The 72,089-nt window shown below is 43.6% G+C and overlaps 1 pseudogene; it reads left to right on the plus strand.

Moving 5' to 3' along the window:
- The first annotated feature begins 14,241 nt into the window (after positions 1-14,241).
- LOC124727520 lies at positions 14,242-14,359 on the plus strand (annotated as a pseudogene).
- Positions 14,360-72,089: the final 57,730 nt, after the last annotated feature.

Genomic DNA, 72,089 nt, shown 5'->3' on the forward strand with positions numbered 1-72,089 from the left:
CGCGCGGCTTCTGTCTTCGGCAAGCTGCGTCCGACTACTCTCTATTGTTCGTTCGCTACCACTAGCGGTAATAGTATCTCAGACTCAGAGTTTGTGTATGCACACCACAGCAGAATTAGTGACCAACTTTCCGAAGGAATATGAATGTCCAATTTCCAATGTTGTAAAACATGACTATCTTTCATAAGCATTTGTAAGAACTTTTTTGCCAACCATAAGGTAGAAAACTATCGTGATATTGTACAAGAACTAGTGGAATCGAAACATCTCAAGGTAGGCCGTTCCATTGGTTCCATTGAGCTACCTTCAGCCTTTCTATACTTCGTATCATCTCTGTCGGTCATAATATCTGTGCTTTCGATACTGGGGAGAAAGTTGAGCAGCAGAGTGTTTCGTTAGACGGCCATAGTTACACTTTAATAGGCAAACACTGTCATTTATCAATTTATTCTTTACATTTCATATATCTATATGTATAGGAAGTGTATATATAATCCTTAGTTTCCTTTCCCATTACTCGCCCCGTCTGCTAGGGAGAGTGCGTGACTGCCTTGTGCGGTGCTTCCATGTACTTTGGTTCTTTGACAGGGATTCTTTGTGTGGCAATGGCAGTTTAGCCAACTTTTGTTTTTCGGTGCTATAACTGCGTTCCCGCGGACTGTATAGACGTGTGGACGTTACATCTGCTTCAGTTTTTTCACCTGAAGGTAACTGAACGATACAGTTGTTAGTTTTACGAGAAAAAACAAAGATTTAGGTGTTATGTACTTTAGCACTTAACTGCATTTGTCCACAAAATATTCGTTTTCTGCTTTACTGAATAACTTTCACATTTGCACTCACGCTTTAAACAATTTAGTCTATTTACGACAATATTACAGAACTCAAAATGGCATGTATTTAACTTGTGTTAACAGCGATGGAATACTGAAATTCTTATTTCCGTTTTTTTTTTTTTTTTCTTTCGAATAATCCATTTGGAGGGTACGATGAATCAACTTTGGCTACTCTTCATTGTATTAGATTTCTTCAGTTTCCAAATTTCCTTCATCCTTTTAGAGTGTTGTTCCCTTTCTTCTTGAGTCCACTTTCGTCTAGTTATTTTCTTTCTCTCCTGAAATTCTGCCTTTTGAACTGCCTTTCTGAAATGTTTTCTGTTTTCTATTGTGTCTATTGTAACTCCAGCATTTTCAATGTCCTTTCCAGTCTCTATGAACCGTGCTGGCTTTGATTTGTAGCTATTGAGTAATGTGAATATCCGCTTGGTTAGTCTTTCGTTATCCATTCTGAATATATGTCCAAAAAACTGTAGTCTCCTCTTCCTCATTACATCAGTTAGTTTCTCCGTTTTCAGATATAGCTCTCTGTTTGGTCTTAACCTGTATTCAGCATTATCGTTTCTTTTAGCTCCCAGTATTTTCCTTAAAATTCTTCTTTCGACCTTCTCTAGTTTCTCAAGATCTCCATTTCTTGTTAGTTTAAGTGTTTCTGCCGCATAGAGAGCTTCAGGTCTAACGTATATTAACGAAATGAAATAAAAAATTGCTTAGAGGAATAAAAATTAAACTTTCTTTTACAGTATTACATATTCAACACGTGATTTTACATGCTTATTGACATACAGAGTGACTCAAAAACTTGTTATTTTTTACGTGTGGTCTTCTTTGTTTAACGGCCCCTTTTTCCACAGTCGCAGTTATACAAGTTATATACACATTAACGCCGTCTTCAGAAACTGTAATAAAAGTCTTATTATGGCCAAATGCGTTTCGGTTTATTTTAAAGCATATTCCGAGATCAATTTTTTTTTATTCTTAGCGTTGTTCTCGCCATTTCGTGTACTTTCTTTTTCAGCAAAGTGTACAAAACGGCTAGATGGCAGTGGATCTACGCAAAGTAAATACATAAAGATATCTCGTGTCATTGAAACGGCTGTGGACAAAAATCAAAGACATACCTGTAGAAAAACGTTAAGAGTGACGAAAAAAAAAGAAACCTGATCACTGAAAGATACTTTAAAATAAAGCGAAACGTGTTTACGCTTAATAAGACTTTTATTATAGCCTCAAAGACGGTACGAGTGCTTACCTGTACATAACTTGCCATTAAATTTTACTGCTTCCAATCTTAAACGTGCAATTAATGCTCTTGAGATTGTAACGCAGTAATAACATCATATTATTTAAGTTTATGCAATCAAATGAAATTAAACAACCTCCAGCAAAGTGATAGGAAGTAAGATATTGCGGTTAGGGGGAAGAAAGGAGGGGAGGTGAAGAGAGAGAGAGAGAGAGAGAGAGAGAGAGAGAGAGAGAGAGAGGAGAGAGAGAGAGACTAGTGCAAGAGGACTGAATGGGATATGAAAGAGTTTATTTATGTATGAGATAGAGGTAAGAAAAATGTGTTCAATTCTTCTTGTGAGTCTGTTGTATTAAGAGTAAATAATCTGTTGTGTTCGCGATCTGTCCGTTTATTAATAATATATAGACCAAAACAGTGCCACAGTAGGGAACGAAACCCAGGGTGGAAATCTCTCTGCGTTACGCAGTTGAAAAGACACCGAAGTTAAAGGCGGAGAGCGAGAAGCGAGTACGTACGAAGTCAGTCCGCAATATTCGCGTCGGGGCTGGCGAATTGTGCAGTCAAATCGACTACCAGTCATCATTCAGTAACAGTTGTATTGTGACCTGCCGGTACATAATGTATTACAGTGATACGAGATCGTCAAATGCTACGAATTGTTGAAAAGGAGCTTTAACCGTGATTATCGAAGGCTGGGTTAATAGCATTCGCCAGAACGCGCTATACAGGTGCTGTCTCTGTGTTTGCTTAACTCAGCCTACCGCAAAGGAGTATAAATGGCATGCACGAAGCCGGAAGGTAGACGACTGTGACAAAGAAGTAAAACCAATTACTTGGTGACGGCCGAGTGGGTGACGTCAACTCAGTAAACAGCACTATGGAGAGAACGCAAGTACGAGGAAGACAGCTGTAAAATGTACTCGTGCATCAGGAAGATCTTGTGGTTTCTTCCCGTAGCCACAATAGCTGAAGACGTCAGTGCGCGGCGAAGTGTGACGTTCTACGTCTGTTGTTACTGTGTGGCTGTATGGTACCGAGGTACGAAAGCTTTTGATGGGGGAAATGCTTGCGCCACCTAAAGCGGCTGTGAGCATCCCGGTGTGTGTCTTAGTAAAACGTCTGCCTGATGTAGCCTTACACAATTTTTTGATTATAGCTGACTTCAAACGACCTAACAGAGTTAAGAAAGGACGGATTAAATACAATCGGTCGTGGAGTATTTATTGCTGTAAGAAGTAGTTTGCCTTGTAGTGAAATTGAAGTAGGTAGGCTAAAAAAAAAAAAATGGTTCAAATGGCTCTGAGCACAATGGGACTTAACATCGGTGGTCATCAGTCCCCTAGAACTTAGAACTACTTAAACCTAACTAACCTAAGGACATCACACACATCCATGCCCGAGGCAGGATTCGAACCTGCGACCGGAGCGGTCACGCGGTTCCAGACTGAAGCGCCTAGACCGCACGGCCACACCAGCCGGCTAGGTAGGCTAAAGCCTACAATATTGCTCACTTATTCTCGGCAATGTACTGTCGAATGGTGTTTGGATGCAGTGGACAGATTAATTCTATGCATTGTTCGATCACTTTTCACAGAACAAATATTTGTTATGAGCAGGATCTCCCACTTCGAAAGTCAGTCTGTTCTCGTAGTCGCCAATCTGCTGGTTCTTGTATCGTTTTAGAAGAACGTGCCAAAAGGTTTGGCTGGCAGTGACAGAAGCTTCATTCCTCTCTGATTCGTACATTCGGTTACATCGCCTTTCTCCGTTAATTTAACAGTGATAAATATTGTGATGAAGCGAAGTAAATTAGAACTTGCGGGGAAGCATTTAATTATTCGTTTTTGTCATGTGATATTCGAGAGTGGAACGGTAGAGGCAGTTTGGAAGTGGTTCCATGACTCCTGCACCGAAGTGGGCGTTGCGGTGTAATCTCGTAGATGTAGATGTAGGAACGTTGCAGCACTGAAGCTTTACTTCTGCTCCATCACTGCGAGGCTTACCACCGTCGAGGAAACCTGCAACGAGCGAGCCAATTTTCAGAAACAATGGGTGCACCGTTCCAGTAAATTTCACGTCGCCGCAGCAGAAGCAACGTCAGACAGTAGTTCTCTCGCCGTAAACTCTCGCCGTTCTGTATACTGCCACGAGAGTGCAAGAGGCAAAAAAAAAAAAAGCAACAGAAAGTACTCGGCAGCCGGTGAAAGTTAACGATTTGCTCGCGACATAAAGTAATGCTTTGAAAACAGAGCGCTCACGGGCGCCCTCTCTAGCCTTTCTCGGTGGAACATATTTTCCGGTAGCGGACACACACACACACACACACACACACACACACACACAAAGGAGCACACGCATGCAGAAATAAACAAGCGCAGGAACTCGGGGTGAAAAAAATTAGGGCGCCAGTGGGTGTCGGAGTGTGGGAGAATGGCGTCAGGCAGTGTGTAGGCGCGCGTAAGCCGCGCTAAACTACGTCTGTTGCCCTCGCTTAAAATCCCCGAGCCAGACGGGCAGTCCTGGGCCCCCGGCAGCCTGAGGGCGGTGCGGCCATAAATTGGAGCGCCGGCCATTAGCTAATAGAGCGCGGCCAGTGGGCAGAAAGCGATGACGCACTGAGCGCCGGCCACGGCCGCTGCCGGAGCCAGCGGGGGCACGCCCCCAGGACCCCCGGTTCGCGGAATCCCAGCCAAGTGGGCGCCCGCGCACTCCGGGAAATGCAGCCTGCTGTCACTGTTAGCGGTAAACACGCACTTTTTAGCTGCGATTTAGTTGCTGGCGCAACGGGAGAAACAACGTCGGAAAAAGAAGGAATGATGAGAAAATAGGGGCAGCTTGAAGAAACTGTTATTAGAGTTGAAAAATATAAACTGTTACTCCGGGATCTCAGAAGTCAACTGCGCGAAACCTACGAGACGTACGCGACTTTTTTTTTTTTTTTAATTTTAAACAAAGCGTCATATGCTCGAACAGTCCACGGGCACAATATTTCGGCGATCAGACATGTCGCCATCGTCAGGTGCGCTGACGAACTGAGCTCCTCACTCACTCACTCACTGCTCTTCCATACGAGTCCACCCTGACTCATGTTCGCGCAGGTTCAGCTTTGTGCGCTATTCCTGCAAACCTCTGGGGGTGGGGTAGGAGAACTCGCTGATCGGATTGTCTGGACAGGCCTCGACGGCCTATGAAGTCTGGGTGTTGTCCGCAGAATTCGACTAGTTCCTCCATGGTGAGGTTTGGTCCTAGCCCCAGGAATTCCTGGAGAACTGTATCGTGTTGCGTTTCCTGTCGCGTTTCCCCCGCCGACACGCCCCCGGCTGAGACCACAAAGATGTGTTCCCAGACGGTGGGCGTGAAGACGGGGTATTTATTGATGATGTTCAGATCCTTCCTCGAGACCAGTCCACTAAGGGCCGTGTTGTTCCTGACTGGTCCGTAAGACTGGTGAGGAAGGGGTGGTTTTGGCCTGTTGGGTGGGGTAAAAGGGTAAGGGTCATCCAGGTGTGGGTATGTACCATCACGAAGGGACGCGGCGACCTTCTGCAGCTCCGTAGGGAGCGGCAAGCATTCAGTCGCCGCCGCAGCAAGTGGGGGTGTCTCTGTGTGCATCTCCTCGTCGTGTGCCCGAGGTCGGGCGGCCGATTTAAATCCCCTTCCCCCGCGGGCCAATCTCTTCAACGTCCGCGCCCGCGCTCCCGGCGGTCGTGAAAACGTGGGCGTCAGAATCTGTCGTAGCGTCGATGTGTTTGCTACGTCCGCCCTGGGCGCCAGTTCGTATCTCTTGCTGAGAGTCTTATTAATTACATTCAATGCCGGGTTCCAAGCCTTGCTGAGATAGTAGCCGCAATCTCGGTTGATAAGATCTTCCTTGGTGCGAATTTCGATAGCCTCCCTTATAAAGCTGTCCCAATATTTATCGGTCTGAGCCAGGATCTTGGTACGCTCATAATCCACCTCGTGTTCCTCGGACAAACAGTGCTCTGCTACCTCCGACTTATTTGGATATTTCAGTCGAGTGTGCCTTTGATGTTCTCGGCAACGATCTTCGATGGTGCGTACTGTTTGTCCGATATATGTCTTCCCACACTCACAGGGAATTTAGTATATGCCTGCAGGGCGGACGTAGCAAGCACATCGACACTACGACAGATTCCGACGCCCACGCCGGCCGGAGTGGCCGAGCGGTTCTAAGCGCTACAGTCTGGAACCGCGCGACCGCTACGGTCGCAGGTTTGAATCCTGCCTCGGGCATGGATGTGTGTGATGTCCTTAGATTAGTTAGGTTTAAGTAGTTCTAAAGTCTAATCGACTGATGACCTCAGAAGTTAAGTCCCATAGTGCTCAGAGCCATTTGAAACGACGCCCACGTCTTCGCGACCGCCGGCGCGTGGGCGCATACGGCGAAGAGAGCGGCCCGCGGGGGGAGGGGAATTAAATCGGCCACCCGCCCTCAGGAGCTTAGTTCGTAAGCGCACCTGACGATGGCAACATATCTGATCGCCGAAATATTGTGCCCGTTGGACACTATGAACCGGCAGTATACCCGTGGACTGTTCGAGCAACAAATACGCCGGGAGAAACTGAAGAATCACAAAGCGTCTTATGTTTTGCTAATTGATCCGACCTAAAAGTAAGAAAGATGAAAGTAAGAAATACTAATTATACAGGGTGTTACAAAAAGGTACAGCCAAACTTTCAGGAAACATTCCTCACACACAAAGAAACAAAATATGTTATGTGGACATGTGTCCGGAAACGCTTACTTTCCATGTTAGAGCTCATTTTATTACTTCTCTTCAAATTACATTAATCATGGAATGGAAACACACAGCAACAGAACGTACCAGCGTGACTTCAAACACTTTGTTACAGGAAATGTTCAAAATTTCCTCCGTTAGCGAGGATCTATGCATCCACCCTCCGTCGCATGGAATCCCTGATGCGCTGATGCAGCCCTGGAGAATGGCGTATTGTATCACAGCCGTCCACAATACGAGCACGAATAGTCTCTACATTTGGTACCGGGGTTGCGTAGACAAGAGCTTTCAAATGCCCCCATAAATGTAAGTCAAGAGGGTTGAGGTCAGGAGAGCGTGAAGGCCATGGAATTGGTCCGCCTCTACCAATCCATCGGTCACCGAATCTGTTGTTGAGAAGCGTACGAACAGTTCCACTGAAATGTGCAGGAGCTCCATCGTGCATGAACCACATGTTGTGTCGTACTTGTAAAGGCACATGTTCTAGCAGCACAGGCAGAGCATCCCGTATGAAATCATGATAACGTGCTCCATTGAGCGTAGGTGGAAGAAAATGGGGCCGTATCAAGACATCACCAACAATGCCTGCCCAAACGTTCACAGAAAATCTGTGTTGATGACGTGATTGCACAATTACGTGCGGATTCTCGTCAGCCCACACATGTTGCATAAACCACATGTTGTGTCGTACTTGTAAAGGCACATGTTCTAGCAGCACAGGTAGAGTATCTCGTATGAAATCATGATAAGGTGCTCCATTGAGCGTAGGTGGAAGAACATGGGGCCCAGTCAAGACATCACCAACAATGCCTGCCCAAACGTTCACAGAAAATCTGTGTTGATTTACAATTTGATCACTTTGGAATGAAACTAAAATGAGCTCTAACATGGAAATCAAGCGTTTCCGGCCACATGTCCACATAAAATCTTTTCTTTATTTGTGTGTGAGGAATGTTTCCTGAAAGTTAGGCCGTACCTTTTTGTAACACCCTGTAGATACACTTGACGTCCCTCAAAATTATATACATCACCTGAGATGCTTATACGTCAGTGACCACTCAGCGAAACTCCACCAGATAAATACTCTTTAAAATTCTAAGAGTCTAACAAGGGGACGCTCCATGCTGTAAAGCACAGGTTTTCATGCACTTCAAATATGTTGTAGGTACACTTATCCTGAGTACCTGCCTATTTGGTTTCTTAGCGAAGGGCTTTGGTTTTTGAGAAAATTGATTTCAAAGTTCATTGCGCGCCTGCTATACCCGTAACAATACACACATCTCGTTTTTTTAAAACTAAAGTTCAGTCTTGATCACAACACTTATGTCTCAACAACATAGGTGACCAGTTTCGGTTATATTTATATAACCATCTTCAGACCTGTGAATTAATTTTAGAAAATACTAGAAATGCAAATAAAGCCTTTCTTATGAATATCTTAGAAGAAATCGAGATATATGCTCATTAGAAAACCAAATCGTCAATGCTGCTCAGTTAACAATTAGATTTTCACGAAAAATATTTTTACGACCTTTTTGACGAAATTTTATAATGAAGATGCACCTACTCTTTTGTTTTAAAATACAAGATTAGTTATACCCATGGCAAAAGCTATGTACGAAAACTATGCTATACAACATATAAAATTTTATAAAATTGAAATTGATTACTATAAAAACTATTAGATCGATGAGTTCTAAATATTTAATCAGCGGTCTCATCAGTTATTCAGACATACATAATGCGGAACGTACTCTTGGCTGCTACCCTATTGTTATAAAGAATGTTACTCTGAAAACTACAGTTAAAGTAAGACGATTCTGCAGCATCCATCAAAGATGCAATTGTGATGTAGGCGACTCGGTATAATCGACATATACCACAACTCCAAAGACTTTTACATCTTTGATTTAACTGACATTGTAATAGTATTAAGGTTGCCCATAGAGGGCACAGCTATCACACATCGTAGTTTACCGTTTTTATCTAAAATATAAATAAGTTTTACACATACTAACTATCTGTTAATCAGACATTTTAAATGAATCAATTTTATATTAGTTGTGTATTTCGTATTTTTATACTTTGTCAATAGCGTCATATTATGAAGGCTGATTGGCAGTTGTGAAGTAGTGCGAGAGGAAGTAGCCTCTGCAAATTTAAGCTCATGCTCAACACTCATAATCATCAGTTGACTTCGTAGCAGCTGAGGAGATCTCTGCCTACCATCCTCCAAGGAAGCCATGGGTATAATAAGTTTTATTTTATCTTGTTAAAAATTTTGTCGTCATTAGACACTTTTCATTTTATTTTAAGATTGGTTTTTAATATTTTCTAAAATTAATTCACAGATCTGAAAATTGTTATATAAATATAACCGAAACCGGTCACCTAATAAGTGTTGTGATCAGGACTGAACTTTAGTTAAAATATAATAATCTATTGATCACTGTATTCCAAAAATGTTTACCAAAATTGTACACACATTTCGAGCAAGTGAGCGTAGCACAGCGCTAAAGGTTGAGGGCTACAGCGCTGGATGTACAGTGTTCGAATCCTGCTAGAGTCCTTTCTTTTTTTTTTCTTTTTTCAAAATCAACCGCATTTTTCAATTTTATTTCAAGGAATATCAACAAACGTTGTAAGGTGTGCGAAATTACAAAGATATATTCAGTTATTAATTTTTTCCGTCATACAATATTACAAAATCTTATTTTTCATTGTCCACACTGCTTGATGTGCCAGAACAATACTGTGGGTGATACTTATCATAGAAACAACCGATGCACAAATTTTCGCAGCACCTCGCGCATTTTACGAAAGCAACCGTCTTGCAGGGGCACGGTTTCTTCATGAGCGTTACCGGAAAGCACAATTCTTTTGCATTCCAAAAGATTTCTCTCTCATCCGCTAATTTCGATGCGAACCATGCGTATCTAATCATGCTTTCAAAATTAGGTGCGCTGAATTGATGTACGATTAGCGAATGTAATTTTATCGAATCTTTGCTAGAAGCGATCTCTCTATTGTCTTTCATCAAGTCGGGAGCATTCTGAACAATTTTCTTGAAGATTTTCACCTGTCGGTAAAAATAAACGTCGCAGTGCTGGCAATAAGGAGTGCACTTTGGTGGGACCACTTTTAGGGTGCAGGTGCTCGCTTTACTTTCATCAGTGAATATTGTATAAAGTTGAATCGGTTTGCCCTCCCCATGAATCGAGAATGTACAAACCTTTGCTCAAAATGTATGTAATGTTACGGTATACAAAGCGCACAATAAACTTAAAAATCGATTTTCTCAACTGTCAAGGCCCGTCGCTAAAAAACCGGATAGCCAGGTACTCAGGGTAAGTGCCTCTACAACATATTTGAAGCGCATCAAAATCCGTGACTTACAGTGTAAAGGGACCCTTGTAAGTTGAAGATTGAACTTTATATTCTCAATCGGTACCTCACTGACCACAGATGCTTTCAAACGAGTCAAATGTTTCTCTAACCTACACTGATCTCCAGACGTAACTTCCATATGACGTGCCCCTGCCAAGAAACACAGCTCGATGGAACTTGGAACATTCATAATAAGAACTGCTGCAGTATAATACAGATTGTAGGTGAAAGAAATAGGCAAGGAGACGAGTAGAGATGACTATTGGACCACCAAAACGATCGCGTTCGACAGTACTGGACGTATCCTCATATGATGAGAGGGGAAAGGCATAATGTACCCACGATCGTTGCTGATATGACCGTACTGGTGGTGCAGGTGTTAAGGTGTAGGGAGGCATAATGAAGCTTGCACGTTCTGAATTCTAAATCTTTGAACACGGTCAATGTTATTGTGACATGTCCTTCTTTTCGGGGATACATTCGGCCCTCACTTCGCTTTCATGGATGACAATGCGCGTCCGCATCAAATAGAGCAGATGGAATGAGAAGATATGCAGAGAGTGGAATGGCCTGCCCGTTTCCCCGACATAAATCCCATCGAGCCCCTGTGGGATTCGTTTGGGAGACATATTGCATGTCCATTTGCACCAACGACCATGCACAAGTTATCAGTCACCGTGGCGGAGGAACAGAACCCCTGACAAAACAACCTCTTACCAACCTTGTGCACAGCATGCAGTACGTGGTGATCACATACCATATTACGAATCATGTTACGCCCTTTGAAATGTCCGGGGTATCACCATAGATCGCTGTGACTTCAGTATCATTATTGTCCTAGAATAAAAGTCGCCTTTCTGTTCCTCCCATAACGTTTTTCTTTCAATTACCTTCTTTACAATAATGTAGCAGTTATTTACATGTAGGGTCCAATTTTCATCTTCTTGTTGTGATATTCATCCGAAGACTGGTTTGACGAAGCTGTCCATGCTGCTGTATCCTGTGCAAGCCTCTTCATCTCCGAATAACTGCTGGAACCTACGACCTTATGAATCTGCTTATTATAGTCATCCCATTATCTGCCTCTACTATTTTTATCCCCCACACTTCCCTCCAGTACTAAATTGGTGGTCCCTTCATGTCTCAGAATGTGACCTATCAACCTATCCCTTCGTATAGTCAGGTTTTGACAGAAATTTCTTTTCTACCCAATCCTATTCAGTGCCTCCTGATTAGTTATATGATCTACCCATCTAATCATGAGCATTTTTCTGTAGCACCACATTTCAAAACTTCTATTCCCTATTTGTCTAAACAGTTCATCGTCGATGTTTCAGTTCCATACATGGCTACACTCCATAAAGATGCTTTCAGAAAACACTCCTAACACTTAAATCTATATTCAATGTTAACAAATTTCTTTTGTTCAGAACGAAGTTTCACAGATGTAAGTTATTTGGCAGTGACACACTAAGCGAAAGTTACATTTGTACTCAAGTTCCGCACAACTGCGTGTTTATTTCCTACTTTTAATTAAATCATTCGACAAAAGATTTGACTGATTTTTTCTATATATTTTTTTAAATTATATATTTTGCTCAGAAAGCATGACATATTGGCCAAAAAGGCTTAACTCACTATCGGTATTGTATTATCAGCAAGAGTATATAGATCAGGAGAACAGCGAGAAACTTCAGTTTATTCTGTGACTGGAGATCTTTCAGTACTTCATTTACATAGCTAGAAGCAGCTGTTCGTGCAATATTTCAGTTTTTCTCCAATCATTAATTAAATTTTTTGTGAGTTCCCTGATTACTTTAATCTATTTTTGCAAAACTATACATTACGATAGTCAATTTGATAGCCCATTCGTCAATTTTCCATCCTACAAATTCGTAGAAAAAATTTCCCCCAAATTAGGATTTAAGTTTTTTCTTGATTACGCTAGTTACTGTCAAGGAATTAATGCTTTAAGTAATAAAAAAGCTTTAACAGTCACTTCCCTGCGAAACTGGACCACATGCCGATTAATTTCACATTTCATGTGTTCATACTCACTCTTCGTTTGTCTATGAAAATTCGGACAAAAATCCATTATCTGATTTCTAGGAAGTCGTGTATTCGCTCTGTTTAATATTTGACCAAAAATAGACACTTATTAGTAAATAGAGCATCTCTCTAAATTGTTAATACACATTATAGGTACCAAATAGGCCGACATTTTTGACGCGGCAAGTGGCTACCACGTCAGTCAAACTCTTGCCGCATGAGTCCAAACACTCCATGCTCGATATCACAGACAGTATTATCCTTTCCTGAAACTCTTCCACATTAAGTGGCACTGCAGACGGGAACACATCATCTTTAACGTAACCCCGTAAGAAGGAACCACAAGGGGTTGTGTCAGGTGACTGAGGGGTACAATGAAGGAGAGTCATCATGGGAAGCATGTCCAATCCTACACTGACACACTTCGGCACTAAGATAATCACGAACGTCTAAAAGAAAGTGTGGTAGAGCACCGTCTTGCTGAAAAACGATGTTTCCGCTGTCTTCCTGTAGTTGAGCAGCATATTCAGGGACCAGAAACCAGTGGCCCATAATCTTTTGAGGAGAACGTGGCACCAGAGACGGCATTTTAGGGCTAATCACGAAGATATCCTACAATCTTATGTGGAACGCTATGATGATTTACCTTTCCAGATACATGAAACGAAGCCACTGAAAACCAGCTTTCGTGAAAATCCCTCTTCTTCTAATAGACGCCTAGGACTCCACATTTCTATGACGGCCAGTTCCTCTTAATAGGATTCCTATCTGGTGCAGCCAGTTTGAAAGCTTTCAACTCCTGGAAACTTCCACGGTGCTATGAGAGAAGATATGGAAACAGTGACATGAAAATAGCTATTGGCTATATTAACACAGATCTGCAATTACGGAGCAGTGTAACTGAACGACTCCTTGGTCAAGGGAATTTGTATATCATCCTCTGAAATATGATAACGGACAGTTTCGGAGAAAATTGGTCACGTTACAAATTGTTATGACGTAACTGTGTGTTAGCGATAAGTCATTGTAGCTGTTGCTTGTGCATGCATTTTCCATGCAGGTTCTAGAGTGGGTTGTATATGTGTGTAGATTGTGCTGTCCTGTCTGTTATATGTTTGGAATACGGGGGAGGTACTGCCTATAGTGAACTGTAGGTCATTCTCGTGAGCCATTCCACTAGCTGCTATTTTATCTCGGTGATCCTTGTAAAGTATAAGTGGGACTTAGGATAAATTTTTGCCATAAATTATGTTGTCCACATCGTAGACCATATTATTTTGTTACTGTATGGCGAACAATTGTTTTTGTTATGTCATTTGTAATTTGAAATTAATTACTGCTAGAGGATAAGGGCTTGGGTTTGGTTTACTCGGATGTACTCTGGTATTTTAAATGTTTAATAAACGACTATTGATTCTAAGCCCACACTTGTATTTGAGGATTTCTTTTGCCTCGAATGGACAGGCGTCTACAGATTATGAATAAAAGGAAGTGTGAAGCCTTCTTGCCGTTCATATCGTATATTAAAGACCTGGCAGATAATACTAATAGTTACCTATCACTTTCCGCAGATGATACAGTTATCTATAATCAGATACTCTCTGCTTTCCGGTTAGGTGGCTGTACATAACCCACAGAGTCACCTAGCAAACAAAGCTACACGTCTCTTTCTTCCTTTCTTAAATTAGCTTACGTACACTTTTCCTTCCATAGATCTAGAATGTAGAGATTTTTAAGAATGTAGAACCTGTCACAAAACAAGGATACATAATACATACTTAAAAAGCAAAGAGATATACTAATGTTCCCAGCCCAGATCCCAAGTGTAATGCTATTTGTGGATGTGGAATAATTAGAAACAAATCTTACAGATATGTTCATTTAAAACAGTAACTACCATAAAACGTGTTAATGTACAATTCCATGAGGTGCGTACAATATTGCTTAGGCTATTGCAGTTTTGGCCAACGGCCTTGCCGCAGTGGTAACACCGATTCCCGTCAGATCACCGAAGTTAAGCGCTGTCGGGCTGGGCTAGCACTTGGATGGGTGACCATCTGGTCTGCCGAGCGCTGATGGCAAGCGAGGTGCACTCAGCCCTTGGGAAGCAAACGGAGGAGCTGCCTGATTGAGAAGTAGCGGCTCCGGTCTCGAAAACTGACATACGGCAGGGAGAACGGTGTGTTGACCGCATATCCACATCCAGTGACGCCTGTGCGGGACGAGTTTAGTTTCTTACAGTTCCGCATCATCAAACAGAAAATTCGTTTGCAAACCATACTTTCAATGAACCCGTTACTGTACTGAAGACGTGCAGAAGTCAGATTTTTTTTGTAGGCTTCACGTTATTTTACATCATTAACATGCAAGCTCCCAACGACTAGTATTTAGATCGTAAATGTCGTTAATTCTCCCTGTCTGTGGCAGGCCGAGAAGGGAGTGTGCTTAATTGTATCAGCAGCGATTACTTTTATTCATTTTTATATAAGCCTGCTGTGGGGAAGGATCTTATGTACACTTTTTCTTTCTCGGCAGCGTAACCTTCCCTGGCCATTCTGCCCGCTTTAGAACTGATGTTTAGGCCCATCAAAGTTCAGGGTACAATCTTATCGATTGAATTTGTGGTCGCAACGGATAACGCAATTGTAATTTTGAGGGTGGTCAGGGAAAACTACGTCCTGCACGAATCTAGTCTTGTGCCCATAATTTTTGTAAAGGAGCAGCGTGATTAATATGATTCTCTTTTCTTAGGTACGGTTTAAACGAGCAAAGCGAGAACGGAAATTACTTCGAAAAACAAAGTTAATTTTATTTTAACCAACATTAGACAAAAATTAACAAAGTTACTTCTTAACAATCTTTTGAATACACATTTCACTAATTCTGCTTTGAATTTTTATTTAACTATGAACAAAGATTTTTTAACTATGTACGTAGATTATTTCTCCTTTGACTTACAAGCCGTGTTGCCTTTGATTTGCATCGTCCTGTGGGGGGGACGGAAAATCTTGGAGAGCGCGTGGTCACTACTACTATGCTGATATATACACATGCAATAAGTTATCACTGAAATGCAAATATCGTAACTATTTCTCTATGTAGATTTTCCATGTACAGTGGCTGGCATCGAGCAGGACTCGTGGCTGTTATCTCCAGCGCGAAGTGCTTGAATACGAAGCGATTCATCTTAGAAAAGCTACACCCGGTACTAAATTTTCAATAAGTTGTTAAACATCGACACACGCTAGCATAAATGTTCAGCAATCGCAAAAACTGGCCACAACTCCCTTTATTAGCTTTCTCGGCGGTTGCAGTTTGAAACTATGCACCACCTGGCGGGTCGTAACTGAAATCTTGAACTGAGAAGATTAGTCTTTTATCGGATAAATTGAACAAAAATCAATAAATGGTTCTTAATTAAACAATTGCGAAAACGCTTCTGATAAATAAATTATTAACATTGAACATATTTAAACATTTCCCGGACCGTTATCAATTTGTCCAAACGTTCGTTATCTGACGGTGAGACATCTGTGCTTGCCAAGGGAGGAAATTTTGCTGTTAGTCCGCGTTTTGTGCCCACGGAAGAAATTATAGCCAGTGTAGAAGCAGGAATTCGCAGTGTGGATTCTGTAACAGCTAAAGAAATCCGTATAGAAACAGTGAGAATATTAGCCAATGCAAAACCGCCGAAAAGTAATATAACTGTGGGTGAGAGAAGGGCTTTAAAACTCCTGAATGACGACGATAGTATTTTGGTTCTCCTAGCTGACAAAGGAAACGCAACGTTGGTTATGGATGTGGCCGACTATCAGAGAAAAATTACTGATCTACTGGATCCGCAAGCAAATAGGAAGCTGAATAAGGACCCCACTAACAACGTTCTCAGAACTGTGTCACGGTTAATAAAAAAGTCGTCCATTGAAGAGAGTGTACAGAAAGGTCTCTGCAATTCGGTTGCGCTACCACCGAGGCTTTATGGATTGCCCAAAATTCATAAAGAAAATGTGCCGTTAAGACCGATACTAAGTGCCATTGGTTCGCCCACCTACTCGTTAGCAGAGTTTTTGACTACGCTGTTAAAACCACATGTGGGCCGTTCGGACCCTTATATAAAGAATTCGACACATTTCATCAGCAGATTGAATGGCATAGTGGTCCAGCCGGAGGACATATTGGTCAGCTTCGATGTGCTATCGCTGTTTACCATGGTTCCACTTAATGATGTACTGGAACAGCTGGATCGAATTTTTCCTGCCGATATTTTAGAACTGTTTAAGTGTTGTTTGACGACCACATACTTCAAGTGGAATGAACAGTTTTATGAGCAAACGGATGGCGTGGCTATGGGAAGCCCCCTAAGTCCCGTAATTGCCAACTTCTTTATGGAGAAATTCGAAGAACAGGCCTTAGGTACTGCCAGCAAGAAACCAAATGTATGGTTGCGATACGTGTATGACACGTTTGTGCTGTGGAGACATGGTAGGGAGGAACTAAGCCGGTTCCACGAACATCTGAACAGTATAAACTCGAGAATTCAGTTTACAATGCAGGAGGAGGTAGACGGCAAATTACATTTCCTCGATGTGCTTGTTTTTAGAAACGAAAATGGTAGTTTGGGCCACTCAGTGTACCGCAAACCCACGCACACGGACCGTTATTTGCACCGGGATTCGAACCACCACCCACAACAGAAGCGGGGTGTTATCAAGACGTTAGCGGACAGAGCTAGAAATATTTGTGAACCTGAGTTGCTCGACGCTGAGATGGAACATCTCCACAATGCACTAACGAAGAACGGATATTCGTCCGCCGAAATAAAACGTGCGTTGAGGCAGCCACGCAGAAATCATACTGACGTACAGGCTACTGCAAAATCTAAGGTTTTCCTGCCGTTTGTTAAAAATGTATCGGAAAGAATAGGGAGGATCTTGACGAAGCGGAATATTACCGTAATTTACAAGCCCACCAGGAAGATACAGGAATACCTCAAGCCTGCCAAGGACGCTCGCAAACCATTGGAAAAATCTGGAGTGTATAGGATCCCATGCAGCTGTGGTGATGTTTATGTGGGTACCACTAAAAGAACTGTTTCTAAACGTTTGGAAGAGCACAAGGGAAATTGTAGAAGAGGAGAAACGGAACGATCAGCGGTTGCGGCGCATGCTTTCCAGCCAGGGAACCACAATATTCGTTTCGAGGAGTCGCAAGTACTAGCGGCCACGAGCGGATATTACGAAAGGCTCTACAGGAAGGCAATCGAAATCGCTAAAAACCCAAATAATTTCAACCGAAAGGAGGAGGGCGTCAAATTAAACGGTATATGGATGCCGGTGTTAAAGAAGATGTGTACCACCCGTCCACTACTGGATGATGGCAACGGCGATCGACGGCGACGGACAGCGGCCAATTGCACTGACGTTTTCAAAACACGTGACGTCACGCCGCGGCGCGGGGGCGCGCGGACACGGAATTTAGCGGCAGTCAGTAGCGAGCCAGTGTGTATGTTGGACCTTCCATCGATCTACGGACCCCCTTGAAGATGTCTCCCGCAGTCGGAGACGAAACGTTGGGAATCACCACAGAATTCATCAACCGGCCACGGCATAACAGCCCGGATAATTATAACGGACAAAACATTAAAATACCTTTGTGCTGATTTCGACGCAGCGTTCTGAAGGAACGTCTGGTCACTTACCTATCTTCCATAAAAACTCCTCGTAACCGTTGCGCGGCTCTTTCTCTCGAGCAGCGCGAGGTGTTGGGGGAAGTCCATGACCAACCTCTGCTAAGAAAACGTTTTTTTAGACTTTCGCACCTCTGGTCCTGCTATTTGACTTCCACTGACTGTGTTGAAGTTGGTAGAAGATTCTGAGACCCACTACATCTTTGGTTCGTCTGCTACCACACTCAAAACATTCACACCTGACCACGTACTTTAAGGAGAGGTGGGGAAATGTAAATAGGGACACAGGACTTGCATATTGTAATGAGAATAAAAGACTTTGATCCATATTGTTTCTACATACATGTAATTTGGGGCTGATATTATTTCACTGTTCATTAATTACGCAAACTAATTGAATTTACGCTGATAATGTCTATCAGCTGATAGCAACATATTATAACACTGATTTTAACTATGTTACGAAACCTATTGTGACGTTACAAACAAACTATATATCAGCTGGCTGTCCGAAGAAATTTTTCAGTGGAATAGGAGTTGGACAGCAGTTAATCCTTTTGGCTGCTCGCAGGACTTCTTTTTATGGCTACTAGAAAGATATTGAGAAGTAAGTGACTTTAAATGCTTATGGAGATTATTCTTCTTTCTAGTATTATTTCCATGGATTGAGATGTTGGTTTGGAAAAGTCGTACAAATTTATGATATATTAACGAAGAAATACATTGGGAAGCGTAGTTAGCATCATGTTTACTGAACAGGCCTCAGCAGAATGTTCTTTTCTTCACACCAAAAGTAACTCCTTTTATGTGCTTTTGGAGTCGTGAAACTGTAGCTTGGCTTGATGAGTTACCACAAAAAATGATCGCGGGCGACTTATGGAATGAAAGTAAGGTAAGTATGGTAGCTTTTTTGCTATTTTTATGTGACCTACGTTTAACAGCGTATGTACTGAAAATCAAATTTTGTTTAGGTGCAACAACAGTTCTGTAGCATGCTCCTCCCAAGTGAATTTATAATGATAATTAATCTAGAAAGATCTCAGTTGCGGATATCCGACATACCAAATGTTGTGAATTTATAATGTTGCAGACATAAATACGTAATACGGTAATATAAGGAGTATTGCTGTCTTCGATATTACGAAGTAGCGATATTGTACTCCTTACTTATCGCTGGCTTCTGGAATTTTCGGAGCAGAGTGCGCCTTTTCTCTGGTGAGAGCTTTGTCTTGCTGTATAACGACAACTTCGCTCCAGCTGCAGTGATCATACGCCGTCTTGTTGTGTGCAGTAGAGTCGTTGTGCTTCCGCAACGGAGCTGTCACGTAGAATCGCGTCGCGGATAAATACTATCAATAACCTGCTAGAAAGTGTAGCTAAGAGTTGAAAGTCTTACGTCGACTCGTAGGAGAAAAATGTTCGAGTAACTGTTATTTCACGGAAGGCAGGCGGGATTAATTTTAAGGTTTATGGTTCGAGTAGTATCGAGTTTGTGGATCGATAACTTACGTGGACGAAAGTATTGATAGTACAACGTAAATGAAAAGGCTTTCGTGACGTGATTACCGGCTTGATTCATGTGGAAAAGTAATAACGGCTACTTCACTATGAATGCGAAACAAGCTTAACTGTTAATACAAGATTGGACGATTTCACTTGTTGTTAGACAAGTGTGTCACGTGCTGTAGAGACAATAAAACAAAGTAATTTTATTTGTGCTATTGTTATGTCAAAGTGGCAATTTTCAACCGAACAACTTTAATATTTGAAAAGTATAGGGGACAGGTGTTTGTATTAGGCACACGGTCTGGTTTATTTCGTAAGGAAGCGTGTCCTCTCAATAAAGCGAATAAACTCTGGTCCGAAAGCAACAAATATATGTTAGGATACCAAACAGTGACGGTATAGTCTATTACGCTTGGCTTACCGCGAAAAGGCAACTGTTCTTGGGCGAAGAATAGTAATTAGGTTTTCTTACACCTACAAGTTGTATAGGTTAATTAGCGTCTTTTGCAACTGTAATGAAAGTTTGACTGATACCAGATGCGTTTTGCGCTATTCTCAAGCATCTTCAGTGGTCACTGCAACAACATGATTTTTTCTCATACAATTTTGTCTGCTACGATTATGAACATCTCGCGTGATTTACTCAGTGCTATAAAAATTTTCATTCTTATCGTTGCTCTCGTATTTTTTTTTTTTTTTTTGTTGTTGTTTGCTGCATATTTCTTGTTCTTCCACGTGTATGTTTTGGGTATTCATCACAATGCATTTTCACTGCACTAAATATTCAAGTTTCTGAGTTAAGAGGAACTGGTGTCATCTCGTCATTTCGTGCGTTTTGGTTTTCTACTGCGGGACGCGTTCGCCTTTGGTTTGTTTTGTTAGCGTTGGGAGCGTTTGCTGTCGCTCTGTGTTTTCCAACTAGTGTGTGTGTGTGTGTGTGTGTGTGTGTGTGTGTGTGTGTGTGCGTGTGCGTGTGCGTGTGTGTGTGTCTGAGTGAGTGAGTGTGCGCCAAGGCAGCTAACATGTCTTCACTGTTGTGTGCGTAAATTATTGCTTCACTATGGTAGAGTGGTGGATAACCTAGGATGGGTTACTGCTTGGTTTGTGATACTATTTTGTGGTGTGTAGGGGGCTGTTCTTCCTTTACAACACGTTTTATTAGATTAAAAATCGTCTGGTTGCAGGTGTTTGTTTGGTAATTTATTATGAGTTTCGTCTCAGTTATTGCTTTTTTGATTTGAAAGTTCTCCTGTAGATTTCGGAGCTTTTCTTGTTGCTGAATCTGATTATTTTCATCTCCTATTCTATTTTGGTAAGGTGGTGGTTTTCTTGTCTTCTTTCCTGAGGTTTTCTGCAGATGTTTAATGCTAGTGTCATATTTTCATGCTGTTCTGTGTTCCATTTCCAAAGGTCTGCTTATCCGTCCTGAGTATAGAGCGTAACCGGAGTTCGTAAATGCCACATTTTTTGTACACATGAGTGTGATCTTCCTTCCTTAGACATTTCTATGTACAGCTGTTTCTTTGGTATGCCATTTTTATTCTTTGTTTCTTGGGGATGTTCTCGATTCTGTGTGACAGCTTGTTTCTATATATGAGTATGTACCAGCTTGTCTACTGAGTTTCTGTGTTGTTCCCTTGCTGTGCAGTGGTGGTGATGTTGGTGTTTATGCTTGTGGTAAGTGTTGTGGGTCTCTGGATTTGTGTGGTGTTTGGTTTTTATTTTAATGTTTTTCTGGGTTTTCTTCTTCACTTTTACTACGAGGGATTCTTGGTATCCGTTATGTTTTCCTGTCTGAATAATAATGTCCAGCTTCTTATTATAGTTCTGTTTCTCAAGTGGTGCCGTGTTTAATGCGTGGATCACATATCTAAGGGCAGATACTTTTTGGGCCTGTGGTTTGTTAGATGATTCATGTAATATTGTTTCCGTTATGGTGCTTTCCCCGTAAATTTTGAATGAGTGATGGTTATGTTTCTTTGCGATGGATATATCTAGGAAGTTTATTTGGCCTGCTTGTTCTGCCTCTTAGGTGAACTTTATGTTTTTGTTTAATGTGTTTATCTCTGCATGTAGTTATTCTATATTATTTCCTTGTTCATCCAGCGAGCAGACGATGTCACCAATGTTTCTCCACCAATACACTATGTTGCATTTTCCTGGTACTATTTTCGGAAAAATTCTTTCTTCATGAAGATATTTGCTAACTTTCCTGAAATTGGGGCTCCAGGGGAAATCCTTCTCTTTGTAGGTAAAATTATTTTTTGAACGCAAATTAATTTTGGTCAGTAATTAAGTGAAGGACTGTGTTTATCCTTGTTATATGTTCCTTAGGTAACTGATTGTATCTAACTCTTATTTTTTATCTAGATTGTTTCTTTGGCTGGTATTGTGAAGCACATGTTTTCCACATCAAAAGAGACCAACATAGCTGTATCTGCATTATATAAGTCTTTTATGTGGTTTATTTGTTCTGTGTTTTTCACTGTTCTACCATTTTGTGTTTTATACTGTTCTCTGAGTATGTATGGCGAGGGTGTACGTGGGTGCCTTTCTGTAATTTACGACGGGCCTTATCTGTCTCGGCTACATGACACACTTTATCACAGTAACACGAAGGTTTCTTCTCATTATGTCTCTCCTATATGCATGCCAGTGTATTTTGGAAACATACGGGGACATAACGTGTTACAAGATGTGAACTGCATGTAGTGTTTTCAAAAGTTTTGTCCGAAGCATTGGCCAGGAACCAAGTTTTGATGGCCATGGAAATTTCATGAACCTGTCGTTTAAAACTTCTCTTGTTTTCTACTTCTTGCAATGTTTGTATTATCTGAAAACCAAACATCCCTGCCCTTTTGTAAGGTTAGTGATGAAAGGTCATTAATATATGCAATGAAAAGTGGGTGCCCTGAGATGGTACTTCGTCAGACGTCACATGTAATTAGTTCCCTTCCCGGAATTTGTTGTGGCTCATGAAGTCTTAGTATAACCTACATTCGTGAAATATTTATGGTAATCAAATGATATGGCAAAATTAGTACTTAGGATATATTCAGTATAAAAATACTGGTTACATTTTTACGTCCATAACACAGGCATAAGTTTATTACAATATTGTCATTTGGAGTTTGGGGTCGAAGTGGAAAGATCGAAACACACTGTGACACAAACAGCAGTGATAACTGAGTATTTACAGATGTAATAATTGTTGAATGTTAGTTTAACGAACCTCACAACGATTTTAATTCTTGTAGCAGTAGCTGCCCCTGTACGTGCCGCTACACTCATATCAGACGTGGTATGCGTTCGGCGTCCAATGTTTCTGCAGGAGTTGAAAGAATTCAATTACACGACTACAAGCAAGGATTTAGCGTCTGAATCGCTGTGGGCTATCAACGATGTGTACCGTATTTAAACTTTGAACACCCTTGCTCTAAAAATATCATCCGATTCTGAAAGAGAACTGTGTTGGTCTCGACTGGCAACCATTCCTTGAAGAAGAGAGAAAAACACTACTGATCTTCCTGTGACATATTTAGAATTATTTCTGTAGTAACTCCTGAAGTACTATAGGAACTAGACGAGTGAAAGTAATTCTACTTTCTGCTTTGTTCGCTACAACAATATTAGGACTGCAACAATTTTAGTTATATCTCATTTGGTGTATTCTTTTTGTCCGTTAATCTTTTAATATTTCATCTTGTTCTCTTCTTACACCATTAAAAACCATTTCTCTCGTGTAATTAGTCTGGTCCTACCCAGGGCTACTTATAACTTGAAGGCATCTTTTTCTCTCAATTAGTTTTCTTGTTTCTTCATATTCCTTATTTATACATTCTTCTTAAATTCTCGATTCCAGTTTTATGCTATTAATCAAATATCAGTTTTGTTAGGCTGTTGTCATCCGTTATTTCCAACAAATATAAGTTTTTTTAAAAAACCTTCTTGGGCTTTCAGCAGAGTCAAATGGTTAAAAATACTGGGAGCTTGTATGACCCCTGTAAAAATACAGCTCAAGAGGTCCGCGAAATACTCAAAGCGGCCGAACCGCACCGGGAAAGTTCGGAAGGTTCTTCAGGGATATTTTCTAACAAGGCATCTATAGCCTCCAGTGTCTCATTATAGAGTAATTGCAATCCGCTGTATTTCTTAGTTCCATTTCTATGTTTACCTGTATTACCCTATAAATATCTGTGCGACAATGCAGATTTAGACGGAATTCACAGTCTGTTTTTCTTGGAAGCAAGCTTTCTCCATTCGCTCACGATGCTTGGTTTTAACGAAAATAATGCCCACTTTACCCTTCGCCCTCGAATTGTATTCAGTAATCCTCTAGGTTTGTTTTCCCAGTAGTGATGTTGTAAAAAATAATACACGGCAGTACAGAAATATTCACTGCCGATTAGTTGGCCGGTATGCACCTCGTCTATGGTTTCACGGAAGGCAATGGAAGAGCGGAAGAGCAACGCTATGGTTTACTGTTCCCGCAGTGACAGCAACCACACCACAGTACTTTTTAATCTGTCTGAGGCTTGTTGTATTTCTCTGCGCTCTGTGTTGTACGTTATGTGAATTGAATATAACAGTCTCACACTGATCTGAAAGTATTTTGACAGAAACAAAGGCAAAAGAGGTAAAAAAAACCGAAAAATTACAATTATATTATTACCTATAACGAACCAACGTAGGAAACGTGCCTCTCATACCAAAATACGGGGTGTCTCAAAAAATGTACGAACATTTTGAATGAATATAAACAATTTATTTACGAACATAGAGACAAGTTCAGAGGCTTGAATCACAGAAGAAAAATGTACATACGGAATCATGTTCGCTAATGTTCAAATTGATGACTGTCGTTGTCCAGACAAAGCTGATAACGCTAAACGCAAACCTCACGGCACAACTCTATTGGAATTTCGCGACATTGTCGTTCAATTTCTAATTTCAGTGCACCAGTTATTCTGGGTTTCGTACGATAATGAGATACTCGATCTTGCTGAAAGTAAATCCCGTCATCACCAAACACATCCTCAATGTGTGGACCGACGTACTCCCGCAGCAAGGTTAGGTACCTATCACCACGACAGTTTCGTTACAAAAAATGGTCCTATAATGTCCAATGGTGAGATCCCACACCTCACTGTTACCCATGGTAAGTTTAAATATTGTTCGGCTGTAACATGGGGATTTGCAGGACCCCAGTAGGTACAATTATGGCCATTCAAATATTTCAAATGGCTCTAAGCGATATAGGACTTAACATCTGACGTCATCAGTCCCCTAGACTTAGAACTACTTAAACCTAACTAACCTAAGGACATAACACACATTCAAGCCCGAAGCAGGATTCGAACCTACGACCGTAGCAGCCGCGTGGTTCCGGACTGAAGCACCTAGAACCGCTCGACCACAGCGGCCGGCCAATTATAGCCATTAATTGTGCTATTTAATCTAAAGGTGGTCCCATCGCTACAGGCAATTTTGTGTGGAAATCCTTGATTTTCCGTATGTCTTGTGAGTACCATTCACAGAACTGAGCGCTTCGGTTTGGATCGTCGTCATTGAGAGCATGGATTATCTATGGTATATAGAATTTCCAGCGCAGACGCTTCTAGATGCGATGAGCTCTATCTTTTGAGACGTGTGTTCCCGAGTCGTTTGTCGTAGAGATTTCTGTGGGGGATCGAATGAGGGTTTCCGGCAACTGCTCTTCTTTTCTATGGCTGGTGTATGTCAGTGGTCGTCGAGAACGTTTCTTGTTGACTTTATCAATGTTTCCATTTGCTTCAGATTCATCTCCGATCCGAGCAATGGTCCGGTGCGTTGGTGGCGGATTACCGAACTACCTTTTCAACCGTCTTTGCACTTCCGTGGCGTTTTCCAGTTTTCCAATAACACTTAAGAACAAACTTTCTCTCTTCAAAGCTAAGTTGTTCACATGCCATTCTGTTCCATTAGCTATACCTGAAGAAATAAAAACGTCAGCATGTTACGGACAGTCAAAGTGTTAGTACATTTTCTGAGACACCCTGTATCAAATAACCGTGAACAACCAATGAATTTTTTTGTTGGAGTGAAGGTTCACCCTATATAAAATATTATTTATTACTGCCTATTATTATGTCGGATAAACGGGCGTACAGTGGAGAAACGCCGGCGTGAATACGTGAGGTGTTGACGCCTACGATATCCCGGGAAAAGTGCCAGCAAAGTTTACCCCGTACATCTTGACTCCTGGACAAAAGCGACGACATGTTCGCCTGCCGTAACTTGATTGAAATGAAAAACGCGGACGTTTATTTTATAGAAACGTCATCACGGATGACGAGACCTGATGTTGTCAATAAGAACCTTCCATACAATGAATAAAGTGCACAATGAGTATCTGTTGATTCGACAAGATCAAAGAAGGGGTGAATGTGACGAGCGAATTGAACAACTTCCCAAAGAAGGAGTTTTTCGATATATCCACACGGTTGTGTGAACGTGTGGGTGAGACTATGTACAACACTTGATGCATTAAAATTACCACCTTAACTTTTCTCTGTTTTTTTTTTTTTTTAATCCTGTCTGACGGGATACTACCGTTTTTTTTTCTGTGACAAGCTCTTGAGGTGGGGTAATTTTGGTGTCAAAATTACAAGAAAAATGCCTATAGCGACCGCCCAAAAATGATGCGCTTCCGGGCGTGAAACGGGTCCTAACTCCAGACCTAAACTAGGCTGAGCTAGTTAAGATGTTAAGGTGGTTCCAACAATTTTCGTATAACCCAAACACCTCTGCTACCTATCAGAATGACGCTTGTAGCACCGTCTCCTCACTATCTGTAATAAGCAGGTGCTTAAGCTTCACGTGTTGTTGTAAATCGTTCGCATGGTAGTACCTTGCAATGTTAATGTTGAGCACTCCGAACTGTTAGTAGTTTGAAATGGCATGCCCTTTAAACGTTATTCAATCGAAGCAAATAATAATTCAACGCTAAATGGATTTCTCTGCTGAATTTACTCTCTGCTAGCGTCCTCCTACTTCGATCTACTGTAGAACGGGCAACGTAAGACACACACACTCTCAAGCACTTATACATACAAGGACTTATAACTACTTAAAAGGATCAACTGTTATCTCTTCAAAGCGTCTTTGTGGATTTCATCTGATATGGTATAAAGCTAAGAACAAGTAAACAAAAGTGCTTTATTAATATGTACTGGATGGTCAATACCCTGCAACATATTCTGACTGAAGTTAATAGTGAACATGGTATGTTAACGTATTTGTATGTACTAAGGTGCAAAGATTCACAAGAACAGTGCGTCAGGTAGAAATTTGTAAGATCACTTGCGATAAACTTTGAGACTCAAAAGTAATTATAACGTAAAAGGGAGACTTTTCTGTTTCTGTTATATGTCGTGATATGTTCTAGCTTCCTTCGGGTTTTTGTGATTCTGTTTTTTCTATTGCACTCAAAAGTATTTATAGAAAATAAACACTTTAGTAATTGCAAAGTTATTTGTTCCAGTAAATGATAGCAAACAGATGACATTTTAAACACAAGTGTAATGTTCTCACACTCCCTTAAGTGATATGTTTACAGATAGCGGAAAAATATTTGAAGCTGGTAATAAATTACGATGAGATAAAACGCTGATCGTTTTGTCTTAAAGCTGGTAATAAATTAAGATGTAATAAAACTCTGATCGTATTATCTTTTTCTGTTCTTATGGTATTAATACACACCCACACCGGCCTCGGTAGCCGAGCGGTTCTAGGCGCTGCAGTCCGAAACTGCGCGACTGCTACGGTCGCAGGTTCGAATCCTGCGTCGGGCATGGATGTGTGTGATGTCCTTAGGTTAGTTAGGTTTAAGTAGTTCTAAGTTCTAGGGGACTGATGACGACAGATGTTAAGTCCCATAGTGCTCAGAGCTATTTGAATCATTTTTTGAACAAACTAGAACGTACTTGAATTTTCATGTCGAGATTTCTTCTGCTTGTATTGTTCTCGATGTAGTATTAACTTCAGCCTCCTGTTGTCATATGTGCTGGATCCTGAAAGATGGTTCTTATTTCTCGTATTCCTCCTTTCTTCTAAATCTTTATCTCTTGCGATTCCTCTTATGCATGAAGTCTCAGAATTCGATTTCTTGTCGAAATTTCGGTATTCTATTGCAACACTGGCGAAGCAATCGTCTTGTATAAAGTTCTATGTTCTTCTGCTTACTTTTCTTCCAAAATCAAACTATTTTAACTAATTAACTCGGAGTCTGCGTCCGTTCTTCTGTACGCTTCCAAGTTCCGAGTAAGACTGACTTCATTGTTATTTCAGTTGTTGTTGTTGTTGCTGTTGTGGTCTTCAGTCCAGAGACTGGTTTGATGCAGCTCTCCATCCCCTCTATCCTGTGCAAGCTTCTTCATCTCCGAGTAACTACTGCAACCTACATCCTTCTGAATCTACGCAGTGCATTCATCTCTTGGTCTCCCTTTACAGTTTTTACCCTCCATGCTTCCCCTTCAATACTATATTCGTGATCCCTTGATGCCTCAGAACGTGTCCTACCAACAGATCCCTTCTTTTAGTCAGGTTGTGCCACAAATTCCTTTTCCCCCTAATTCTGCTCAGTACCTCCTCATTAGTTACGTGATCTACCCATCTAATCTTCAGTATTCTTCTTTAGCACCACATTTCGAAAGCTTCTATTCTCTTTTTGGCTAAACTATTTATTGTTCATGTGTCGCTTCCATGTATGGCAACATTCCATACAAATACTTTCAGAAAAGACTTCCTGACACTTAAATCTATATTTGATGTTCATAAAGTTCTCTTCTTCAGAAACACTTTCCTTGCTAGATCCAGTCTACAAGGATAATTCGCGTATACCGCCCGCCAGCCGTGACTGGAACCCTTCTAGGGTCAGCAAAGCATGATGTCAGAACGGAATCGTCGTATATGAGACATACCACGATACTGCGGATAAGCACACGTCGGACATAGCATTCGCACGGAAGCTAAAGCTGCATTGAACGTAAATGGCGACCGACCTCCAGCTGCAAACGAAATCAGCAACTGCTGAACACAGACAGAGGACAGGCCTAAAATTAGGTATGAAGAAAGAAAAATTTTGAAATATACCTACTTCTTTCGGTACTATAAACGCAAAAAGGCCGTCGACATACAGCTACAAAGGAAGTTGATCAACGGGGATAAGGATTTCAGCTCATTCCAACATAGAACCAGACCCCGTAGTTTCTCCAAACGGAGCAGATGCAAAATATGAGCAGGACAAAGGCAGGGCGCAGACTGAGGTCCACCATTCGCCCCACCCCCCCTCCCCGATATATCACTACTGCTACCACCGCAGCAGGCACATCCCATGGATAACGAACGGGTCATGAACGGAGAGAGTCCGGGGTAGGGAGGAATGGCACCTGTGAACGACATCAGTCAGCCCAAGTAACCTGATGATCTCTCTAGCTTTCTGGCCGAGATAATTTGATGCTGTGCCTTTGGCACATTACGCCATAGAATTCATCAGCAATGATCAAACCAGTGATCTGCGTGCCCAAAAGACTCAAGGACTCTCGATAAAGAAAGCGTTTTTAAGAATAGAAATAATCAGTAGTCAGCATCACAGATTTTTACTAAATTAACTTCTTGACTAGTTTTGGCAAGTTAATTTGCCATCCTGCGAAGAACGTACAATTAAGCTTTCATCGGGAAGCAACTGTCGAGCAAACTATGGATGACAGTCCTACAAAAAATAGGAACAGAATAAAAATTTAGTCATTACCAGCGTTGGATCACATTTAACAGCAGATTAATAACAATAAGAGTACACGCACCTTCTTGAAAATTTTTTACATAGTACGAGGTGCATTCAAATTCTAAGGCCACCGATTTTTTTTCTCCAGACTGGAAAGAGATAGAAACATGCGCATTGTTTAAAAATGAGGCCGCATTCATTGTCAATACGTCCCAGAGATGGCAGCACCATACGGCAGATGGAATTTTACCGCCAGCGGCGAGAATGAGAACTGTTTTAAATACTTAAAATGGTGACGTTTTCCTTACTTGAACAGCGTGCAATCATTCGTTTTCTGAATTTGCGTGGTGTGAAACCAACTGAAATTCATCGACAGTTGAAGGAGGTGGTGATGGAGTTATGGATGTGTCGAAAGTGCGTTCGTAGGTGTGACAGTTTAATGAACGCAGAACATCGTGTGACAACAAACCGAAACAATCTCGGGCTGACATAATCCGGTCTGACGACATGATCGAGAAAGTGTAGAGAATTGTTTTGGGGGATCGCCGAATGACTGTTGAACAGATCGCCTCCAGAGTTGGTATTTCTGTGGGTTCTGTGCACCCAATCCTGCATGACGACCTGAAAATGCGAAAAGTGTCATCCAGGTGGGTGCCACGAATGCTGACGGACGACCACATGGCTGCCCGTGTGGCATGTTGCCAAGCAATGTTGGCGCGCAACGACAGCATGAATGGGACTTTCTTTTCGTCGGTTGTGACAATGGATGAGACGTGGATGCCATTTTTCAATCCAGAAACAAAGCGGCAGTCAGCTCAATGGAAGGACACAGATTCACCGCCACCAAAAAAAATTCGGGTAACCTCCAGTGTTAAAAAAATGATGGTGTCCATGTTCTGGGACAGCGAGGTCGTAATCCTTACCCATTGCGTTCCAAAGGGCACTACGGTAACAGGTGCATCCTACGAAAATGTTTTGAAGAACAAATTCCTTCCTGCACTGCAACAAAAACGTCCGGGAAGGGCTGCGCGTGTGCTGTTTCACCAAGACAACGCACCCGCACCTCGAGCTAACGTTACGCAACAGTTTCTTCATGATAACAACTTTGAAGTGATTCCACATGCTCCCTACTCACCTGACCTGGCTCCTAGTGACTTTTGGCTTTTTCCAACAATGAAAGACACTCTCCGTGGCCGCACATTCACCAGCCGTGCTGCTATTGCCTCAGCGATTTTCCAGTGGTCACAACAGACTCCTAAAGAAGCCTTCGCCGCTGCCATGGAATCATGGCGTCAGCGTTGTGAAAAATGTGTACGTCTGCAGGGAATTACGTCGAGAAGTAACGCCAGTTTAATCGATTTCGGGTGAGTAGTTAATTAGAAAATAAATCTGAAGCCTTCGAACTTGAATGCACCTCGTACTGTCAAACAGGTAAAAGGTAACAGAAATGCGAATATATTGTCACGTAGAAGAAGGTGTAACTAGATGAATGACGAACAATATCTTCATTTAACGAAGGTTTATTCAGCACTTGCACATACTAGAGTGCGGAGCGAACTGCCTCCGGCCAGAACATATACAGTATATATACAGCTACAGAACATTCCACTACAATGATTCTTTACATTTGTGGGCACTTCTAGAATGTACTCGAACCGAATATAGAAATTAAAATTGTACAGTCCAGATGAGTTTTGAACTCACAACTCTCCATGCAGCAGTTTAGTATACATACCCAATACACCACGGTGCTACTCAGTTTCTTCTTCTACAGTACAGTCACCAAAGCTCTTCACATCATACGAAAATATTGAAGACCACGAGACGTATGACACCAACAGACTGATAGTTTTAACACCATTGAGACCTAATGTCACGTGTTAATCAAGCATATAAATTCGTACACAAAAATGACAAGAAGACAAGACGACAATTCATTAAAAACTTTTGCAACTAACGACTGGTTATTTCTGTTCTTAAAACGTGCTTCGCAGCTGCTGATTGACAGCCACCAATAAAATATTAAAGACAGCGGTGGTCGGCGCAGTGGAGCCAGGAGGTAAACATTCCTATGTTTTGGCGATGGACCGAGCATCAGTGACGTTAAAACAGGCAGCACGGCTATACGAAGATGAGGCCATCAATGACATGGCAGTCTGTTATGACCTGATTATGAGCAAGGTGAATACGGTGAAAGATTGCTGAATTTAAAGCAATTGATGTCGCTGGGAACCGGAAAAGATTTTATTTAATCAAGCCTTCATAGTAAGGTATGTGTGTCTCCTGGTAGCATTTATTATGTTGTTCATTTTTAGCATTTTTATGTTATTTACCTGGAACAACAATATGAAGTGCACCTTGTGCATCTACTATGACAGTTACTTAAATCATCCCTAAGAACCCCAACCTTCTTTTATTAAAACATAGTTGTTCAACAGAACGATATTTTACTATCACGTGTGAAATCCTATAATCAGCAAAAATAATTAACTACTGTTCATTCTAGATCAAGAGACCCAATATCGTTCTCCATCAAAGGACAAAATTTGAAGGCAATTACAATTCTTAAACATGTCTCCAATCGGCCACGGTCACAATGTATGGCTGCTGCTAAATACAAACAATACATTCCCTAGTGAAAATTAGTTCATGTGAACTGTTGAACACGAAACACAATAATTCTGTGATGTTTGGTGCAATAATACAAACTTGTCTGAAACATCACGAATATTCAGAACAGTTTACAGTTACTTTGCGGTTCATACTATGACCTTTGTTTTAATATATGTAGTCAGTCAGTGCAGATAATAGACAATGTAAATTATGTACCTGCAGGAATCTGCGTAAGCCTAAGTGACTGAGAATCTTAATGGTAATAAATAATGTCTGGCGATCTGGGTCTTTTAATAAACCCACTAGAAAAAAAAAGAAAAAACAGAAAATAAACTGCACAAACCGCCACTGCATACTCTTCTTAGTATGTTATGTGAAGTTTGTTTCATTGGAGCTTAAAATGTCATTAAAAATAATTCAGAAAAAAGTCCGTCGGTAAGAGCATCACCCACTGATCACATGGTTTCAAGTTCGCGTCCCAGCATGGCACATAGTTTGAATCTGTCAGTAAGTTTCACACAAAAATTCTCTTTACCTTATTGCGTCTATTGTTTTTCCATAATTTATTTACCACAATTTGTAACTGGATACTCTTAATAATGAGTATTATCTTGCATTTATTCACATCTGAAGAAAGCTGATATTCGTTACACTAAGTGCAAATTAAGTTCAAGACAAAAAAACTTATAGGAATGCAGAGGTTATCGTTTGTACGGCGTTTGTCACCTTCGTTTGTATGGTGGTGCTGGTTGTTTACGGTATGTCTGTGTAATTTTTCTGTATATGGTGTATTATGTGTGGTGCCTGGTCTGGTGTACCGAGGGATTAAATTTCCTTGGACAGCGCTCTCCCGTTGCATCTGTGCCACGAAAATTAAAGGATGTGCCCCTGTATAAGTGTCGGTGGTTATTCAAGGCACACAGGTGTTCGACGTTCTGTTGTCCACCCCACTATAGCAACAGCATGTCAGCCGTGCCACCCAAGCAAAATAATAATACTAATACGAAGCAGTGACTGGAGAGTTCAATGTGAAATTGTTGGAACAGTGGTGGCGTGAATATCACTTCTGAGATTTTCCATATGAAACCAATGAGCTGAATGAACCTGTCCCTAAAATGTTTACACAGGATAATTCTTATTAACGTTTAAAAAAACTCCAAAGCCGTGTAGATGCCTCTGAGACGAGTAATTTAATATGAGACACATGGGGCTGAAAATGTCAGCAATAATCCTAAAGTTGATGAATGCTGCTGAACATGAGACGTCATCAGATGATGTACTTAGCCGCACGTGCAGCGGTTGAGCTCTTCGGTCTGTTGCATCTGATCATCCCAACGTAAGTCAAGTATTCACGTCGATGTGGCTCCGTGCTTTAGCGCGCAGGACTCAGGGTTCGAGCCCTGTGTCTAGCAGGCAGTATTTTTTTCTCTCCGTTGACAATTACGTGTTTACACTGAGGTATTAAATTATTAATTTATTTACCGGCCATTCAGTCTCCGCTGGTTAATTGCAAAGTACAATACAACAAAAACATACAGTATTGCATCAGAAGCAAATGAGTATAAGCTTCCGAATTGCAAGATTACCAGTAAATGACGAAAGTTTTTTCACTTCATAACGTCTGTAAAAAATTAGGGTTGGGGGGGGGGGGGTGGTGAGGGGGAGAGAGAAGGAAATAAGCAGAAAACAAGAACAGCTTTTGTTTGGTTACAATGAGTACAATATTTTGTAACTCCTACATTTAGAACAAATCACTCATACAAAGGTTGTTCAGAATTTGCCCCGTTTGCTTGAATGTAAGTATTGCATCGCTGAATTATCCCTTCACGCAAGCGCTCGAAAATACATTCCGTATTGCTTTTTTGGTTTTTCCCGACATTTGCGACTCCATGTGTGTTATGTTAAATTACTTGTCTCAGCGCCATCATGAGGTTTTTTAAACGCGAATAAGAATCGGCCTGTTTAACCACTGCTCACTAGAGAGAGAGAGAGAGAGAGAGAGAGGTGTTTGTCTCGTAGTCATAGAAATCGAGTATCCTAAACGTTGTGTTTAAGTTCCGTACATATTGTTTGATTCGGACTATTTTTTGTGGCATGATGAAGTACATGTTCATATGACGAGTGAATATAACCCATCCCATACTCGCATCGACATCTGTTTCTTCGCAGGAAGTTATCTAGCATAGACACGCATTTCCGTAAGTTTTTTGAACATTTTCTGCGCCAGGAGAATACGAAGTTCACTCCAAGTCATTCCCGCTATCCATTTATCTACATTGATTACACTTAAATGCCTGACAGAGGATACATCGAACCACCTTCACAACAGCGCTTCGAAAAAAAGGAACACCTTTTCGTACGAGCTTTGATTTCCCTTATCGTTTTATGATGATCGTTTATCCCTATATAAGTCAGCGCCAAAAAAATATTTTCGCAATCGGAAGAGAAAGTTCGAGATCAATATTTCGTGAGAAGATCCGGCAGCAACGAGAAACGCCTTTGTTTTAATGATGTCCACACCAAATCCTGTAACATGTCCATGAGTCTCTCTCTCCTATTTCTCGATTATGCGAAACGCGCTGCCCTTATTTAAACTTTCTATCTGGTAAGGATCCCACACTGCACAGCAGCACTCCAAAAGAGGACGGACAAGCATAGTAGAAGCAGTCTCTTCAGTAGACTGTGGTATCACAGTCGTAGGTGGAGACAACATCGGCAAGCCCCTGCACATCAGCAATACTGACTGGGCATGCCAGCTGTTATCACAGGCAACAGCAGGAAGTCAATAAACTCGTGCATTAACGTACAAACAAACCACCTACATTACTCTACACTGCATCCTGTATATGAACTACCGGACACTAACCTATGACGAACTCAACTGTTACGAGTATGCTGGCAGAGAAGAGAACGCCGGTACCCAGCTGCAGCCACCGAGTCACAACGCCACGCAACGTCGAAGGTATTCGCCTGCATGATTCCCTCTAATACCTCACCTTGCCCTTGAAATGATCTGTCGCAGATAGCAACCAGTCCGCTTCTGCTCTTACTACCCGACCAAACTATCGCAGAGGTTTTTTTCCCTTGGCTCTTGCCTTGGTACGTTTCTTCCTCTGCCCTTCAAACCGCTACCCTTCGTTCAATTTTCGACCCAATCTACGGGTATTTCCAGATGAGCGCGTATTAATGGTTAATCATCAGCAGGCGTACGCTAACACCGCAGTACCCACATCCTGAGAAAACCTCACTCAGTGAATACCAATCCCTATGCAGAGACGGCAGTAGTGTTGGGCATCATGCCGGTGTGGGCGAGGAGGGCATCCACACTACCTAAAAAAAAAAAGGTAGATCTGTTGCACCTTCTAAGTGTTCTGCCAGTAAAATGCAGTCTTTGGTTAGCCTTACCCCCAACGTTTTCTATGTGTTCCTTCCAATTTCAGTTGTTTGTAATTGTAATTCCTAGGTATTTAGTTGAGTTTACGACCTTTAGGTTTGATTGATTTATCGTGTAACCGAAGTTTAACGGATTCCTTTTAGTACTCATGTAGATGACCTCACACTTTCCATTATTTATACTCAATTGCCAATTTTCACGTCGCATATAAATCTTTTCTAAATCATTTTTCAATTTGTTTTGGTCTTCAGATGACTTTACTTGTCGATAAACGACAGCGTCATCTGGAAACAACCTAAGACGGCTGCTCAGATTGTCTCTCAAATCGTTTATATAGGCAAGGATCAGCAAAGGGCCCAGAACACTATCTTGGGAAAGGCTAGAAACCACTTTTGTTTTATTCGATGACTTTCTGTCAATTATTACGAACTGTGACCTCTCTGACAGGAAATCAAGAATGCAGTTGGATAACTGGGACGACATTCCATAGGCACGCAATGTGATTACAAGCTTCTTGTGGGGTACGGTGTCAAAAGCCTTCTGAAACTCTAGAAATAGGGAATCAATTTGAAATCCCTTGACGGTAGCACGCAGCAGTACGTGTGAGTGAAGAACTAGTTGTGTTTCTCAACAACGATGTTTTCTAAATCCGCGTTGACGGTGCGTCAGTAAACCGTTCTCTTCGTGGTAATTCTTGATGTTCGAACAGAATATATGTTCGAAACTCCCGCTGCAAATCGTTATTAATGATATCGGACAGCAAGTAAATAGATTACTCCTACTGTCATTTTTTAATATCGGAGTGACCTGTGCGACTTTTCCAGTCTTTTGGTACGGAAATGTCGTCGAGAGAGTGGTTGTGTATGATTGTTAAGTATGGAGGAATTCAATCAGCATACTCTTAAACGAACCTAACCGGTACACCTTCTGGACCGAAATATTTGCTTTTGTTAAGTTGCTTCACTACTCTGAGGATAACTACGTCTACGTTACTCACGTCGGCAGCTGTTCTTGATTTCAAATCGGGAATATTTACTTCGTCTTCTTTGCTGAAGGAATTTCGGAAGGCTGTATTTAGTAACTCAGCTTTGGCAGCACTATCATTGATAGTATTTCTATTGGTATCACGCAGAGAAATCATTGATTGTATCTTGCCACCAGCATACTTTATATGCTACAAGAATCTCTTCGTATTTTCTGCCAGGTTTAGAGGCAAAGTTTCGCTGCGGAAACTATTATAACCATGTCGCATTGAAGTCCGCGGTAAATTTCAAGCTTCCGTGAAAGATCGCCAATCTTGAGGATTTTACATTAGTTTAAATTTGGCATGCTTTTTTCGTCGTTTCTGCAACAGTTCTGACCTGTTTTGTACCATGGCAGATCAGCTAGGTCCTTTGTTAATTTATTTTGTTTAAATCTCTCAATTGCTGTCGATGCTATTTCGTTGAATTCAAGCCACTTCTGGTCTGCACTTGAGTTATTAATTTGGAATAATTTTTATCTGTTTTTTTTAATAGATATATTTTTCGTTTATTTTGGAGAATTTGGGCGTTACGGCATTCAGTCTCGCTACGACAGCCCTGCGTTCACTAATCCCTGTACGCGTTGTGACGCTCGTTATTCGCTCGGGATTGTTGCTAAGAGATGAAATGCGTTTTCACAATCGTTTACTATTCGAGTGGGCTCATGAACTAATTGCTCTAAATAATTTTCAGAGAATGCGTTTAGCACAATTTCGGATGATGTTTTAGGCGTACCTCCGGATTTAAACATGTGTTTTCGCCAAAATATCGAGGGTAAACAGACGTCACTATCAACCATAACTGTACGAGGTGCATTCATGTTCTAAGGCCTCCGATTTTTTTTCTAATTAACTACTCACCCGAAATCGATGAAACTGGCGTTACTTCTCGACGCAATCGCCCTGCAGACGTACACATTTTTCACAACGCTGACGCCATGATTCCATGGCAGCAGCGAAGGCTTCTTTAGGAGTCTGTTGTGACCACTGGAAAATCGCTGAGGCAATAGCAGCACGGCTGGTGAATGCGCGGCCACGGAGAGTGTCTTTCATTGTTGGACAAAGCCAAAAGTCACTAGGAGCCAGGTCAGGTAAGTAGGGAGCATGAGGAATCACTTCAAAGTTGTTATCACGAAGAAATTGTTGCGTAACGTTAGCTCGATGTGCGGGTGCGTTGTCTTGGTGAAACAGCACACGCACAGCCCTTCCCGGACGTTTTTGTTGCAGTGCAGGAAGGAATTTGTTCTTCAAAACATTTTCGTAGGATGCACCTGTTACCGTAGTGCCCTTTGGAACGCAATGGGTAAGGATTACGCCCTCGCTTTCCCAGAACATGGACACCATCATTTTTTCAGCACTGGCAGTTACCCGAAATGTGTTTGGTGGCGGTGAATCTGTGTGCTTCCATTGAGCTGACTGGCGCTTTGTTTCTGGATTGAAAAATGGCATCCACGTCTCATCCATTGTCACAACCGACGAAAAGAAAGTCCCATTCATGCTGTCGTTGCGCGTCAACATTGCTTGGCAACATGCCACACGGGCAGCCATGTGGTCGTCTGTCAGCATTCGTGGCACCCACCTGGATGACACTTTTCGCATTTTCAGGTCGTCATGCAGGATTGTGTGCATAGAACCCACAGAAATACCAACTCTGGAGGCGGTCTGTTCAACAGTCATTCGGCGATCCCCCAAAACAATTCTCTCCACTTTCTCGATCATGTCGTCAGACCGGCTTGTGCGAGCCCGAGGTTGTTTTGGTTTGTTGTCACACGATGTTCTTCCTTCATTAAACTGTCACACTCACGAACGCACTTTCGACACATCCATAACTCCATCACCACCTCCTTCAACTGTCGATGAATTTCAGTTGGTTTCACACCATGCAAATTCAGAAAACGAATGATTGCACGCTGTTCAAGTAAGGAAAACGTCGCCATCTTAAGTATTTAAAACAGTTCTCATTGTCGCCGCTGGCGGTAAAATTCCATCTGCCGTACGGTGCTGCCATCTCTGGGACGTATTGACAATGAACACGGCCTCATTTTAAAACAATGCGCATGTTTCTATCTCTTTCCAGTCCGAAGAAAAAAAATCGGAGGCCTTAGAACTTGAATGCACCTCGTATGAGTCGCGTACATGTTTTGAATAGATTTGTTTTCTTTGAACTTTTCACCAATTGTATCAATGTAAGGTGGTCGGTAGAAGGATCCACTTCTTACTTTATTCCGGTTGCCAAGCATGGCATCTACCAGTACTAACTGACAGGACCTATCTACTTCGATTTCTATAGACGATAAACTAGTTCTAAGAGCAACAAACACACTACAATACAATTGTACTTAGTCTATCCTTTCTCAACATCGTTAGGTCCTCCGCAAAAATTTCGTTTGAAGTTCTTTCTGGCCTTAGCCAGTTTTCAGTGCCTATAATGATTTGAGCATCAGTGCTTTCTGTTAATGATTGGAGCTCTGATTATTTTCCAACAATGCTACGATAATTTACAATTGTTATACCGATGGTTCCTGTACCTACTTCCTTTCTGTGATCGACCAGTATCCTTTGAGACTTAAGCCTTTTCTGTGTTTCCCCGAGACCCTCTAACCTAAAAAACCGCGCGATCCACGCCACACAGCCTACTACCAGTGCAGCCGCCTCCTGCTCGTAATTGACTCCTGAACTATTTAGCGGAACCCGAAATGTCACCACCCTATGGCACAAGTAGAGGAGGTATATATAAAACACCATCCAAAATTGTGCTAAACGCAGTCTCTGAAAATTATTTCGCGCAGTTAGTTCATGAACCCGCTCGAATAGTAGACGATTGTGAAACAACATTTAATCTCTTAGCAACAATCCCGAGCTGATAACGAGCAGACAACGCGGCTGCATAACCGTCTGAGTCTCTGATTCAGACCCTCCACTCGGCTCTGTACCAGAGGTCCGCAGTCGGTCCTGTCGACTGTGCTGCAAACGATGAGCTTTGGTTTCATCTCACTAGCAAGACTGGCAACCTTTACCACTTCTGATAGCCGTTAGAAACCAGAGAGAATCTCTTCCGACCGAAAGCAACATACATCATTGGTACCGAGATGAGCCACCACTAGCAGCTGGCTGCTCCCTGTGCTCTTCATGGCATCTGGAAGGACTCGTTCCACGTCTTGAATTGCTGCACCCGGTATGGACACGGAGCGGACACTGGCTTTCTTCCCCTCCTTGGCAACCGTGTCCCTTAGGTGCCCCATGACGCGCCCAGCATTGGAGCTCCGTACTACCAATAATCCCTTTTCTTTGGCAGCTCGGATCTTGCAGGCTGAGAGGTTTGCTACGAAACGGAGCAAGCGACTGCATCCGGCTGAGAGACAGTTTCAGCACAGACAGAATTTGGAATCTAATTCTCAGACTAATTTCTTCTTCTTCTTCCGTGTCCGGATGCACCAATTATACCTTCCCTTCCCAGTAATTAGCAACGTAGATGGCTTTGTCATTGGCTTTCAAAGTATCATCTTTAGTGCATGTTACAGACATATCTGGGCAGATCAGTAGGTGGTCCAAGTCCTGTATTGCTCCGCAATCACACCTATCGCTATCACTGTAACCCCATTTAAATAGGTTTGATTTGCACCCAGTTACTCCAGTGCGCAGCCGGTTTAATGACCTCCAAGTTGGAAAAGGTAGTTGAAATCCTGCAGATCCCTCCTCAACTACACTCCTGGAAATTGAAATAAGAACACCGTGAATTCATTGTCCCAGGAAGGGGAAACTTTATTGACACATTCCTGGGGTCAGATACATCACATGATCACACTGACAGAACCACAGGCACATAGACACAGGCAACAGAGCATGCACAATGTCGGCACTAGTACAGTGTATATCCACCTTTCGCAGCAATGCAGGCTGCTATTCTCCCATGGAGACGATCGTAGAGATGCTGTATGTAGTCCTGTGGAACGGCTTGCCATGCCATTTCCACCTGGCGCCTCAGTTGGACCAGCGTTCGTGCTGGACGTGCAGACCGCGTGAGACGACGCTTCATCCAGTCCCAAACATGCTCAATGGGGGACAGATCCGGAGATCTTGCTGGCCAGGGTAGTTGACTTACACCTTCTAGAGCACGTTGGGTGGCACGGGATACATGCGGACATGCATTGTCCTGTTGGAACAGCAAATTCCCTTGCCGGTCTAGGAATGGTAGAACGATGGGTTCGATGACGGTTTGGATGTACCGTGCACTATTCAGTGTCCCCTCGACGATCACCAGTGGTGTACGGCCAGTGTAGGAGATCGCTCCCCACACCATGATGCCGGGTGTTGGCCCTGTGTGCTTCGGTCGTATGCAGTCCTGATTGTGGCGCTCACCTGCACGGCGCCAAACACGCATACGACCATCATTGGCACCAAGGCAGAAGCGACTCTCATCGCTGAAGACGACACGTCTCCATTCGTCCCTCCATTCACGCCTGTCGCGACACCACTGGAGGCGGGCTGCACGATGTTGGGGCGTGAGCGGAAGACGGCCTAACGGTGTGCGGGACCGTAGCCCAGCTTCATGGAGACGGTTGCGAATGGTCCTCGCCGATACCCCAGGAGCAACAGTGTCCCTAATTTGCTGGGAAGTGGCGATGCGGTCCCCTACAGCACTGCGTAGGATCCTACGGCCTTGGCGTGCATCCGAGCGTCGCTGCGGTAGGGTCCCAGGTCGACGGGCACGTGCACCTTCCGCCGACCACTGGCGACATCATCGATGTACTGTGGAGACCTCACGCCCCACGTGTTGAGCAATTCGGCGGTACGCCACCCGGCCTCCCGCATGCCCACTATACGCCCTCGCTCAAAGTCCGTCAACTGCACATACGGTTCACGTCCACGCTGTCGCGGCATGCTACCAGTGTTAAAGACTGCGATGGAGCTCCGTATGCCACGGCAAACTGGCTGACACTGACGGCGGCGGTGCACAAATGCTGCGCAGCTAGCGCCATTCGACGGCCAACACCGCGGTTCCTGGTGTGTCCGCTGTGCCGTGCGTGTGATCATTGCTTGTACAGCCCTCTCGCAGTGTCCGGAGCAAGTATGGTGGGTCTGACACACCGGTGTCAATGTGTTCTTTTTTCCATTTCCAGGAGTGTAGTTCCATTGTGGAGTGTGGCGCCATTTCTTCCCAGAGAGATAGCCGCCTTGGGACGGGCTTGGTGGCGAGCTCTTCAGTAGTTTCAATGAAACTCCTGCGGGATTTCAGCCGGACACGTTGTTTTCGGTGCATATGCATCGGGTGTCGAGGATCATTCTTTTGTTTTGATCTTTCGACTCGGCGGCTACTTGTCTGCGGATAGTGGGTGGTGCTATGCCTATGATGGGGTAAATGATGTCTGTGGGAGATGGTTTGAGGCATCCTGTGGCAATACGTACAGTTTCGTTTACGGCGACGTCAACTTGCTTGGTGTGGGCAGAGTTCCTCCAAACTGGCGCCGCATATTCCGCTGCTGAGATACTCAGCACCAGACCCGTGGTGCGCAAAACATGTGGTTGAGCTCCCCACGATGAACCTGTTAGCTTCCGCAGTATGTTGTTCCTGGCACAGACCTTTTTTTTTTAGTGTTGTGACAGTGCTGCTTAAAAGTAAGTGCTCTGTCCAATGTTACTCCCAGGTATTTTGGGCTGTTTTTATGTTTCAGCTCTTCCCCTTGCCACATGACTCGGAGTTTCCGTTTGGGCTGTTTGTTCCTAAGATGGAAGGCGGATACTTGAGATTTACTAGGGTTTGGTTTGAGATTATTGCCGTCGTAATAGGTAGCAAGTTCTGTTAAGGCTCCTGTGAGATTCTCCTCCACTTGTTCAAAGGTTTTATCCTGTGTGGCCACTGCTGCATCATCATCATATATGAACATTCGTGTCTGGTGGCTGATGGGAAGATCGTTGGTATAGATGTTAAATAATATTGGAGCCTGTGCAAGTCCATTTTTCTGTGTCCTCCATCGGCTGTTTTTAGATTGTAAGGTTACATAGTAGCGTCTGTTCTGTAGCATACATTGCACGAACATAGAAAGGGTGTAGTCCTTAGTGACATTATACACTTTCTGGGTAAGCAACTTATGGTTAACTGTGCCATATGCAGCACTGAGATCCAGGAATGCGACCCCAGTTACTTCTCCCCTCTGATAGCCGTCTTCGATGTACTGTGTGAGATTAAGGATTTGGCCACAGCATGATTTTCCTGGCCGGAATCCAGCTTGTTCGTTAATGAGGGCTTTGTCCACATAATGAGCTATGCGTTTGAGGATCATACGCTCCAGCACTTTAAATAAATGACAAAGCAGTGAGACAGGCCGGAAATTTTTAGCTTCAGCTGGGTCTTTCCCTGGTTTTAGTAACGCAATAACCCGAGCTTTCCTCCACAGTTTAGGAATTTGCATTGTGGTAATACAGTTACTCATTAGCTCTAGGATCCATGCTTGTACTCCCGGTCCAAAATGTTTAATTTGCTCAGATCTCAGATCGTCGAGGCCAGCGGCCTTATTGTTTTTCAAAACTTTGATGGCATCTTGTAGCTCCTGAATGAAGAACGGGTGAGCTAGGAAGCTAATCTCCTCGTTCAATTTTCTTTTAATTTGGCCATTCCTGAACTTCCTTTTAGTGTTTTCGTTCATGAGTAGTTGGTGAGCTATCTGATCAGGTGTAACTTCACTGTAATTTGGTTGTGGTTCTATTGGGTCGTTGTTGAGACTTTTGACCAGTTTCCATGCTTTCCTACTGCTGTGCTTCATGTCCGTCTCTTGTAGGAGGTTGCACCACTTTTCCTTTCTCGCTTCGGAGATACCAGACATCAGTACTAGTTTCCTCTGAGAAGGGGTCCTTATTGTACAGTTCTTCATACTTTTTCAGAGCTTCCTTGCTGCTACCATTGAGTCCAGCGATATACTGGGTACGGCACCCTCTAGGTATGCGCCGACGAGAGATTTTCTTGACAAGGTCTATAAATGTTTCATATGATTGTATTTCTGGTTTAATTTCCAGGATCTCCTTATCAAGGTCCTCTGTGAAAAGTTCCCAATGAGCTTTTTTGAAATTGAAGTGTCTCTTGAAGGGCATTACATCTGATTTGATTACTGCAGTAATGCAGCAAGTTATTGCTCTGTGTTGCGATCTTGGAATTGGGTCCTCGATTTGCTTTACAGTTTGCAGCGATACCTTTTCGGAGACAAAGATGTTATCTGGATTATATCCTCGTTTCCATCTTCCGCTGTTAAATGATGCAGGCAACTTTGGGTCATGTATCAATTTCAGTTTAGTCTGGTCTGCCCAGGTCTCCAGCATTTCGCCATCGTCATTTGTCTCTTTATAACCCCATGCGAGATCGTGACAGTTAAAATCTCCTAGTACAACTTTCATGTTTTTTGAATGGAAATTTCCAGGCTCCGTAAATTTGAACCTCGCACTGGGTGGTTTGTACACGGATGTTACAGTACATGAATGTAGCTCAATAGTTAAAATTTCTATATTTTCTTCGCAGGTCAGAGCACAGGAGCATACGTCTAAGTTCAGTTTCACAAATATAGCACTTCCGTACCTTTCGTGTGGTCTCTCAAGAACTAATTTCATGCCCTGTATTTTTGGTCTATGGCTAGTTGGTGCTCTGTGTGTTTCTTGTAGCACTAAAACATCACAGTTGTTTCGTTTGCACATGTCAGATAATAAAATTTCTTTATTTACAGATAAGCCTTCAATATTGCAAGAAGTTGTCACTAGTGATGGTCTTGATAAAGGCCTTTTTTGAGTCTCTTCGGAGAGTTGTTTTGTCATCTTTGGTTTTGGTGCTCCGGTGTTTGCAGGATTGGCCGACTAGGTCGTTTCCAGGGGACGCCCGATTGCTTGTTATTCGAGTGGTGAACGCAATCTTCGTGGAGGCTCCTGCAGTGTCCTGCAGACCAACTGGGGAGGCCTTACGTTCAGCCCCCGTAAAGTCTTCCGCAGCCTGCCACGCCTTGAGGTGACCTCCCACTCGACCACAGGTGAGGGGTCAACCTCAATGCGAGTAGTAACTGGGCTGGCCAACAGTGCGGACTGGTGGGTCGTGATTGACATCCGTTGGTTCTCCACTGCCGACCCACAACAGTGATGGCCATTCACTGCAGCCTCAAGCTGTGTAATCGAAGCCACCACAGCCTGGTGCTGAGAGCAAAGTGTGTCACGAACTCAGTTTGCATCCGCACACAGCGATCACAGTCCCTAATAAAAATTAAACTAGCAAAGCCCCCAGATGAAACTCGATAAATAGATCCTGCATGGGAACTCGAAAATGTCACAAATCTGGGGCTTCCCTTCTGCAGCTCTGTCTTGGTCGGTGACCGTGGAGAACTACACTACACGCACAAAGAAAGAACTATCGACACGCGCTGCGAAACTCTGCTATAGACATTGACGAAAATGCAAGAACAGTTTGTAGTAAATTAGAGTAGCACACAGGGACTCAAAAAATGAACTATCAAAGCACACAAGTAAGACTGAATAATTCACTGCTGGGTATGAACCTGTAAAATGCCACAGAATCAATTTATTTTCCGACACAAACAAAAACATGAGAACTGTGGCTATCAAATATTAAATTAACAAGCACAAATTCAAAAAGCATACTAACAAAGCATGCGGATGGAACGAGATAATTCGATCCTGCATAGGAACTCATAAAATGTGACAAAATCGGTTAATTTTCTATTGCTGGTCTGTTTCGGTCGGTGGCTGCTCCCTGACTATACAGGGTTGTCCATTGATAGTGATCGGGCAAAATAGCTCACGAAATAAGCATCAAACGAAAAAAACTACAAAGAACGAAACTTGTCTAGCTTGAAGGTGGAAACCAGATGGCGCTATGGTTGGACCGCTAGATGGAGCTGCCTTAGGTCAAACGGATATCAACTGTTTTTTTTTTTTTTTTAAATAGGAACCCCCATTTTTATTACATATTCGTGTAGTACGCAAAGAAATATGAATGTTTTAGTTGGACCACTTTTTTCGCTTTGTTATAGATGTCGCTGTAATAGTCACAAGCGTAAGTACGTGGTATCACGTAACATTCCGCCACTGCGGACGGTATTCACTTCGTGATACATTACCCGTGTTAAAATGGACCGTTTACCAATTGCGGGTTGATGTATGGCTATTGTGATCAAAATGCCCAACGGGCGAGTACTATGTTTGCTGCTCGGTATCCTGGACGACATCATCCAAGTGTCCGGACCGTTTGCCGGATAGTTACGTTATTTAAGGAAACAGGAAGTGTTCAGCCACATGTGAAACGTCAGCCACGACCTGCAACAAATTATGATGCCCGAGTAAGTGTTCCAGCTGCTGTCGCGGCTAATACGCACATCAGTAGCAGACAAATTGCGCGACAATCGGGAATCCTAAAAACGTCGGTGTTCATAATGCTACATTGACATCGAATGCGCCCTTACCATATTTCTATGCACCAGGAATTGCATGGCGACGACTTTGAACTTAGTGTAGAGTCCTGTCACTGGGCACAAGAGAAATTACGGGATGATGACAGATTCTTTGTACTCGTTCTATTTAGCGACGAAGCGTCATTCACCAACAGCGGTAACGTAAACCGGCATAATACGCACTACTGAGCGAGAAGTGGAACATCAGCGACCTTGGCGCTTTAATGTATGGTGCGGCAATATGGGATATGCAGGATAATTCGCCGCCATTTTATGGATTGCAATCTAATGGGGCAATGTATGCTGATTTCCTACGTAATGTTCTACCGATGTTACTACAAGATGTATCTCGGCATGACAGAATGGCGATGTACTTCCAACATGATGGTTGTCTTGCACATAGCTAGCGTGCGGTTGAAGCGGTATTGCATAGCATATATCATGACAGGTGGATTGGTCGTCGAAGTACGAGTACCATACCATGGCCCGCACATTTACCGGATCTGACGTCCACGGATTTCTTTGTGTGGGGAAAGTTGAAGGATATTTGCTATCGTGATCCACCGACAACGCCTGACAACATGCGTCAGCGCATTGTCGATACACGTGCAAACATTGCAGAAGGCGACCTACTCGCTGTTGAGAGGAATGTCGTTACACGTATTGGCAAATGCACTGAGGTTGACGGACATCATTTTGAGCCTTTATTGCATTCATGTGGTATTTACAGGTAATCACGCTGTAACAGCATGCGTTCTCAGAGATGATAAGTTCACAAAGGTACATGTGTCACATTGGAGAAACCGAAATAAAATGTTCAAACGTACGTACGTTCGGTATTTTAATTTAAAAATATTTGCTACCGTGATCCACCGACAACGCCTGACAACATGCGTCAGCGCATTGTCGATACACGTGCGGACATTACAGAAGGCGAACTACTCGCTGTTGAGAGGAATGTCGTTACACGTATTGCCAAATGCATAGAGGTTGACGGACATCATTTTGAGCCTTTATTGCATTCATGTGGTATTTACAGGTAATCACTCTGTAACAGCATGCGTTCTCAGAGATGATAAGTTCACAAAGGTACATGTATCACATTGGAGACACCGAAAGAAAATGTTGAAACGTACGTACGTTCGGTATTTTAATTTAAAAATCCTACCTGTACGCAACTGTTCGTCTATAATTGTGAGCCGTATGTTTGTGACTATTACAGGGCTATCTGTCACAAAGCGAAAAAGTGGTCCAACTTAACATTTATATTTCTTTACGTACTACATGAATATGTAATAAAAAATAGCGGTTCCTATTTTTAAAAAAAACGCAGTTGATATATGGCAGCGCCATCTAGCGGGTCAACCATAGCGTCATCTGGTTTCACCCTTCAAGCTAGACAAGTTTCGTTCTTTGTAGTTTTTTCGTTTGACGCTTATCTCGTGAGATATTTGGCCCGGTCACGATCAACGGACCACCCTGTATACTACTGCGATACTTTAAGCAATGGAACTATCGGCGATCAATGTGGTGCTGCTGTTGAACCTGTCTGATAGTCGGTTACGGTTCGTGAGAACCGCAGCTCGCGCTCGCTGTAGCCGAGACATTATTGCAGAATGCACGTACTGCCAGTGACGTAAAGCTCACATCAGGGGTGCTGGAAACGACGGTAAAGCAGAAAGCAATCGCAAAGCGGTCGGACAGAAAGTCGCCGCTGTGTGCGAGTGGAACGGGCGGGACTCTGTATCGGAGCGATGCGATCGTCTCCGCCACGCGCTATCTTAGTAGGGCGGCGCGCAGGCTGTGAGTTCGCGACCTGCTGCGGCAGGCGCTGCTGACCCGCGACCTCTGGAAGCGCCAGCCTCTCGTAGCCGGGCGCCCGCGGCACCGCCTATCTGTCGCGTGCCAGCCTGCGCCGCGCCGCACACAGTAAACAACGCCGCTCCGCCTGAGATCACAAACAGCCGCGGCGCCGCGCCCAAAGCGAGCGCCGCGCGCCCACGCAAGCACGCACGCACGCACGCACGCGCGGGCGCGCTCCGGATCACTCGCTGCTGCCTGACTGCCGAGGAACGAACCAATCGCCGCAGGTAAATATTTGCGCGCCGGTCGCGCTGCGGCCGACTACTGTGCGCTGCTCAATGGCGCGCGTGTGTCTCTCCGCCGCATCGTCAGCCGGCATCAATTACTGGCGGCGCCGGCTTGCCGAGGATATGGACACGTGTCATCTCTCCTCCTCTGCCTCGCTACGGTAGCGAGCTGTCGCGGTTCCCGAGGAAATGTGTCGCTACAAACAACTCATTTGGAATTCGACGCCCGCAAGGGGGCCGGGGTATGGTTGATTCCCCGCAGCCAGTGATCTCTACCTAAATTGGATGCCGAACATCAGTGGTCAAACCGTGATGGCCTAGTCCGTCCATCATACGTATCTTGCTCAACTACGGCAAGGCGGTCACAAAGTGCCATTAAAATAAAAAGCACTCCGTCTTCAGGCCACAAGTGGCCCATTGGGACTCTCCGACCGCCGTGTCATCCTCAGTTGAGGATGCGGATAGGGGGGGCGCGTGGTCAGCACACCGCTCTCCCGGTCGTTATGATGGTATTCTTGGCCGAAGCCGCTACTAATCGGTGGCGTAGCTCATCAATTGGCATCACGAGACAGAGTGCAACCTGAAAAACGGCAACAGCGCATTGCGGCCCGGATGGTCACCCATCCAAGTGCCGACAAAGCCCGACAGCGTTTAACTTCGGTGATCGCACGTGAACCGGTGTAGCCACTGGGGCAAGGCCGTTGCCTGCCATTAAAATTCAAAAAATAATTTTCGATTCTACTGCTACCACGTGATCCTATTACATCGCACGTTCCATTTATCTGGAGGACAATCTAGACGAATTGTTTCAGAACCAGTACAAGAATCCCGGATAACTATGTGTAGGACTCTCACACCGTGAGTTCCGTACAAACTTCATTTACAGTTTGGTCCATTGATCGTGACTGGCCAAATATCTCACGAAATAAGCGCCAAACGAAAAAACTACAAACAACGAAACTTGTCTAACTTGAAGGGGGAAACCAGATGGCGCTATGGTTGGCCCACTAGATGGCGCTGCCATAGGTCAAACGGATATCAACTGCCTTTTATTTTAAAATAGGAACCCCCATTTTTATTACATATTCATGTAGTACGTAAAGAAATCTAAACGTATTAGTTGGACCACTTTTTTCGCTTTGTGATAGATGGCGCTGTAATGGTCACAAACATATGGCTTACAATTTTAGACGAACACATATTAACAGGTAGGCTTTTTAAATTAAAATACATAACTTAGGTACGCTATAGCATTTTATTTCGGTTGTTCCAATGTGACACATGTAACTTTGCGAGCGTATCATTTCTGAGAACGCATGCTGTTACAGCCTGATTACCTGTAAATACTACATTAATGCAATAAATGCTCAAAATGATGCCCGTTAACCTCAATGCATTTGGCAATACGTGTAACGACATTCCTCTCAACAGCGAGTAGTTCGCCTCCCGTAATATTCGCACATACATTGACAATGCGCTGACGCATGTTGTCAGGCGTTGTCGGTGGATCACGATAGCAAATATCCTTCAACTTTCCCCACACAAAGAAATCCGGGGACGTCAGATCCGGTGAACGTGCGGGCCGTGGTATGGTGCTTCGACGACCAATTCACCTGTCATGAAATATGCTATTGCATACCGCTTCAACCGCACGCGAGCTGTGTGCCGGACATCCATCATGTTGGAAGTACATCGCCATTCTGTCATGCAGTGAAACATCTTGTTGTAACATCGGCAGAGCATTACGTAGGAAATCAGCATACATTGCACTATTTAGATTGGCATCGATAAAATGGGGGCCAGTTATCCTTCCTCCCACAGTGCCACACCATACATTAACCCGCCAAGGTTTCCACTTGTCGCAGCAATCGTGGATTTTCCATTGCCCAATAGTGCATATTATGCCGGTTTACGTTACCGCTGTTGGAGAATGACGCTTCGTCGCTAAATAGAACGCGTGCAAAAAATATGCCATCGTCCCGTAATTTCTATTGTGCCCAGTGGCAGAACTGTACACGACGTTCAAAGTCGTCGCCATGCGATACCTGGTGCATAGAAATATGGTATGCGTGCAATCGATGTTGATGTAGCATTCTCAACACCGACGTTTTTGAGATTCCCGATTCTCGCGCAATTTGTCTGCTACTGATGTGCGGATTAGCCGCGACAGCAGCTAAAACACCTACTTGGGCATCATCATTTGTTGCATGTCGTGGTTGACGTTTCACATGTGGCTGATCACTTCCTGTTTCCTATCCGGAGAACGGTCCGGTTCAAAATGGTTCAAATGGCTCTGAGCACTATGGGACTTAACATCTGTGGTCATCAGTCCCCTAGAACTTAGAAATACTTAAACCTATCTAACCTAAGGACATCACACACATCCATGCCCGAGGCAGGATTCGAACCTGCGACCGTAGCAGTCCGGCGGTTCCGGACTGCAGCGCCTAGAACCGCACGACCACCGCGGCCAGCAGAACGGTCCGCACGCTTGCATACATAGCACACGCCCTTTGTTCATTTTGATCACAATAGCCATACATCAACACGATATCGACCTTTACCGCAGTTGGTAAACAGTCCATTTTAACACGGGCAATGTATTACGAAGCAAATACGATCCGCACTGGCGGAATGTTACGTGATACCACGTACTTATACGTTTGTGGCTTTTACAGCTCCATCTATCACAAAGCGAAAAAAGTGGTCCAACTAAAACATTCATATTTCTTTACGTACTACACGATTATGTAATAAAAAATGGGGGTTCCTATTTTTAAAAAACGCAGTTGATATCCGTTTGACCTAAGGCAGCGACATCTAGCGGGCCAACCATAACGCAATCTGGTTTCCCCCTTCAAGCTAGACAAGTTTCGTTCTTTGTAGTTTTTTCGTTTGATGCTTATATCGTGAGATATTTGGCATGGTCACTATTAAAATGGCTCTGAGCACTATGGGACTTAACATTTGAGGTCATCAGTCCCCTAGAACTTAGAACTACTTAAACCTAACTAACCTAAGGACATCACACACTTCCATGCCCGGGGCAGGATTCGAACCTGCGACCGCAGCGGTCGCGCGGTTCCAGACTGTAGTGCCTAGAACCGCTCGGCCACACCGGCCGGCGGTCACTATCAATGGACACTCTTATACAGTGTGTTTCCGCAAGAGTGTGCAAAAATTTACCAGGACATAGAAAATGCTCCACTGAACAATCTGAGGTAGGGAGAAGCCAGCATAAGGAGATAATGGGAATAAAATCACATTACTGCGTACTTTTTATTTACATTAGTTACAGTTAATTGCAAATACCATCACTGACGCAACGAAAGTACCACTTGTACTGTATGTTACAAAATGTGCTTGTACTGACGGCCATCAAACTGAATGCAAGCATGACATCGGCGATCATGTTTCTGACGCACCCTGACAAATATCCCTGATGTGTTTGGAGTCACATCACAGGCAGCTACAGTTCTGGCAACTAATTCCGATTCTATATCCACTGGGGTTTCATACACAAGTGTCTTTAGATATCCAAATAGGAAGTGATCAAGGGCATTCAGGTTAGGTGACCTCGAAGACCATGGGATTTGACCTCCTTCCAATACAGCGATCAGGAAATACAGCAATGAGATGGTTGCGGACATCCACACTGAACTGAGGCAGTGCACTATCATGTTGACGGATGACACCTGTAGGAAATCGTTCCCTGTACAGCCTTTCAGCAACGAGAGCCTTGCAACGTACTTCCCCATTCACAAGGTGCACGTCAGTGAGTTCTGCGAAACTGTACCGCTGCTGCTCCATCGTACTGTACTGTACGTCTCTGAATAGCACTGAGTAACGAACAAGTCTGTCATTGATTCGTAGCACGTTCTATCATGGGACAATATGAATACGATACAAAAGAGCACCTTATGGACATGTAAAATAAACAAAACCTGCATCATGACTTCCTAATAACCAGGCTCGTTGTCGTTGCCTTGCAGGAAATAAAGAATGTGCATGCAAATAAACAGAACAGTACATGTAAACTTGAACGCATGTTTGTAGTAAATAAGCTGGACAACAGTAATGCTAGACGAGAGGCAGACAAGTTAACTTCCCTATCTCCTTAAGCTGGCTTTTCCGACACGAGATTCCCTACCCCAAACCGTTCAAACGGACATTCTCCATGTCCTGCTTCATTTTTGCAAGCTCTTACGGAAACACACTGCAGAGATAGTTCATCCATCGCGGGAAGCGAGAAGCTGCCTGTTATCGATGCCGATACTGGCAATATATGGGTCCCTTGCATTCCAAGTCTTCCGAGAATGGGAAAAACTATTTTTTTTCGTGTGATATAATTAAAAATTAAAAATTTTAGGATTTTTTCTTTACGTAAGCTGTGAAACACTGTTTCTTGCGAAATTTCTTGATTTTGGGTTAGGTTGGGTTAGTGTTTTTTTAACGTCCCGTCGACAACGAGGTCATTAGAGACGGAGCACAAGCTCGGGTTAGGGAAGGATGGGGAAGTAAATCGGCCGTGCCCTTTCAAAGGAACCATCCCGGCATTTGCCTGAAGCGATTTAGGGAAATCACGGAAAACCTAAATCAGGATGGCTGGAGACGGGATTGAACCGACGTCCTCCCGAATGCGAGTCCAGTGTGCTAACCACTGCGCCACCTCGCTCGGTTCTTGATTTTAGGTAAACGTGAAGTACCCTATGCCGTTTCATGAATCCATTTACGAGTCTCAAAATACATGGCATAACTCAGCGTAACTTTTGATAGCGTTGACGAGTAGTACACCATTAGCGACGTGTTCCAACATCATGTGATGGGTTTTCCTGCTCAACAGCATTAACCTACATTTTTTCTACTTTTAGATCTAGCTGCCGTTCACCACACAAGCTAGAAATTTCCTACCCTCCTACAGTCACTCGACAACGACACCTTCCCGTGCCACAGCGTCATCAGAAAAAAACCGCAGACTGGCGATCACCATGTTTGTTAGATCAGTTATGAACGTAAAGAATGATGGCGGTCTATTACACTTCCATGGGGCACTCCTGACGATATTGTTTCTGATCACCACCACCTAGAGACAAGGCCGCGGCGCGAAATTCATAGCAGGTCGTGACGTCACTCCAAGCGGGCCACCATGTTGTGTTTCGAAGCGTTTGTTTATCTACACGTTTGTTGGATCGAGTGCTATAGTCGTGCTTAAAACTAGCGATTACAGTGTTTAAGCTACTGTGAACATGGTTTACAAATGTTGTGTGCCAAGGTGTCGTGGGAATTACGGAACTGGACCGAGAGTAATGTTGCTTTCCTTTCCGAAAGATGCGAATCTGCGTTGGAAATGTCTTTCAGCGATTCATCGGGTCAATTTCCAACCCACTGAGCACACGAAGGTGTGTAAAAACTATATACCTAGTAATATCATTATTTTTTCTGGTGGAATATCTTGAATTTTGGATACATTTGACTAAAATTGTGAGCAAAAGTTCGCAGTAAATAGACCTAGTATTCGTTATCAAGTGGCTTTATTTTTATTTTGAAAACGAAATATAAATTTGTGGCTCGTGTTACTTTTTATTCGTTATTAAATTTCTCTGCAGTTCGTATTTTGTTACGCATTACCGATGCGTTGTATTCTCTATTTGTGAGTGGGTGTTGTTTTGCACTCTCGCATAAGTTAGCATGAGTGCTAACGAATGTTTGAAACTGCTGTTTTCATGTTTAAAAAGCGATCTCTCTGTATGAAGCATATCTGTGTTATTTTTGGATGTGTCAAACAATGGAACAAATTAATCTGTAAATAGGTTAAATTTATTATTGACGTTTTTAGCTTGACACATTGTCTCATTCCAACTGCAGCAAATGTCTGCTGAAGGTTTGTTGATTTTAACTGTTGACTTATGCTCAAAATCTGCCATATTTTTACAGGAAAGAAAATATACATTACAATAACAGCGCATAATTGTTTTTGTGAGGTGAGTTAAAAGTGATTGTTTGCTTGGGGAATGTACTCAGCTTTTCTGAGGGAGCTCTATAAACAGTTACACAATATTTATTTAGGATACTGAAGGCAGAGGAATTTAATATTATACACTGTATTAGTGCAGAATTTTTCAAGTGAGTGTAAATAATAGTTGTCTGGTCCAGAAAGAATGTACTTTATCACAGTGCATTTTTCACAAATGTACCTTGTTTTATCATGTATATCGCAATATTATTTACATCCCGCACTCGTACGTTTTCACTGACTATTGATAAGTCTTAAGCAATTACATTACCGGTTAAAAAGAATTATAAACTATAGTTTCTGCTATATCGCGATTGATAAAGTTACTTATTTTAACCATTCGACAAAGTACTCTCCTCTTTGTGTGGTATCATTTGCCAAAATCTCGTTTCGTTATCTCCAGCGGTTTACGAGATATGACAGGCGTTATGAATATTTCATTCCCGCGCGTTGCGATCGGAAGTGAAGTTGCTGCAGATGCTCAATTTTTTCGAGATTGGAAGCAGATATTGATCCAAAGTTTTACGAAAATTTCAAAACCTCATCTGTATTTCATACTCAGAAATAGAACGTATAATATGCATCAAACACAAATTCATAGCGACCCCTATTTTTGATGGCAACGTTCTCATATTTGATACTCATCTGTGAAATACCACAATAGTTATGACCATTATCGAAATGATTGGCACTTCATCATGAAGCTGCCATATAAAGCTAAAAGTATTTCAGAAATTAATTATTTGTTACGGAATAGGTTCTGTAAAACCGTTTGACAAAGATGTGCAGGCCGTGCGTCTCGATTCTTTAAGCGCAGCGCCAAGCCAACCCTGGCCCGCTTTGCGTGACGTCACAAGAGCGCGCCGCGGCCTTCTCTTTAGGTGGTGGTGTTCTGATGCACTGTTGTCGTCGAGGACAACACAATGGTTCTATTATTTGCGAAGTTTTCGAGCCACTCCCAGATATAGGGACGCACTCCGTATGCTTGGGCCTTTGTTAAGGGGTAACACCACGGTATAATTTTCAAAAATTCATTTTTTGTTACAGTATGTTTATAATTTTTGCTTCTCATCCGTCTAATTGCAACTGAATGAAACAATTTTAGTACGATAAGCGTTTCGCCTTTATTCTTTGCAAGGCATCTTCAGTGGCCTTAAATACGTACATATTCTTATTATTATTTAGTTTACATTTTGGGAGCATGTATATGTAAGGTACAAACAGTTCTAGTGGTTGGCTTTTCTACAGCGTATTACTTTCAGGTTCCGTGGATAATGCAATAGATGTGTTTTTGTTCTGCTTTTGGCGCTGCTATTCTTCTCATGATAGACTGGTATGGATATGGTGTCTGTTCTTTCGGACGTGTCCGAAAGAACACACACCATATCCATATCAGTATATAGTTCTGGCAACACCGGCCATGACCTTCCTCTTCTGTGCGGATGCACACATATTTCCCGAACTCTTACGGGAATTGGTAAGAATGTATTCGACTAGTAATGAGTGTGTTGGGGTGGGACACTACGTATGTAGTGTGTGGACATACAAGGTGACTCAGATGGATAGAGCGTCTGCCATGTAAGCAGGAGATCCCGGGATCGAGTCCCGGTCGGGCCACACATTTTCACCTGTCCCCGTAGATTTATATCAACGTCCGTTAGCAGCTGAAGGTATTAATACAATTCTAATTTCTTCTTATAATTGTCTTTTTGTTTTCCAAACATCACAGTACCAGGAAATGAACAGTTGTTTTCATGATATGTTTTGGTTTGTGTTGCCACTATTAGATGTTATTGCCAAAGATCGAATGTTATTGCCGACATCCGAGTGTAATTTTTGGGGTATCTGTGCGTGCGTGCGTGCGTGCGTGTGTGTGTGTGTGTGTGTGTGTGTGTGTGTGTGTGTGTGTGTGTGTCTGTCTGTGTGATCAGAAGGCAAAATTTTGGAAATTTGTGGTAAGGTTCTGTGGGGCCAAACTGCTGCGGTAATCGGTCACTAGGCTTCCACACTATTACTTGATGTAACTTAAACTAACTTACGCTGAGGACAACATATACAACCATGCCAGAGTGAGGACTCGAACCTCCGACGGGGAGGAGCCGCGCGAACCGTGAAAAACGCCTGACAGAACGCGGCTACCCTTCGCGGCTATGAGAAGGTAGGAAGAGAGAGAGTGACAGAGACAGAGAAAGACAGAAAGAAAGAGAGAGAGCAGAAGGTATGTATTTGTCTTAATGTGGCTGCCTGTGGAAGAGGGATGACTTTTATCGTGTCACTAGCCCGCCCGCTTAGCCGTGGGGTTAACGCAATGTTTTCCAGGTGGGAAGGCGTGCCGGTCCCCGGCACGAATCTGCCCGGCGGCTTCGTGTTGAGGTCCGGTATGCCGTCCAGCCTGTGAATGGTTTTTAAGGCGGTTTTCCATCTGCCTCGGCCTATGTGGGCCGGTTCCCCTTATTCTGCCTCAGTTACGCTATGTCGGCGATTGTTGCGAAAACACTTTCTCCACGTACGCGTACACCATAATTACTCTACCACGCAAGTATTGGGGTTACACTCGTCTGGTGTGAGACGTTCCTGGGTGGGTCCACTGGGGCAGAACCTCATAACAACCCTGGGTTCGGTGTGGCGCAGCGGAGGGGTGACTGGACTGCTGTGGCCTTTTGTGGGGTTGTGTACCACTGAAGCTACGGCGGGGACGAAGCCTCTCCGTCGTTTCTAGGTCCCCAGTTCCATACAATACAGTACAATACAATCTTGTCATTTCTTTTATTAAGTGTTGTAGGGAGTCTGTACTGATGTGTGTTAGCTCATTTATCGTGAGTCTGTTTTCAGCAATGGCTGCCATTGCTGAAAACAAAGCCTAACGCAAAAGTAAAATTAAATGCGACCGATAGCAATATTTTAGCAGCGAGAGATTGTACGAGGGTTGCGGAGAAAGTAATGGTTCAAATGGCTCTAAGCACTGTGGGTCTTAACATCTGATGTCATCAGTCCCGATACTTATAACTACTTAGACCTAACTAACCTAAGAACATCACACACATCCATGCCCGAGGCAGGATTCGAACCTGCGACCATAGCAGCAGCGTGGTTCAGGACTGAAGCGCCTAGAACCACTCAGTCACAGCGGCCGGCCAGAAAGTAATGCACGGCATTTTTTTTTCTCAGCCGAAAACAATGCTACGACCGTATGTATTATCTGAAGTCTCCTGCCGGCCGGTGTGGCCGGGCGGTTCTAGGCGCTTCAGTCTGGAACCGCGTGACCGCTACGGTCGCAGGTTCGAATCCTGCCTCGGGCATGGATGTGTGTGATGTCCTTAGGTTAGTTAGGTTTAAGTAGTTCTAAGTTCTAGGGGACTGATGACGACAGATGTTAAGTCCCATAGTGCTCAGAGCCATTTGAACCATTTGAAGTCTCCTGAGTCAGCGCGCTAAGTTTCCGTCACTTCAGACAGATAGCGTAGCTGCAGGATAGTTATAAAATGTAGGTGATATACGTTACAAGCAACATGCCGTATTGAATTTCTCACTGTAGAGAAAGAGACTGTGGGGAATATTCACAAACGCTTGTGCAAAGTCTATGGAGCATCTGCTGTCGACACAAGCACAGTTAGTCGCTGGGCACGGAGGGTGAGGTCATCAGAAGGCGGTTCGGTGGAGTTCTACGATTTGCAGCGGTCGGGGAGACTATCCACGGCTGTCACAGCTGATGTGTTGCAGTTAGCTGATGCTGTCATTCACTATTAAAGGACGCCGTTCGTGGAAGACATTTTGAGGATGATGAGGGGGTGATTCACACAGTGATATAGTGGCTCCGCCAGGGCATACACGCCTTTGTTTCGCGCTGAAGGAAGGCCATAAAACGGGAAGGAGGTTACGTGGAAAGATAGGGTTTGTAGATGAAACACCAGTCAATTAAGTTCAATAAAGAAGTCTTGAAGAAAAAAATTCGGTGCTTTGCTTTCTGGGCAACCCTGGTAAAACAAAGCACCAAACGAAGTGAACGGCGGAGAGGAGAAGACTGTTGGATACGTCTCTCCGACTGGGATGAGGGGACTCCGGAGCACTTATGAGAGGAACGCGCGATGTTGCACCACCGCATGCATGTCCTTGCCTCTTTCTGCAAGGACCGCATAGACGTAGTGCCTACGGACTGTAGCACAGGTGTAAACTCTTAGCGTGGGAAGCGGTCATCTGCAGCCCTGTCCATACAGCATCTGCAGAAACTGAAAACTGTCTTCACACTTACACCTACGTCTATCCTCCGTGAGCCACATTACGGTTTCCAGAATGAGATTTTCACTCTGCAGCGGAGTGTGCGCTGATATGAAACTTCCTGGCAGATTAAAACTGTGTGCCCGACCGAGACTCGAACTCGGGACCTTTGCCTTTCGCGGGCAAGTGCTCTACCATCGGAGCTAACGAAGCACGACTCACGCCCGGTACTCACAGCTTTACTTCTGCCAGTATCCCGTCTCCTACCTTCCAAACTTTACAGAAGCTCTCCTGCGAACCTTGCAGAACTAGCACTCCTGAAAGAAAGGATATAGTGGAGACATGGCTTAGCCACAGCCTGGGGGATGTTTCCAGAATGAGATTTTCACTCTGCAGCGGAGTGTGTGCTGATATGAAACTTCCTGGCAGATTAAAACTGTGTGCCCGACCGAGACTCAAACTCGGGACCTTTGCCTTTCGCGGGCAAGTGCTCTACCATCGGAGCTACCGAAGCACGACTCACGCCCGGTACTCACAGCCTTACATCTGCCGGTATCCCGTCTCCTACCTTCCAAACTTTACAGAAGCTCTCCTGCGAACATTGCAGAACTAGCACTCCTGGAAGAAATGATATTGCGGAGACATGGAGTGCTAGTTCTGCAATGTTCGCAGGAGAGCTTCTGTAAAGTTTGGAAGGTAGGAAACGGGATACTGGCAGAAGTAAAGCTGTGAGTACCGGACGTGAGTCGTGCTTCGGTAGCTCAGATGGTAGAGCACTTGCCCGCGAAAGGCAAAGGTCCCGAGTTCGAATCTCGGTCGGGCACAGAGTTTTAATCTGCCAGGAACTTCCACATTACGGTGTTTGGTGGATGTTACTCTGTGTTCCGCTGTCACTTTCCCTGTATCCTGTTACACTCGAGAATGGTGCCCGGGAAGTACGTATGTCGGTATGACGGCGTGTGAGCTCGAATCTAATGGTGAATAAAATCTTCTGCACTGGCTGTTATAATACTTTTCTTAAAAAGTTACTTCCGGTTTCGCATCAGTAGAGATGCATCTTCAGGTGATCTGTACAATAAATTAAAACATTACAGAATTTCGATGGCAGGTGTAAGAGTTAGCGAACCAGCTGCAATAAATGGTGGTTTTCAAATAACATTTACCATGGTTTCGACGGATTTAAATCTATCTTCCTCAGATGAACAACAAACTTCACGTTAGCAATCAGTCAGTAAAGCTATCTCCACATGACATGTGTCTACGACAGTCTGTATGTCTATATGTAAAATTTAAGGCCCCTAGAATCAAGGCCTTGTCACATCACTGAGTCGACATGTAGCTATTAACATGGTCTGTTATTTTAAGAAATTGCTTCTGAAACTACGTGTTTAATTATTTTTATCATTTAAACACTACCCTACAGACTTTTCCCTGAGAAAGACAACTCAAACTTAACCTATCCATTTATTACCCACAATATACAAGCCCAACGCAATCTGACTGCTATACAGTGACAACATGGCTTCCAATAATTAACACAAAAGAATGACCCTGAATGGCAAGAAATCCTAACAGTAACAAAAATCCAAAAAATATGAAATTGAAGAAGTATGAAACTACCTCCAACTCTGTTAATAACCTAAACTCATTTCAATCACGAACCCCATTCTTTTATTAGTCTCTTACCTCACATAAAGTCTTCATAACATGAACTACAGCAATTACAGTAAGCAGCAACCACAGGCATCTAAATAAAACGATTCTAACCACTATAGACTCTAACTACAAGAAGTCATATGGTTAGCAAAACTAAGATTTTGTTGAAGAGCAAAAGATGTATTTAGAAAATTTTACCTTATTCATGAGACATCCAGTTCCAGAAATACATAGCTGTTAATAATTCCACTGCTCAAACATTACCATTTACATCCATCCTCATTTCACAATGCATGTCCTACGAACACTGAGTCTCCACTAAGAAAAAAAACATGTCCATACAGTTCTCTATCCACTCGCTAACTGCTCGTCTATCCAAACACAGAATCTCTTGCCGCGGGCGCAGAGCATTGTCGGCGCTATTAACACAGTCCATAGCGCTTCCAACATACAAACAGGCTACTTACAGTTTTACTATTTATGGCACCTGGTAGGCTGTCTATTACACCTGCTGTTCTGTGACCGTTGCTGTAGTGCAACCATGTTCAAAATATTAGAATCACAATAATTTGAAATACATCTGTACTACCATACAGCGCGATATATCAATGAGAGCTGAGTGCTCACAGGTTTTCTAAAAAATCATGGCCCAGCAAAGCGATCGCTCAGAGGCAAGGCCTACACTGTATGATCAAAAGTATGGGGACACCTGGCTGAAAATGACTTACCAGTTCGTGGCGCCCTCCATCGGTAATGCTAGAATTCAGTAACGTGTTGGCTTACCCTTAGGCTTGATGACAGCTTCCACTCTCGTAAACATACGTTCAATGAGGTGCTGGACGATTTCTTGGGGAATGGCAGCTCATTCTTCACCGCGTGCTGCGCTGAGGAGAGGTATCTATGTCGGTCGGTGAGGCATGGCACGAAGTCGGCGTTCGAAAATATCCCAAAGGTGTTCTATAGGATTCAGGTCAGTGTGCAGGCCAGTCCATCACAGTGATGTTATTGTCGTGTAATCACGCCGCCACAGGACGTCCATTATGAACAGGTGCTAGATCGTGTTGAAAGATGCAACCGCCATCCCCGAATTGTTCTTCAACCGTGGGATGCAAGAAGTTGCTTAAAGCATGAATGTAGGCCTCTGCTGTGACAGCGCCACTCAAAACAACAAGTAGTGCAAGCTCCCTCCATGAAAAACACGAACACACCACAATACCACCGCCTCCGGATTTTACTATTGGCACAGATGACGTTCACCAGGCATTCTCCACACCCACACTCTGTCATCGGTTCGCCAGATTGTGTACCGTGATTCATCACTGCACACAACGTTTTTGCACAATTCAGTTGACGAATGTTTACGCTCCTTACACCAAGCGAGGCGTCATTTAGCATCTACTATCGCGATGTGTGGCTTATGAGCAGCAGCTTGACCTTGAAATCCAAGTTTTCTCACCTCCCTCCTAACTTTCATAGTACTTGCAGTGGATCCTGATGCAGTTTGGAATTGGTGTGTGATGGTCTGGATAGATGTCTGCCTATTACACATTACTACCCTCTTCAACTGTCGTCGGTCTGTGTCAGTCAACAGACGAGGCCGGCTTTTGTGCTGTACGTGTCCCTTCACTTCCCGACTTCACTATCATATCGGAAACGGTGGACCTAGGGATGTTTAGGAGTGTGGAAATCTCGCGTACAGACGTATGACACAAGTGACACCCGATCGTGTGACCACGTTCGAAGTCCGTGAGTTCCGCGGAGCGTACCATTCTGCTCTCTCACGATGTCTAATGACTATTGAGGTCGCTGATATGGAGTACCTCGCAGTAGGTGGCAGCAAAATGGGGGTGTCGGGATACTTTTGATGACGTAGTGTATCTTCATCGTCAAGATTAAACCGATATCACGCTAAAAGCGGGTGTCTATGATTAAATTGACTGGGGTCGTGCAGCACGTATAAGTGATAGGAATATTTAAATTTCTGTCTTCTGTATAATTATGGCATCTAACTAAAACACCGCATTGACACTTCCGAACTTCGACAGATAAGTGGAATAGAGCTTTGAATGTCTTACCGCCCCGCAGAGAGCATAGAAGTGTTCAAAAATGTTCAAATGTGTGTGAAATCTTGTAGGACCCATCTGCTAAGGTCATCAGTCCCTAAGCTAACACAATACTTAACCTAAATTATCCTAAGGACAACCACACACACCCATGCCTGAGGGAGGACTCAAACCTCCGCTGGCGCAGTGGTTAGACACTGGACTCGCATTCGGGAGGACGACGGTTCAATCCCGCGTCCGGCCATCCCGATTTAGGTTTTCCGTGATTTCCCTAAATCGCTCCAGGCAAATGCCGGGATGGTTCCTTTCAAAGGGCACGGCCGACTTCCTTCCCCGTCCTTCCCTAATCCGATGAGACCGATGACCTCGCTGTCTGGTCTCCTTCCCCAAACCAACCAACCAACCAATCAAACCTCCGCCGCATAGAAGTGTGCACGGTGCCGGCGTGAACCGCGCCGATGGGTCCGTATTGCGAGACACGTGTGCGAGGTGGCGCTAGTGCGCGTCTCCGACCGAACTAATGCTATCTATGGAAAGAAATATGGGGGCTGGCTTTACAGTGCGTCTAATTTATGTGTATTACCTGTTACACGGTCGTCGGGAATTTCTTTTTAAAAACATTCATAGTTAAAGACGCTCTAAAACATTAAAGTTGAAGTTAATACAATCCTGAAAGAACTTAAGTAATCACATGATTTTTTTGAATGCTACATTGCACTATTTTTAGAAACAGCAAGTGTATAACTTTCGCAGTTTTGCAGGGCACATAAAGAAATGTGTTTAAAAATATCCAGTTACGTCAGTTGAAAGTAAAACTAAATGAAACCAAGTCTTAAGAAAACAAGAACCACAACAAAGAATAACAGAGGCCTGTAGGGATGCATCACTTAGGTGTATGGGTTGCCTAACTATTTTCTACCTAGACAATCAAAATAGGATAGCAGACTTTTGTGGCGCAACTCGGTGTGCGCATTAAGAGTAATTTCGAGGAAATTTTTTAGTGACCGGTAAATTTCAACAGCATCCAAAACGTTTTAGTGTAATACTCTTAATTTCATAGAGCAGGACCTGTAAATTTGAATGGAAGACAGTAATGGCCATTTTCATGTAAACGGACGCTTAAAGCTGATCATGAGCCCGAGTTGTCACTACTGTATGTTCTTTAAAACGGACCTCAAAGCTTCTTCCCGTTTTGCCTACATACCCATATTCCAGTCGGTTTAATCATAGACATCCACCGGTCTTACCTTGACGATGAACAATGGGGCTTGACACTAAGCAATCACTTTGCCGCTCCATAAATGTTTAAAAAACCTGTGAGTACTCAGCTCTCATTGAATTAGGCGCGTTATGGTAGTGCACATCTATTTAAAACCTTTGTAATTGTGCAATATTTTAATTTTTATACAGCTCACCTGAAGATGTACCTCTACTGTATTGACGTGAAACCGGTAGTGGCTTTTTAAGAAAAATATTTTAACACTCAGAGCGGAAGATTTTATTTACTATGTGGAATTTTGGCAGCGGTTGCCCGACCTCTAAAATAATATTTACCTTAATGGTCGCTTCATGAGATATACGTCGGAGGAAGCAATATATTGGCTGACTCTTCGCAGAACGTCCACTATCTGAATTTTATCAATAATGCTCAAAGCAATACAGGACGGCTTTCTCGCAGCGCCTGATGCTGGAGTTTGCTGAACATTTGCGTAACGCTTTCGCGCTTACTAAATGAACCTGCTGCTCTTCTTTGAACCTTGCCTATTTTATCAGCCACTGACGTAGTTGGCGCAGCGGTCAGCACAATGGACCGCATTCGGGAGGATGACGGATCAAATCCGAGTCCGGCCTTCTAGATTTAGGGTTTCCGTGATTTCCCTAAATCCCTCCAGGCAAATATCGGGATGGTTCCTTCGAGAGGGTACAGCCGATTTCTTTCCCCAGGCTTAACCAATTCGAGCTTGTAGTCCGCTTCTAACTGCGTCGCTGCCAATACGATGTTAAATCTTAATTTCATTTTTCTATTTCTTCTACCAATTTTACATGGTATGGCTTTCATACTGATGAACAGTATTCGAGTACTCCCGAACGAGTGTTTTGTAAGTTATCTCCTTTGTGGATGGACTACATTTCTTGAGAATTCTTCCAATGAATCTCAGTCAGGAATCTGCCTTAAACGTGATTAGTTTTATTCTGTCGTTCCGCTTCAAATCACCCTGTAAGCATACTCCCACTGTAGATATTTTATGGATGTGCCTGCTTCCAGAGATTGTTCTGCAGTCGCGCAGTCAGACAAATTAGGGCTCTGTCTGCGTACTTGTTTATGTTGAGTGTTACCTGCCAACCTCTTCACCAGCTTCGATCCTGTGCAGATCTTGATGAATTCTGCGGCAATTTTCTCGCGTTGCGACTTGTCTGTACACAACAGAGCCTTCCGCGAAAAGCGCTACAAAATTTTTGAAATTTTTGAAAACATAGTCAGCGATCTTAAAATTTATTAAAATTAAAATTTAAAACTGTCTTGGTCGCAATTTTTAATTGGAGTGAGTGACCGGTTTCGACTCTTTCATAGACTCATCTTCAGACTCCAGAGCGGTGGATGGACACTGCCAGACGAGTTCCGTCGACCCTCGACGCTCGTGTAACTGCAACTGCAACTGCAACTGCTCAACTGCAACTGCAACTACAAATATAACTGCAACTTCTCAACTGCAACTGCAACTGCAAATATAACTGCAACTGCTCAACTGCAACTGCAACTGCAACTGCTCAACTGCAACTGCAACTGCAACTGCACAACTGCACAACTGTACAACTGCACAACTGCAACTGCACAACTGCAACTGCAACTGCACAACTGCAACTGCAACTGCAACTGCAACTGCAACTGCTCAACTGCAACTGCAGTTACACGAGCGTCGAGTGCCCATTCACCGCTCTGGAGTCTGAAGATGACTCTATGAAAGAGTCGAAACCGGTCACTCACTCCTAAGCTTACACGCTACTTAACCTAAATTATCCTAAGGACATACACACACACTCATGCCCGAGGAAGGACTCGAACCGCCGCCGGGACCACACTCCAATAAAAAATTGCGATCAAGACTGTTTTAAATTTTAATTTTAAAAGCGTCACGGACTCCCCGGTGTGATTTATATAAACTGACGGGAAAAAACACAACACGAACAACGAGCTGTGTGGCATAAAAGTCGGTAGGCGTGTTCGTACAACTGAAAGATGATGTCTATTAATATTTCGCTCCAATCGCAAAAGAGTGAGGCTACTGGCGCCACCATGAGAATGAAAATTAACTTTGCATTAAATACGAGCTGTAACGGTCGTGAGCGGTAGTTGCTTTCGAGACTGGACGCGATGAATTGATGTTAGTCAAGAATGCCTTTAAGGTGACAGGGACAACATCACACTGAGTTTGAACGGCGTCGTGTAATAGGGCTACGAGAAGCTGGATATTGCTTCTTTACGTATAAAGACTTGGCAGGAACGCAGCCACGGCTGGCAGTGGTAGTCTCAACAACGTAGGTCGCAAGAGAACCGGGATCCAGACGGCCACGTGGCACTACCGAGAGGAAAGCCCATCGTCTTAGGTGTATGGCTCTTGCGCATGGTACTGATCTGCACCTGAAATTCGAGCGGCAGTTGGCAACACACGGACACGGCGAACTGTTACAAATTGGTTAGTCAAGGTCAGCTCCGAGCCAGAGGCCCTGTGCGTGCATTCCACTGACCCCCAGACCACTGCCATTTGCGACTTCGGTAGTGTCAAGCGAAGTTGACTCTAGCGCACCGCGGAGGTCTGTTGCGTTTTCTGGTGTAAGATGCTTCTGCCTTGGTGCCAGTGATAGCCGTGTGTTGATCAAAACGAGGCCAGTTGAGGACCCGCAACCAATCAGTCTGCCTGCTATACACACTGGACCTACACCTGCAGTTATGGTTTGAGGTGCGATTTCGTAAGACAGTAGAAGCAGTCTCGCGATAATCCCAAGCACCCTTATTGCCAACTTGTACGTCACGCTGGTTCAACCTGTCGTGCTGCCATTCATGAACAGCGTTCCAGAGAGCGTTTCCCAACAGGTCAACTCTCGCCCAAATGCAGTTGTTGTAACCCAGCATGGTCTACGGAGGGTCAACATGTTGCCTTGACCTGCCTCCAATCGAGCACATGTGGGACATCATCGGACAACGACTACAGCGTCATCCACAAACAGCATTAACCGTACCTGAGTGAAGAGTTCAAGTATAACAGGTATGGAAATCCATCCCACAAACTGACATCCGGTACGAGTACAACACAATACATGCACGTTTGCATACTTGCATTCAACAGCCGGCCAGTTTGGTCGAGCGGTTCTAGGCTCTCCACTCGCAGGTTCGAATCCTGTCTCGGGCATGGATGTCTGTGATGTCCTAAGGTTAGTTAGGTTTACGCATTTCTACGTTCTAGGGGATTTATGAACTCAGATGTTAAGTCCCATAGTGCGCAGAGCCATTTGAACCATTTTTTGCATTCAAAATTCTGGCTTTTACACTTGTTATTAATGTACCAGCATTTTACATTTGCAATGGCTTATCTCGCACTTGCGTTAACCTGTGATCTTGCAATGTTAATCACCTAAGTTACCTAGGCAAATGTATTCCCGAAACTTCATTACTTCACATTAAATATTTTTTGATATTGCGGTTTTTTTCGGTCAGTGTACAAGGTGTGATTCAGAAGTTTCAAGATTGATTCATTTCTGAGTAGGGGAGCACGCGCGGATCGGTTCTGACGGGTGGGGGAAGTAGTTGGGGGGGGGGCTCAGGGAACGAACTGACGCTGTGGCAGTTGCCTCCAGAACCCTGGAGAGTGCGCATAGCTTGCAGCATGAGTGCGTGTCATTGACCTCGGTCGAAAAGTGGGAGAGGCGGAAATGGAGCAGCGTTATGCGACTGAACAAAACCGCCACGGATAATCTCGGTATGATTCAAGAGGCCTTTAAGGAAGAAGCCATGTCCCGTGCAATGGTTTTCATGTGGCACACACGTTTCAAAGACGGCCGCTGGAAGGTTGAAGACGACGACCGCTCTGGGCGGCCATCATCAAGCCGAACAGGTCAAAATGTGGAGGGAGAGCGGGAACTTTTAAACAATGACCATCGTCTTACTACTAGATTAATTGCCGATGAACTGGGACTCAGTCAGAGTACGGTATGGAGGATTGTGACGGAGAATTTGGTGATGAGAAAAGTGTGTCCTAAACTGGTGTCAAAAGTTTTGTTGGTGGATCAGAAGAAACGGCGCATGACTGTTTGCCAGGAAATGCTCCAACGGTTGAAAGATGATCCGAACCTTCTGGAGGAAGTGGTTACTGGTGATGAGACCTGCATCTACAAGTACGATCCTGAGTCGAAGGGTCAAAGATGAGAATGGCATACTGCTTCCTTGCCGAAGCTCAAGAAAGTTCGCATGAGCAAGTTGTGTGTGAAGTGAATGCTGATTCTTTTCTCTGATATTAAGGGAGAGATTCACAAGGATTTTGTTGCTCGTGGACAGACTGTCATAGGCGACTTTTAAGCTGGAGTGCTCCGCTGCTTGAGGGATCGAGTTTGCCGCGTCCACCCGCCGATCAAGGGCGATTGGATTCTCCACCACGACAACGCGCCCGCTCACACGTCGCGCGCCGCCGCCTAAGTTTCGGTCAAGTTCAACGTGACAACACTGCCACAGCCACGCTACAGCGCCTACTTGGCCCCAAGAGACTTTTTCCTCTTCCCCCGAATCAAGACAGGCCTAAAAGGGAAGCGATGCGACTCCATCGACGCCATCCAGCAGGCTTCGACGAGAGCCCTTGACAGCATGACGCCCGAGGCCTTCCAGAAGGACTACGAACAGTGGAAGACGCCCTGGCAGCGCTGTGTTGATGCTGACGTATCATATTTTGAAGAAGTTTAGTCCGCTGTACCTAAATTTCCAATAAATTTCAAGTTCTGAGTTAAGTCTTGAAACTTTTGAATCACACCCTGTATATTTGTGCACAGGAAAGGTCCTATAACACCCCCTTGGTGGTCACCCGGATTTACTTTTAGGTCTGAAATATTCCATCCTTCGAGGATGACATGTTCTGTTCTGTTTCCTACCAACCACGCAGGTGCTCTGGTATTCCTTGCCGCGCGAAGTGGCCGCGCTGTTTGAGACGCAATGTCACTGATTGGGCGGCCCTTCGTGTCAGACGTTCGAGTCCTCCCTAGAGCGTGGGTGTGTGTGTTGTTATTAGCATTAGTTAGTTTAAGTAGTGTGTAACTCTAGGGACCGATGAGCACAGCAGTTTGTGTCCCTCAGGAATTCACACCAATTTGACCATTTGATATTCCGTATGTAGGAACACGTGAGGCAATGCTAACCCTACGACTTATCTTAGAAAATAGATTAAGTAATGGCAAACCTACATTTGGAGACTTAGAGAAAGCTTTTGACAACGTTGACTGGAATACTCTCTTTCAAATTCTGAAGGTGGCAGGGGTAAAATACAGGGAGCGAAAGGCTATTTACAATTTGAACAGAAACCAGATGGCAGTTATAAGAGTCGAGGGACATGAAAGGGAAGCAGTAGTTGCGAAGGGAGTGAGACAGGGTTGTAGCCTCTCCCCGATGTTATTCAATCTGTATATTGAGCAAGGAGTAAAGGAAACAAAAGGAAAGTTCGGAGTTGGAATTAAAATCCTTGGAGAAGAAATAAAAACTTTGAGGTTCGCCGACGACATTGTAATTCTGTCAGAGACAGCAAAAGACCTGAAAGATCATCTGAGCAGAATGGACAGTGTCTTGAAAGGAAGATATAAGATGAACATCAACAAAAGCAAAACGAGGATAATGGAATGTAGTCGAATGAAATCGGGTGATGCTGTGGGAATTAGATTAGGAAATGAGACTCTTAAAGGTGTAAATGAGTTTTGCTATTTGGGGAGCAAAATAACTGATGATGGTCGAAGTAGAGAGGATATAAAATGTAGACTGGCAATGTCAGGGAAAGCGTTTCTGAAGAAGAGAAATTTGTTAACATAGTATATAGATTTTAGTGTCAGGAAGTCGTTTCTGAAAGTGTTTGTATGGAGTGTAGCCATGCATGGAAGTGAAACGTGGACGATAAGTATTTTGGACAAGAATAGTGGCTTTAGAAATGTGGTGCTACAGAATAATGGTGAAGATTAGATGGGTAGATCACATATCTAATGAGGAGATACTGAATAGAATTAGAGAGAAGAGAAATTTGTGGCACACCTTGACTAGAAGAGGGGATCTGTTGGTAGGACATGCTCTGAGGCATCAAGAGATCACCAGTTTAGTATTGGAGTGCAGCGTGGACGGTAAATCGTAGAAGGAGACCAAGAGATGAATACACTAAACAGATTAAGAAGGATGTAGGTTGCAGTAGTTACTGGGAGATGAAGAACCTTGCACAGGATAGAGTAGCATGGAGAGCTGCATCAAACCAATCTCTGGACTGAAGACCACACACACACATGCTCCTATTGTGTTGGTTAGGTGACTGTGCGAAATTGCAGCGAACTTATTTCGGAAGTCAGGGAAGAGGACATCATCCAGGGCGCCTACGCCTACCTCTTTCTGGTTCTCGTGGGCGAAGAGACAGAGCAGGGCAGCTGAAGATGTTGATTCCTACAAAGGAGATTTTCGGTCTCCAGAAATGTCGTAATACGTGAGCGTAGAAGAAGTTTCAAAAGTAAATTCGGCTGCTTGCTGGTACTCCACACTAGCCTCGCTAGTCCCCCACCGCTCTCGTGCCAGTACCCGCCGGGCTGAGCTACGGCCGGCCTAACCTCTCCCCGCCAGGTCCGCATCTGTGTCCCCCAGACGGGCCGCGGCCATTACGTAGCTATGGCAACACTCGCGGCCGACGCAATCGATCTCTCTCTCGCTCTCCGGCCGCCGCCGTCGCTTATCTAGCCGCCCCACTACTCCATCGCTAACTTTGTGAATTATATATTTCAATTAAAAGTCCCAAATCCGAAACGGGATGCGATTTTTTTGGTTTGCCCCCGGCGCTGCTCACGCGCGTTCGACGAAATTACATTCCTCGGTCGGCATGAATTGGTATTTGTTGCCCACTTCCAGCTTAATCTAGTGCAGACATTGATTATCACGAAGTACGCCCTTTTCCGCTCGGATTGTAAAGGCGCAAAATTACACGTGTCCCTCTGACAAAAAACGCTGACTGATGTGTAACACGGGTCTCACAGCTGCTGATGTTTACACAATCAAAATATCATTGTACAGGGTGATTCAAAAAGAATACCACAACTTTAAAAATGTGTATTTAATGAAAGAAACATAATATAACCTTCTGTTATACATCATTACAAAGAGTATTTAAAAAGGTTTTTTTTCACTCAAAAACAAGTTCAGAGATGTTCAATATGGCCCCGTCCAGACACACGAGCAATATCAACCCGATACTCCAACTCGTTCCACACTCTCTGTAGCATATCAGGCGTAACAGTTTGGATAGCTGCTGTTATTTCTCGTTTGAAATCATCAATGGTGGCTGGGAGAGATGGCCGAAACACCATATCCTTAACATACCCCCATAAGAAAAAATCGCAGGGGGTAAGATCAGGGCTTCTTGGAGGCCAGTGATGATGTGCTCTGTCACGGGCTGCCTGGCGGCCGATCCATCGCCTCGAGTAGTTGACGTTCAGGTAGTCACGGACAGATAAGTGCCAATGTGGTGCCGCTCCATCCTGCTGAAATATGAATTGTTGTGCTTCTTGTTCGAGCTGAGGGAACAGCCAATTCTCTAACATCTCCAGATACTGTAGTCCAGTTACAGTAGCACCTTCGAAGAAAAAGGGACCAAAAACTTTATTGGCTGAAATGGCACAGAAAACGTTCACCTTAGGCGAGTCACGTTCATACTGAGTTGTTTCCCGCGGATTCTCAGTGCCCCATATACAGACATTGTGACGGTTGACTTTCCCGTTAGTGTGGAAAGTTGCTTCATCACTAAACACAATCTTTGAAACGAAAGATTCATCTGTTTCCATCTGAGCAAGGATGAAATCACAGAAATCGATTCTTTTAATCTTATCAGCTGCAGACAGTGCTTGAACCAATTACAGACGATAAGGTTTCATAACTAACCTTTTTCGTAGGACTCTCCATACAGTTGAGTGTGGAATTTGCAGCTCTCTGCTAGCTCTGCGAGTCGATTTTCCTGGGCTGCGAACAAATGCTTGCTGGATGCGTGCTACATTTGCATCACTCGTTCTCGGCCGTCCAGAACTTTTCCCTTTGCACAAACACCCATTCTCTGTAAACTGTTTATACCAACGTTTAATACACCACCTATCAGGAGGTTTAACACCATACTTCGTTCGAAATGCACGCTGAACAACTGTCGTCGATTCACTTCTGCCGTACTCAATAACACAAAAAGCTTTCTGTTGGGCGGTCGCCATCTTAGCATCAACTGACGCTGACGCCTAGTCAACAGCGCCTCAAGCGAACGAATGTACAACTAAATGAAACTTTATAGCTCCCTTAATTCGCCCACAGATAGTGCTTAGCTCTGCCTTTTGTCGTTGCAGAGTTTTAAATTCCTAAAGTTGTGGTATTCTTTTTGAATCACCCTGTATATAGTGGCATGTCACATATTCTGCTCAGTACACTCAATCAGATCACATAAATCTTTTTCTCGTCGTAAAAGAACAGTCAGGTGTTAAAAATGTGAATGTTACCTGACAGTTCGCGCAGGATAGGCTGAACCGGAGCGTCGCTGATAAAATTCCGGATGTCGTTCAGTGACATTTGCTTCGTATTTTGCTATGATGAACCCGTGGTCTCCGTGCCTCGACAGGAGTGTGATGTAAATATGATTTAATCGAAATGGTTAAAATGGCTCTGGGCACTATGGGACTTAACATCTGAGGTCATCAGTCCCCTAGAACTTAGAACTACTTAAACCTAACTGACCTAAGGACATCACACACATCCATGCCCGAGGCAGGATTAGAACCTGCGACCTTAGCAGTCGCGCGGTTCCAGACCGTGGCGCCTAGAACCTCTCGGCCACCCCAGCCGGCTGATTTAATCGATTTGCTACCCTAACTATCTTTGTGAAAGAATACACTGCCATTTGACAGTGGATTTGTGCATATTTCCTTTGTATAGTCAAGATTTCTGCTTTCATGCCATTTTAGTTTTGTATTCTAAAAGCGAGAACATACAAATAGTAAGACTATATGTTTTGTTTTTGCATGTTCTTGCTTTTAGCGTTGTACTCGATAATTGCGCGAAAGCCGAAACTAGATTATACAGAGGAAGTATGCAGACATATACAGT

Source organism: Schistocerca piceifrons, chromosome 1 (assembly GCF_021461385.2).
Source record: "Schistocerca piceifrons isolate TAMUIC-IGC-003096 chromosome 1, iqSchPice1.1, whole genome shotgun sequence".
In the NCBI taxonomy this organism is placed as follows: domain Eukaryota; kingdom Metazoa; phylum Arthropoda; class Insecta; order Orthoptera; family Acrididae; genus Schistocerca; species Schistocerca piceifrons.